This window comes from Peromyscus eremicus, chromosome 8a (genome assembly GCF_949786415.1).
Source record: "Peromyscus eremicus chromosome 8a, PerEre_H2_v1, whole genome shotgun sequence".
Lineage (NCBI taxonomy): Eukaryota > Metazoa > Chordata > Mammalia > Rodentia > Cricetidae > Peromyscus > Peromyscus eremicus.
Window position 1 is genome coordinate 57,340,310 of NC_081423.1, and position 72,089 is coordinate 57,412,398.

At 42.2% G+C, this 72,089-nt stretch overlaps 4 protein-coding genes across 4 annotated transcripts in view; 1 reads left to right on the plus strand and 3 right to left on the minus strand.

Moving 5' to 3' along the window:
• Nucleotides 1–6,653: 6,653 nt before the first annotated feature.
• Nucleotides 6,654–7,607, plus strand: LOC131916213 (olfactory receptor 1P1-like). Its single transcript, XM_059269522.1, has one exon. The coding sequence runs from the start codon at nt 6,654–6,656 to the stop codon at nt 7,605–7,607; it is 954 nt and encodes a 317-aa protein (XP_059125505.1).
• An 18,461-nt stretch (nt 7,608–26,068) lies between these two features.
• LOC131916214 (olfactory receptor 3A1) lies at nt 26,069–27,016 on the minus strand. The gene has a single exon (XM_059269523.1). It carries the CDS (start codon nt 27,014–27,016, stop codon nt 26,069–26,071), a length of 948 nt encoding a protein of 315 aa, XP_059125506.1.
• An 11,758-nt stretch (nt 27,017–38,774) lies between these two features.
• On the minus strand, nt 38,775–39,794 carry LOC131916215 (olfactory receptor 3A1-like). Its single transcript, XM_059269524.1, has one exon. It carries the CDS (start codon nt 39,792–39,794, stop codon nt 38,847–38,849), a length of 948 nt encoding a protein of 315 aa, XP_059125507.1. The 3' UTR covers nt 38,775–38,846.
• Nucleotides 39,795–71,305: 31,511 nt separating this feature from the next.
• Nucleotides 71,306–72,089, minus strand: part of Rap1gap2 (RAP1 GTPase activating protein 2) — a 138,988-nt gene continuing 138,204 nt past the window's right edge. The window contains exon 23 of the mRNA XM_059270669.1: nt 71,306–72,089. This exon is cut by the window's right edge and continues 3,384 nt beyond it. The gene's annotated coding sequence lies outside the window, so the exon portion shown is untranslated.

A 72,089-nucleotide genomic window follows, 5' to 3' on the forward strand; every position in this document is an offset into this window, starting at 1 on the left:
CCCTAAGGCTGGTGTGGCCAGTGAAGACTATGAGAACAAGGAGTGTGGAGTGAAGCAGAGCCATCCCTGAGGGCAAGAGGGCAGGCAGGGGAAAGAAGCCTTTCCCTTCACAAAGAGGAAATCCTGGTGCATCTTTAGGGTGGCTGTGAGTGTCGTGCTCTCATCCTAGAGCACACATTCAGAAAGGAGAGTATTCTAGGGAAGAAAGGGGCACATGCTTTGCCTGAGAAGTTTCTTCCTCTGGGGAGGATCCTATAGATCAGGATCTGTATCAAGCCAAGCCTGTACTTGGCCCATTTAATACAAATGCAGACAGAAGAGAGGGTGACATTTCTTGGACTCTCTAGCCAGTGGAGAGTCCCTCCTGGAACTCTCTCTCATGAAGTCAGGGTGACTGGCTTTTTGTTTCTGTTACTGTCATGTGCCACTGTTTCTGAAGGCAGAATGGAAGAGCAGAGCTGTGTATGCCCAATGCTCATGTCTTCCTAGCTCATATGCATACTGAATATCTCTTTGCTCCTGACATAATTGGCTAAGGCACTGCAGAATCACAGTGGTAGAGAAAGGGACATGGGCTGGCCTGTCATGTGGTGGTGATGCTGGAGTTAGCAATTACAGTGACAAATTCTTGTGTTAAAATAGAGGCAGTGAAATTTAATTTCTGACTAGCCAATTAGTTCCAGAAAGGCTAATCTTTCTGGCTAAGAAATTGAAAACTACTTTATTTGACTAACAGAACAGACACACCAAGGGTTGGACTGTCTATGGAAAAGATAAGGGACAGGTCCCTAGGACACCACCTAGATTGAGCTAGCCCTGAAAGACAACTGAGGAGCCATAGGGTAGGGTCTGTTAGACCACCATGGAGAGAAAGACCCTGTCACTGAACAATAGCTACCATCAGGAAGCAATTTTGATTCAACATGGGCTCTGAAAAGCTATTGTTGTTCTGTCTAAAGCAAGCCACACCACAGCACACCATTTGGTATCAAAAACAGTAGAGATCACACACGGGTTCTGCTGTTCCCTCATGTGTGAACTTGAGACCACTCACAGACCTTACCTTCCTGGATCAGCACAAGATTACAGCAAGGTCTCTCTGAAAGGATTTAAGATTTAGGAGTTTGGGCATCAGGGTCCATAAATAACCCGCTGGATTCAGGTCTGTTGTTCCCTTTTTCCTGCACTACTCAAGCCTCAACTGGAGGCACTGGCAGGAACACACTGCTCGGTTTTCCTGGAAGTGCCCCCTTCCTCAGGGTGGGATGGTCTCTCTTCGGTCCTGAAGTCTCAAGTCTGGCAGAGCCAGGCTTTCGGTCCTAGTCCAGGGGAGGAGCTGTCCTCTCAGACCCCAGACACCCTGGAGTCTCTCCTTAGCTGCTCGGATCCTCACTTGTCCTTTACCTGCTCTGCTCTTGTCTGTTCCTGATGGCACCAAGTGCACATTCCCTTGTACACAGATGAGTCTCCATGTTCTGGCTGTGTTAGAATTCTGTGTTCCAGGGGCATGCTGTATGTTCTCAACCACAGCATGTTATAAGTGCATATTGTGTTTTCAGTCTGGATGAATACACAGTTGTGAGCAAGAAACAGGACGTTTATCAAGAAAATAGAAGGCAATATGATTGTCAAAACAAGGACAACAATAGACACGTTTGTGTGTGTGTGTGTGTGTGTGTGTGTGTGTCTGTGTGTGTGTGTGTGTGTAAACCTAGGAGGCTTCAAGCCTAAACAAAGGATTATAAGAGGCAGCTAAGGAATGCTGAGAGCAGGAGAAATCGTCTTTTCCAGGGAAGAGCACACCAATTGGTTGTCCAATACCAAATGGTCAGTCCTGACAACGTGGTTACAAAGAACACTATACAGACTGAGCAGGTAGCATTTATGTGTTTAAGAACATATATATTATACATATATACATGTATATATGTGTATGTATAGTTATCCATGTATGAATATATCTGTATGTATGCGTATATGTGTAAATAGGTGTATACATATGTAGTCATGTAACAATTAATGAAAAAAAGAGGCCATGAATTTGAAAAAGTGCAAAGAGGGGTGTACAGCAGGCTTTGAAGAGAAGGGCAAAATGATTCAATTATATTATAATCTCAAAATATAAAAGAAATAATTAATTTTTAGAAAGGCATCTAAAAGAAGAAAGAAAACAAAACAACCTTAGTATATAGAGAGTGTCATGAATTCTCAAATGAATAGTACAATGGAGAGTAACTGAGGTACAGTTGGCTCATTATTATTTGAAATTAGACTTAAAAATTAAGACTAGTGATTTAATTCCAATTGTATTATAATCATATTTTGATTTGAGAGAGATTATAGCTTTGATGGTAATAACTTTTCTTAACCTAGAATATGGAGTATTTCCCTTTATCTTTTAAAATAAGGAGGATTTCTTTTTAATATAAAGTTTTATGGTTTTTATTATTTAGGTCTTAGGCTTTACTTGTATTTATTCTTAGATATTTTATAGATTTTATTCTTGACATTTTACTGCCTTAATTTTTATAAAATTTCTATTTCTAGTTTTGGTAATCAAAATTGGGGAAATTGTTTGTATGTGTATATCTATCCCTCATCTGGTGAATAATCTCCTTTCATAGATCCTTATATAGCTCATAATACATATTGTCCTGAGTGGGTGTGACATTGTTAGTCATCTGCTCCTACCTCACTGAGGAAGTCCTTATGATAGGGAAGACTCAGCTTTGAGTTCACTTAAAAATGAGAGGGAAGAGTCAACTTGATATGGTCCAAGCAAAGATCCAAATTTTGGAGTTTGGGGAAAGTTTTACTGTGTGCATTAGGCGAGATCTCTGAGCAGCAGGTTCCTCACAAGCAAATTGAGATAAATGGCCAACAAGGCAAACCTGGTGAAGAAATCCTTACAGTATCTCAGAATGTTCTCGAGAGATGCTTGCTAGTATTAATAGAGTTTGATGAATGAATATCTTTGACACTAAAAAATTCAAGGATGTATAACTATATGTCTTCTTAATCTTTAAAACAATGCATAGAATCTAAAAAAAATGTTTATAAATGAATGATCATTCTATCTTAGTAGAAATGGCTTCAAGTTCCAGCAAGTTACTTAGTTTCATCCCTCGGGATTTCTCAGATGCTTGAATTCGATGTTGGGATTTTGTTTTTTATAACTGCAGCTGCTTTTCTCATTATTTTATTTTCTTTGACTTTGGCATCTGAATTTGTGGAGCATAGCTTAAGTTTTCATTTCACAAAATAGGTTTTTATTTCTTGAACACCCATTTAATGTTGCCTGTATCTTATATAGGTTGCAATAACTTATACTTTTATGTTGAAATATGTTAAAATAAGCTATAGTTGCTGTGGTATTACTCCCCTAAAAATTCAGTCCGTATCTTAAGAAGCCTCTTACATATCTCCTCAATTTAATTAATAATAATTTTTATTCTGGTCTATGTCTGGTCCCTATTCAAATTTCTCTAGATATCCTCCAAACTTTCCCTTTCAAGCCATCTGCTCAAATGGAGCCCAGTCCAGGACCTTGCATTGCACATAGTTGCTAGGATTCCCATTGCAGACTTTAGTCTTTAGCAGCTCAATTTGAACAGCAAGGACTGGCTGAGGAGGGTACCACACCCTCCCTGCCCAGCATCAGCATCACCTTGGGCTTGTTGGAAGTGTGAGTCCTTAGGAAGCAGCCTGAGCTCTTATGCAGAACAGCACCAACTTCCATGCACTTGTGACATCTGCACTCTGGAGTCAGGGGCACTGCTGTCTCACTGTGGATTCCTGCACCAAGGGTAGGCATTTCTGTTGTTTTCAGCTTTTGTCTATAATGAGTAATGCTAAGAAATTTATGTCCAAGTTTTTCATTTTCTTTGGTGTAACTAGGCTAGATAGCCCTATGATTAGCCTTTCAAGAAATGTCAAATTGTTTTCCATATTGGTCACACTGTTTCACATTTCACCACCAGGGTCCTAGGACCTCAGCATTTTCTCATCCTTGATACAGTTGATGTTACCTGGTTTATTGACCTGATGACGTAGGGGATGGGAAGTGGCATCTCACTGTTTGTTTCTCTCACTCTCCTTTTCGTTTGTCTTTGAAACAGTTTTGTTTAGTAGTTGTCTACAGAAAATACTTTGTTTATGAAAACATTAACACAGACAACTATGCCTTCTAGGAAACACTTAGACTCAAAGAAAAATATATCTTATCACATGGTTTCAGTAAAGTTGCTTGGGAAAGTATATGCTGGAAAATACTTAAAATATATCACTGTTAGCTATTTTCTTCTTATCAAGTTATAAATGTTGCTTGTATATTATAGATACAGTTTTAATCATTACTCCCCAAATGGAGCACATTGGCACATGCCTGTAGTCTCAGGACTCAGGAGGTGGAGGCAGAAGCGTCAATAGTTCTAGGTCATCCTTAGCTATGTGGAGAACTTGAAGACAGAACTCCTTCCCATCCCCCCCCCAAAAAACCCTCCCACACTCTAAATTCTTAGGATTATCCTTCAAAGCACAAATACTTTAATTTTTTAATTAAGTTTTTATTTAATTAAAATTAAATGTAATTTGATGGTGTTTTCTTTACTGACATGTTATTGTGTGACATGTATTTGGTGTCATATCTATGAAACCATTGATTTACTTGACAATTTAGACCTGTATTTTCTTTCAAGACTTTCACAGTTTTAGCCCTTATATTTTAGGTTTTTGTCTATTCTGAATCAATGTTGTGTATGATCTGAGGTAGGGGTTCCAATTTATTCTTTGCACGTAGACAGACTATTTGTTGGACATAACTAAGATTTGTGTTGGTTAGTTTTTACATATTGAACTCCATTACGACTTTAAATGAATTTTCTTCTTCCTTCTTTCCTTCACGTGGCTCTTGTCCTTGTGTAGTGGATGGTTTATTGTATTTTTTGTTTTGGTTTTTTGGAGACAGAATTTCCCTGTGTAGCTTAGGAGCCTGTCTTGGAACTCACTCAGTAGACCAGGCTGGCATTGAACACACAGAGATCTGCCTGCCTCTGCCTCCCAAGTGCTGGGATTAAAGGCATGTGTCACTACCATCTGTCTGATTTACTGCATCTTGTGGAGGTGTTTGAGTCAGTGTATTCTCCTTTGCTGTGCTAATAATATTCCATAGACTCTGGTGTGTGACATTATTATGATTATTTCCTAAGCATTCATCAATTTGGATAATTAAAATTATTTAATTTTGTATTGTAACATAATTGTACATATTTATGGGTACCCTACAATAATCCAACACATATAAAATAGTGATCTTTAGAGGGGAGGAAGAGTCCTGGGAGACATCTTGGGGAGGTAGTAACCATAACCAATGCATAGTTATTAAGGAGAAAGTGACAGTGTTATACAATACATTCAGTGATCCTGCTTGCAAAAACCTATCCCATATTTTATGAAATGTAAATTTTTAAAATAGATTTTTTGTTACCAAAATTGTCTAGTAAAGATATTTAACAATTTTTCCAGGTTGGTGGGGCATTTTTATTTTCTAATTTTGTCACTGTCTTCTTTAAGTCTTGTAATTAATTTTTACTGAATTTTTGAGAGGTCATAAATTGAGTCATTATTAGTTTTTTGAGATTGGGTTTAGTCTTATGCAGAATATCTTTGGTAAGTTACAAAGGAAATTGGAAGAGAAGTGTGTTCATTGGTAGAACTGAAATAGAGTGAACATGTACATATTCACATATATGTTTTATTAACTTGTTTAGCATTTTATATCTTTCCATTTCTTTAAATGAGCTCTCATGCAGCCCAAGCTGGACTCAAACTCACTATGTAGCAGAGGTTAGCCATTAACTGCTGATCTTTCTACCTCCATCTCCCATGAGCTAAAATCACAAGAGCTAAAACCACAAATGCCTCCGCCAGTTTTGCAATTCTAGACAGCAGAGGTCTAGATCTTTTTGATCTTCCTTTGTCCATTTCGCAGAATCTCTGAAGAATAGTCTGGATATCATAGGCCTTTACTAAGTAGTTTTATTATTGATGAAACAAGATTTCTAGAAGAATGGAAAAAATGAACTGCTGTCTTCAAAATATTAAGTTTGAGACACTGATGGATCAGAACATTTCAGATGAAAACAGCCACCCACAGATCCAAGAGTGGTTGGATTGGGCATGGCAGGCTCAATCCAAATGGTCTAAGATTTCAAAGTAGGTACTTTTGTCCATATCTTGAGACTGAAAACTGACTGGAGCTAAGGATTATTACTGTGTTGATTATCTGGCACTGAACAAGGTGCAGGGTTGGCATTCAGTGACTATAGAACACATGAAAGTGGGTGAAGAAATCTTTGTGGATCCTTAGAGCATAGCTAAGTAGAAATACAGTATAAGCAAAGAGACCTTGGCCAGGTGAAATGTAGAAAAGCATCTAAGAAGACTATTTTAATGCTCATCATTGAATCTTGCACAAATTTCTGGAAGAGCATCTTGGGCAGGCTGCATTAAGTGTCCTATGCATGGACCAGATGGTTACTATGCAAACACTGTCATTCTTCTCTAGAGCTCAGAGAAGGATATGCTCAGCATTCATCTAGAGCGAAAAATCTCAGAAAGCAAGCTCAAGATTTGCCTCATTGACTTCTGTGCTCATGGCAAGAGAGAACCAGACCAGTACCTTTGAGTTCCTCCTCTGGGGTCTCTCAGAACAGCCACAGCAGCAGCGATTCCTCTTCCTGATCTTCCTGTGGATGTACCTGGTCACCGTGGCTGGGAATCTGCTCATTGTCCTGGCCATTGTTACTGACACTCGACTCCACACTCCAATGTACTTCTTCCTTGCCAGCCTGTCCTGTGATGACGTCCTTTTCACCTCCACCACAGTACCCAAGGCCCTGGTGAACATCCACTCCCAGAGCAGGACCATCTCCTATGCAGGATGCCTGGCCCAGCTCTACTTCTTCTTGACTTTTGGAGACATGGACATCTTCCTCCTGGCCACAATGGCCTATGACCGATTTGTGGCCATTTGTCACCCTCTCCACTACACAATGATCATGAGCTTCAGGCGCTGCTCACTCTTGGTGGCAGCCTGCTGGACCCTTACAAATGTTGTTGCCATGACACACACCTTCCTCATATTCCGGCTCTCCTTCTGCTCCAAGAAGGTCATTCCAGACTTCTTCTGTGACCTGGGACCCCTGATGAAGATCGCTTGTTCTGAAACCCGTATCAATGAGCTTGTGCTTCTCTACCTGGGGGGTGCAGTCATCTTAATCCCCTTCTTGCTCATCCTTGTGTCTTACATCCGCATTGTGTCAGCGATCCTCAGGGTCCCTTCTGCCCAAGGGAGGCGCAAGGCCTTTTCTACCTGTGGGTCCCACCTTGCTGTGGTGGCCCTGTTCTTTGGGACAGTGATAAGGGCTTATCTGTGCCCCTCATCATCTTCCTCCCACTCAGTGGTAGAGGACACAGCAGCTGCTGTCATGTACACAGTGGTGACCCCCCTACTGAATCCCTTCATTTACAGCCTGCGGAACAAAGACATGAAGGGAGCACTGGTCAGAATTCTCAGGGGCAAAATCTCCTTCTCCTGGGGCCAGTGACTCCTGCAGAGAAACAGAAGGTGTCCTCATTCACTCTGCTGAGGATCTTCCAGAAATTTCTACCTCAAGTGTCCCCTTCTGAATCCTACATATGCTTTATCACAGCCCTGCTCATTGACTTCTCACCTCGAGTTTCTTAGATTTGAGGAAAGTAAAAATCTTTCCTTCATCTTTGAATTTGTTATAAATTGCATCTTTGTTCATTTATTTATAATCTCATTCACCAGAATGATGATTTAGTCAGTGTCAGACAGCAAGACAATTCTTTCTATGGGGACAATATTCTGGAGGTGAAAATTTTTATTTTTTGCCCCAAAGAAAATGTACTGTTTGGACAATATCATCCATGAGTACAATGCACTTTGATCATATCCACTCTCCCTTCCCCATCTAACTTCTCCCATGAACCCCCACTTTCCATTATCAAACTCATGTCCCCTTCATCTACTGTATGCTCCTCACACATGTGCTCACATGAATCTATCTCCTATTGAATCAAACTTGTGTTCTCCACATACACATGGGTGTAGCTTGAATTCTGGGAAATGGGCAACCTGCCACAGAGCTTGTCATAAGAAAGCTGCTCTCCCTGTTCAGCAGCAGTTGGCTGCCTGTAGCTCCTAAACTGTGGGTGGGACCTGGTATGGTCTTGTGCAGGCAACTAGAGCTGCTGAACGTTAATGAATGTAACACCCCTGTCAAGTCCAGACAATATTATTTTGCAGCAATCCTCCAGGTCCTCTGGCCTTACACTCTTTCCCTCCTCTCTTCCACTATGATTCTTACCCTCTTGTGACCTTGTGTTTCATCGTCATTACAGACACATTACTCCCATTTGTGGTGACACTGGTGTAAACAAATTCATTGCAAAACCTGAGTGTGAAAGTATAGCACCGATGGTAGTAATAAAAGACTGGGTGGTAACTGTGTATGTATTCACTATACCGATCATCGTCATTTCAGAATAAACTCCTTCCACATGCAGAAGGTATATGTCAAACAATGTTCTTTGTTCTGCTACCAGCAGATTCATATTTTGTGTTTACAAAGTCTCTGGCCTAATAAAGAGAATATTGAATGATTGACCTACACCATTTATGTTTATGTCAGGACACTCTATGAAGTTCATGCAATGATGACACTGTCTGATGATCATTTTCAGAATCTGTCTTCAGTTTTGAGATATGTGTGACTGTCCTTTTCTGTAACTTTTCTCAATAAGACCTGTCATTTGCAGCGTTCATAATTCTAAAAGTCTGTGTAGCCCTTTAAGACAGAGGGAAAGTGATATATTTAATTAAATTCATATAACTATATAAATTATGTAATAATATAAATTCATTAAAGCAAATAAATTAATTTAAAATCTATAAAAAATTTTTATTGAAGAATTTCTTTATTCATTTTACATACCAATCACAGATCCCCTCTCTTCCCCCCTCCTGCCCCTCTTGCCTTTCCCCACAACCCAGCCCCCATTCCCTCCTCCAACAAGGCCTCCAATAGTGAATCGGAAGAGCCTGGTACATTCAGTAGAGCCAAGCCCCTCCCCCTGTATCAAGACTGTGCAAGGCATCACACCATAGGTAATGGGCTCCAAAAAGCCCTCTCATGCACCAGGGATGGATCCTGATCCTACTGCCAGGGGTCCCCTTAAACATATCAAGCTACACAACTGTCTTGCTTATGTAGAGGGCCTAGTCCAGTCCCATGGAGGCTCCACAGCTGTTGATTTAACGTTCATGGGTTCCCACTAGTTTGGTTTGGTTGTCTCTATAGGTTTCCCTATGATGATCTTGATGCCTCTTGCTCATAGAATCCCTCTTCTCTCTCTTTGAATGGACTCCTGGAGCTCAGCCAGGTGCTTGGCTGTGGATCTCTACATCTGCTTCCATCAGTTACTAGATGAAGGCTCTATGATGGCAGTTAAGATACTCACTGATCTGATTACTGGGGTAAGCCAGTTTAGGCACACTCTCCACTATTGCTGGGAACCTCCCCAGGACCCGGCCTCTCCCTATCCCCATGACATCTCCCTCTGTCATGGTATCTCCCTCACAGCTCCCCCACTCTGTCTCTGCTCCAGCTCATCCATCCTGTTCTCTCATGTTCCCATCCTCCATTCCCCCTCTTCATACCCCACCTCACCCCAGTTTACTCAAGGAGCTCTCCTCTATTTTCCCTTACCAGGGCAATCCATATGTCCCTCTTATGTTCCTCCTTGTTAGCTAGCTTCTCAGGAGCTGTGGATTGTAGTCTGGTTATCCTTTGATTTATATCTAGTATCCACTTATGAGTGAGTGCTTACCATGTATGTCCTTCTGGGTTACCTCATTCAGGATGGTATTTTCTAGTTCCATCCATTTGCCTGAAAATTATATGATGCCATTGTTTTTTACTCTGAGTAGTACTCTAATGTGTATTTGTACCACATTTTCTTTATCTATTCTTCAGTTGAGGGGCATCTAGGTTGTTTCTAGGTTCTGGCTATTATGAATAATGCTGCTATGGACATTGTTGAGCATATGCCCTTGTGGTATGATTGAGCATTCCTTGGGTATATGCCCAAGAGTGGTATAGATGGATCTTGAGGAAGATTGAGTCCCAATTTTCTGAGCAACTGCCATACTGATTTCCAAAGTGGCTGTACAAGTTTACACTCCCACCAACAGTGGAGGAGTGTTCCCCTTGCTCCACATCCTCTCCAACATAAGCTGTTATCAATGTTGTTGATCTTAGCCATTCTGACAAGTGTAAGATGGTATCTCAGAGTCATTTTGATGTGCATTTCCTTGATGACTAAGGATGTTGAGAAATTCCTAAATGTCTTTTGGCCATCTGAGAGTCTTCTGTTGAGAATTCTCTGTTTAGCTCTGTAGCCCATTTTTTAATTGAGTTGTTCAGTATTTTGATGTCTAGTTTCTTGAATTCTTTAGGTTTAATTTTTATTTAAAATAAAAATAAAGGTTTAAAATTAGAAACAAAACTTGATAGATGAGGTTGTGGAGAATGGGTTAATGATGAAAATATTGGCAAAGAAAGGCCAATCTCAGATGGCAAAGACTTTTCAACTTGAATGGAGCAAGTATATTTTCCCTCTGAAAACAGAAAATTATAAAATAATTACTGCATTAAAGTTATGAACTATAAATATTTGTAGCTAATAAAGTAAAGCTTTCAACAGTACAAAAATCATCAATACCCTTGAAAGTAAAAATATTCATGAATACTTTCAATGAGAAGATAAATAATATAAAATAATAAATAACAATAATTTAATTTTAGTTAAATATCATGGGACATGTACTATATTTTAACTTTATTCCAGATTTTCTATGTTATATTATAAATGTCTTTTTTATTTACTGTTGAGGAGCTGTTGGCTGTTGATAAATACTGGAGGAAGGAGCGTGAGTGTTCTCAAACAATGTGGCCCCTGATAAGTTGTACATGAGTCAGCTGATAGTCCTCTGTCTACTGACATACTGGTACCACTCATGGACTTAACTGGGTCTTCATTTGGATTCTCATTTTGTGAAGCCTTGGCTGGCTGTACACGTCATGGTGTATATTTGGTTTTGTCACATACAGCCCTTGGGACTCCAGTCACTGCCCTGGAAGGTTGGTACAAATGTTGATGGATCACACAGCAGTTTTGCTTCCTTGAGCTGAGCAGCACTCAGGACCTCAGATGGGGTGAGGTGGTCAGTGGGATGCCATGATCCAGGTGGTGACTCCAGAAAGGCACAGTCAAGAGAACCTAAGGAGGTGTACCATCTGCTGTTTTGAGCGATGCTTGTAGCATGAATTCTAATTGGTCTTAATAATAAAAACCCTGAGCCAGATATCAGGGTAAATGCTGAAATATCAGAGAGATAAAAGAGCAAGCTACGGCCACTGCTTACCTCTAGGAATCCTCAGACTGAAAGGGGGTGAGCTCCTGTTTATTCCTGCCTTATATTCCTCTCTCTGCCCAGCCATATCACTTCCTGTTTCCACCTCCCTAGTGCTGGGATTAAAGGCATATACCTCCCAAGTGCTGGGATCAAAGGTGTGTGCCTCCACCACTTGGCTATGTTTCTCTTTTAAACTGGATCAATCTTCTGTAGCCCAGGGTGGCCTGAACTCCTGATCTTCCTGCTTCCTCCTCCCAAGTGCTGGGATTAAAGGTGTGTGCCACCACTGCCTGGCCTCTATGTCTAACTAGTGGCTAGCTCTGATCTCCAGGCAAGCCTTATTAGTTAGAATACAAACAAAATATCACCACAATCTTGTCTCTGTCACTCAGATCTAATTGTAGTTGCTGTTTCCGCCAACTTCTACCCTATAACATGGGGCCTGCATCTGTTGCTGGTGTTAAAATGTATTCAGTCTTTCTCCTTCACAAATAGAGATAAAATACATACCATAATTCAGGGTTCCCTTGAAGACTGTGGCAAGTTATGAACTGTAGATTAAAGGGCAACCAAATAGGATAATAGCCCCAGTACTGTAGAATGTTCCAAGGCTGTAACCAAGGCTCATCACCCCCCAACCCCTACTATTCTTTCTAGATTCCCTCACTTAGGTTCACACTTCAGCATGTCAACTAGAATGAGTACCTTCAGCTGTTCAGGGCCTGTGTACTTGGTGATTTGCATTTTTTGTCTTAGAATGACTGAAATAATTAACATTTATTTTTGTTCATGGAAATACTAATAGGTATTCAAGTAAATGTCCATGGATTTAGATCACTGTATAGTATGTAGCAAGCATAAGTCTTCATAGGAATCAGTATCAATCAAGTGCCCTTTCTCATTGTCTACTGAAAAAGGAGCAAAGAATGCCTAAAAATAAATCATATTTCTATTTTAATAGGCTTGCAAAAGGAGTTTTTATACCTCATCTGAAGCATTATGATGATGGAAACAGTATAGTGTGATAAAAGTTTTAATGTAGAATATAAAGAATTTTAATGGATAAAATGTAATACCTCATGTAACCATTTAAAGTTATTCAAAGCAATATACTTGAAAACACTGTACATAAACCAACTATTCAAGTAACTCACAGCAGAAAGGGAAAACAAACCAAGGAATCAGACAAAACAAATACGAACAAATATTGAAATAGCAGGTTTACCTCTGAACATTTTTATAATCACATTAAACATGTCTGGTTTAAGTACACCACCTAAAAGTTATTGGTAGAGCAGATTAAAAATAAATATACCTGAGAGACCCAGGCTTCAGCAGAATTGCAGCCATGGCAAAAAGACCTGAGACTGAGCAGGATGCCCACCCAACTGCCCCTGACCTTTGCCCTATTTACAGAGAGAACCATGAACACCCCCCACAGAGAAAGGCCAATCAGAAACAGACAAGCAACTCCAGATGTCCTTTGCTGAAACTAATTGTTCCAACTCCCTAGACCCAAAATAGCCAATCAGCTCAGTCCAGATAGCCCTAACCAGGACTTGAGCAGTCCCAAGTCTGTAACTAGGCGGTTTTGGAATCCCCTAAGACCCCATTGTCTAAACACTATAAAAAGCCCTCACTCTGCTGCTCCAGGTCTCTCCTGCTCTGCTGCTGCATCAGATGAACAGAGAGGCCCGAGTTACCTCGTACTGAAGACTCTTTGTTTTTGCATTGGATTTGGTCTCCTGGTAGTCTTTTGGGGGTCTGGACTTGGGGCACAACATTCCCAATAGCAGGCTCCCTAAAAGAAGCACTCTTCAAATATTTAAATGAAACACCTTGGTGAGGTTGAAAGTAAAATGATGGAGAAAGACACACAAACATTAGTGAAAAGAAGGAAAAATATGTGCCTCTTTATTGTGGCACTATTTATAGCAGTCAAGCTGTGGAATCTCCCTAGCCTCCAAAAGATGAATGTGTAAAGGAAATGTGGCCCTGATGCCATGCCTCTGTTTTCTCTGTATTCTCAGGCAGCTCCATGATTCCAGAAACCAATTCTGGCTTAGCAAGAGATCAGAAAATGATATTTCATATTTCTTTGTGCGAGTCTGTGTCCTGGTTCTACGAGCCTTGTGACGTGAGTCCCCACTGACTGGTGGGGCTCTGTGTTCCATTGCCATGGGCAAGGACAGGCTTCTCTCAGATGTCAACACAAGTAAAAATCCTAAGTCTATGAGTTACATTTATCTACTCCCAGTCATTTCTCTTCAGTGTCTGAGAGGATACAATGACTAGAACAGAGAATTCCCTGCATCTTAGCAGCTCTAATAGTTCAGACTGAAAGCTTCATCATCCCCATGGTCTATCTCTTTGACAGGACTCATCTGATTGGCCCTCTCCTGTATATTTAACAGTGTTGATGTTTATTGTTGAACAGTTTCCTCCAAGATTGAAACATCCCATCCCTTTCCTCAAGAAGGAAAGCAAACAACTCAAAATAGCTTCAGGAAATCCCTGAAACTGACCAGAATCACTAGGCCCTTCCATGCCAGAGTAAGCAATAAAAGCTCAAACAAAGGAAGCCAAGCTGCAAAGAAGACTCTCTGGCCAGACCAGCTTCCTAGAAGAAGTAGAAACCAGTCCAGCTGCCTGTAAGAGCTTTAGACCAACTGAGACACCTGGAAAGAATACTATCCAACCTGTTGATCTGCCTGCAGGTTGTGCGGTGTGCTCTAGGTTCCCAGATTTTGTGAGCTGTCACCCAGGCTAGGGTGGGCTTTGGTGATGCAGCTGTCTGTGAGCATTTCTGCTCCCATAGGTAACCCCTCAACCACATTACTATAAGGAACCCTAGTAACTCATTGGCTCACCAAGTTGGACTTTAGTGTGTGGTGATATTGTGTTCCCCAAAATATTGTGCACCTTAATAAACTTATCTGGGGTCAGAGAACAGAACAGCCATAAGATATAGAGGCCAGATAATGATAGCACACACACCTTTAATCCTAACCTTCCAGAGGCAGAGATCCATCTAGATCTCTGTGAGTTCAAGGCCACACTGGAAACAGCCAGGCGTAGTAACAAGAGCCTTTAATACCAGGAAGTGATGGCAGAAAGCAGAAAGGTATTTAAGGCGTGAGGACAAGGAACTAGAGCTGGTTAACCTTTCAGACTGTTCAGCTGAGATTCATTCTGGATGAGGACTGAGAAGCTTCCAGTCTGAGGAAACAGGATCAGCTGAGGAATTGGCAAGGTGAGGAAGCTGTGGCTTGTTCTGCTTCTCTGATCTTCCAGCGTTGACCCCAATACCTGGCTTCAGGTTTGTTTTTATTAATAAGAACTTTTAAAATTCATGTTATGTTAGTGGTACCTGTACCTCAGTCTGTCCTTGGCTCCTTATCTGGAGTGACTAGACATGGGGTGAGGAGATGTATGTGTTACATCTCCCAGGAAAAGTCTTGTCACACAGTGCTGGTTCCCTGGATTTATTCATTCATTTTGGCCTGGTATGCTAATTCCACCATTTAATTTCCATTTATTGAAGGAAAAACAATAAAAGTAGAATTGATACTAAGTTGCATTTGAAATAATGAAAGGTTGAAAAGGGGACCAGAAAATACAGAGGCTAGCTGAAGAACACACCCTGGTAAAACTTTGATAAAGGCCACTGTCTTTCTTGGGAAGCTTTCCTAATATTTTTGGGGAGTCCTGATTTTGCTTTTGCTCCTGAAACACACTCCACTGTAGCACGAATCTTAAAAGGCTTTTTTAATAAAAACAAACCCAAAGCCAGGTATTGGGGTGAATGCTGAAAGATCAGAGAAACAGAACATGCCACATCCAACCTCACCTTGCCAACTTCTCAGCCAATCCTGTTTCCTCAGACTGAAAGCCTCTGAGTCCTCATCCAGAATGAATCTCAGCTGAACTGCTGCTAAAAGCTTAAAAAGGCTCTAGTTCCTGGTCCTCATGCCTTAAATACCTTTCTGCTTCCTGCCGTCATTTTCTGGTGAAAGGGAAAAATCAGTAGCCACCTTGAGAGACGCTTCCCCCTCCCCTCCTCCAAAGGTAAATGCTGACTAGCAGTTTTAGAAGTGACCAGAAGTTGAACTTACAAGGCTGGGACAATAAATCTATGTATCCTACACTTGGCAAAACAAGATATGGGGAGTAATGGTCTCAACTGACCAGAAGTTGAACCCAGAGGAGAGTAGGACTGAAACAATAAATCTGAATGTATATATCCTGGGTTCAAAAAAATCAGGACATAGGGAGTAAAAATTTATGTCTCTGTAGATACCCTGAATCCTGTTAGCGATCAGTAACCTCATACTTATAGTTCAGCCAGTAACTTCAAAGAACTATCTCACCCCTAACCCCCTCGTCCAATCCCAAGCTGCATGTAATCCTTTCCTATATAAACCCCTTAAAGTGAGTGCTCGGGGCCGTTCTCCTCCACCCACTGTGACGGATGTTGGACAAGCTTGCTTGTTTTGTTAATAAAAACCTCTGTGTGCTTGCATCGGATATTGGCTCTGTGGTTATCTTGCTTGGGGGTCTTGCGACCTGGGCACAACACTGGGATTAACGACCTGTGTCACCATGCCTGGCTGTTTCCAGTGTAGCTTTGAACTCACAGAGATCTGAATGGATATCTGCCTCTGGAATGCTAGGATTAAAAGAGTGCTACCACTGCATAACCTCTATGTTTAATATAGTGGCTGTTCTTTTCTCTGACCCCCAGGTAAGTTTATTAGGATGCACAATATATCAACCACACTCCACCCTCAGCTTTAAATACTCCACTGATTTTTTGTAGTTTGAACAAAAACCAGATTCCAAATCCTTGTTTACCAAAATGGTAAATGAGCTCAAAGGTTGGTACATGGACTTCCTATACTTCCTGCCTGGCTACTGGCCAATCAGCATTTTATTTATACAGAGGGATATCCACAGCACCCGAGGGCAGGTAGAAGACACCCATTAGCATGGACCGTAGACCAGGCAAAAAGCACTTAGTAACAGACAGGAATTGCAATGCAGGGAGTCTCTAGCTTGGTTTCACATTAAAATTATGTAGGAGCTGCAGTAGAGACCTGATGTGTAAACTTTCCCAGGTGCCACAGAAGGTAAGACCAGGCTATAGTGTTTTTCAGAAGTCCCCATCTCTGTTGTTTCAGGATTCCCCTGAATGGTTCTTCCAGCCACCCATTCTTTCTTGCCATCTCCTCAACTTTAAGGTATGTGTCTGCCTCATATTTCTTTGACTGATAGTCCTGAACAGAGAAGAGAAGATAATTTAAAAGAGGATGAGATGAAAACGTAAGTGTCTTACAAATTGTAGTGGTCTGTACTTGCAGCTTCAACTCCTGATGCTCTGTTGGGCTAGAGTCCCGTTCCCCATGGGAAGCTTTAAGAAGAAAACACAAATGCTCAGGGCTTTCACCAAGAAGTCTGAGTGAATTGATGGTGCCAGGGAAGGGAGCTTGTGAGATGGTTCATATGTCCAGGTAGGATGGAGGATCTCTGGTATATTTGTAACCTGGGGGCTGATATTATGACCTTGTGTTGTGCCCAGAGTCTGGACCACCAAAGACCACCAAGAGACCAAATCCAATGCAAAAACAGAGAGTCTTTATTGCAAGTTAACTGGGGCCTCTCCATTCACCTGATGCAGCAGCAGAGCAGGAGAGTCCCTGAGTAGCAATGGGGCAGGGGAGTAAAGCAAGGAGAGTCTGGGGGTCTATGGACAGCATAGGAACAGATTCAGAATTGGTGGACCTCTCCACCAGAGCTGCTGTCCTTAGCTTAATTGGTCAGTTGCAGCTACAGGAAAGTTATTATCTCTTGCAGTGGTTGCTATGGTTACTACATTTTTACCTTTATCAGGAGCCTGCTAGTTGTAACTTTTAATTGGCTTCTTTTACCACATGGGGACATCTGGTGGTTTATTTTTGTTTGTTTGTTTTTTAGTAACTAAAACTAGGCCCAGAGTCGGAGTCTCAAGGGCACATCTTGCTGAGCCAGGGGCCTACAACCTGTTGAGTCTTTTCCACAGCCTGTCATGGCTGTGGAATGGCCAAGGCAGGGGTTGGGCAAGAGCCTGGGTCTCTCATCTTGGTCTTCTCCTCTTTTCTTCTTTACTGAATATGAAGGCCACCATCCCTTCCAGGCTATCCAGAGCTTCCCTAGAGGTCTCTCCCTTTGTTCACAGTGAATGTAATAACTCAAGGGACCTGGGTCAGTTGTTTTTTCCAAGGTCCAGTTTACTAAGATCTCTGCCCCTTATTACCTATGTTGTCTGATATCTGGCTCCAACCAGACCCTTGGGAAGTATGTCCAGTCTGATAGTGAATCAGGGTCCTACTCGGCCAAAAGCTGAAACTGTTCTTGCTATTTTCAGTCAGACAGACCCCTGACACAGAAGACAGACCCCTGACACCACAACTACAGTTGTTGACCAGATTCATGAGCCAATCATAAAATGATTCCTGTTCAGTAAGGGTCTGTAGCCAATGTCTTCAAAATACACTTAAACACACCTGGAATTCCCCTAAGCAGGCTTAAAAGGGGCTGCCTTACCCTCCACAGGGTCAAAGCCAGCATGCCCCTTTGGCAGGCCCCCAGCATGCTGCTTTCTCTCAAGGATAAAGCTACTTTCTACAATTGCGTATCAGACATCTTCTGTTCACTTGGAGCTATTTAAGGACCCTACAGTGACTACATGTCCAGAAGTTTCAAATAGGTCGTGTGCATCTCATTGGAACCCTTCTGTAAGAGGCAATGTCCAAGAAGAAGTTATCATAGCAACCAGTGCCCCATGGCCAGTGAAAGACTACCTTAGCAACCAGCCCTCTGATGAAGGCTAGAAGTGTAGACAGCACATAGGAAAGGACTTGGATGCAGTCATCTCCAAGATGTTCTCAAAACTCCAGTGACACATGATTTAAGAGGAGGTAGAAATATCCTCGGGTGTTAACAAAACAAAGTGGCTACTTGAATAATTTTCAAACTGACAACTGATAACCAACAACAGCTCCTTACAGACGGTGGAGAACAGTTAACTCCTTCTGTTTCCATTGGGTTCCCTTTTGTTTTCTTTCTTGTTTCCTTTTCTTTTGTCCTCTCAGATTCATTTCGGCATTAAGTCATGACCTCAGGTTTCCTACCTTCTTTATACTGTTTCGGTGGTCCCAATGGCTTCTCCCAACTCTGCATATCCACACAATCTTAACACTTGACACAAGAAGGAATCCCTCCTTGAAACCTTCCCATCTGAACAGCTTACCTCTGCTGCCAACCTCTCCTAAATACCCATTACACAGAACTGCTTGGAGCTTGTTCCTTCTAGCTGAGTTGAGGACAGAACACGCTTGATTGATCCTTCAACAAGCAAAATTGTGGTTAAAACGTGCATAGGGTTCTTAAGAAAGGGAAAGCATCAGTGTGAGCTAGGCAGGCCCTGGAAGACTTTCTGAGCACACTGAAACTTGGACTAGACTCCTGTGAATTCCATGACTTAAGGGAGATGGAGGATGAGTTCCAGGGACAGGGTGGTTGCAGGGGCTCCTTTGTGTTCATGAGACCATTTGGTCTGTAGCAATCTACATGCCAACAAACTCCACAGACTGCCTCCAGACAAAGTTTATATTAGGAAAGACTCTCCTTACAGGTAATATAGAAAAGTAACAAGATGGCTCCTGCCACACTGCAAACATGCAGCTTACAGAATGCCACTGGGATTCTGAAATGACTTTTGATTCCCCTGAGCTGCCTTCAGAGTATCGCAAACTCACCTGAGCCCCACTAGGAGCCCTCCTGTGATGCTCCTCTGAGCAGTGACAGTTCCCCCTTGGAACTCCCAGTGATGAAAGTCCTTTCTTACTCTCATGGTGAAAAGTTCAACAAGGGAAACTTTCAGGATGTCTGATGCACAGGAAGTAGGACTGGGCAGTAGACTAGCCTCAGCAAATCCCCCCATGCTCTTCAATATCACAGAGAATAGGTTTCATAAGAAAGAAGAGTCAGGAGAAAGGAGACCAGGAAAGGAACCAGGGTCTCTGAGCCACTGTCCTGCCTCTTCCCTTAAGTGGATTTTCCCTTTCAGGGGCATTGCTACACCATGTATGATGCCAAATTTGAGGTGATGTGGACAGAAGTCCCTTCTCTGTTTTATAAGAGCTGAGGAAGGACCTGTAAGCATATCCATCTAGACTGTGCATTGAACCAGTTGCTATGAAATGGCACACAAGAGGCCTTGGAGAGTTTGAGACAAGGAGACATGCCATGCGGGCAGCGGCCAAGGGGGAATGGCAGAAAGTTACTCACACCATGCAGGCACAGCATCCACGTGGAAAGTTTTATTATTAAAGGGGAAGGGGAGAGGGGAGAGAAAGAAAGAGGGAGGAAAAGAGGGATAGAGAGAAGGAGAGAAAGGAAAGCAGAGATGTATGCAGCCTCTTGAAGAGAGAGAAGAAGAAGGGGGAGGGGTTTTTTCCTCCTAAAAGGAGGCTTTACATAAGATGACATCAGGACACCGTATGGGTCCTAACATCAGTGAGGCTTCACCAAAGAGATTGAGGAGCTGCACACACTCTGCTATTCATCTGGAGAGTAGGGGCTTGGGCTGCATGACTGGGGTATAAGTGAAGAAGAAGCAAGCTGATACCTCCTTTGTCAAGGCAATGTCATGCTCTGGGGACTCAGAAGTTGGCCCTCCAATAAAAAGTAGAAGGATTAGGGGAGAGATGTAAAAGGAAATATCTCAGCCCTTAACACAGCCACGATGTCTCATACTCTCTGCCATTTACGTTTTCTCATGCAGATTGAGTTAGGGCAGATGATTCCAGTCCAACTGAACAGTGGGGCCACTGAGGCCCAGATGACGTGACTGTGTCTTTTTTTTTTTTTTTTTTTTGGTTTTTCAAGACAGGATTTCTCTGTGTAGCTTTGTGCCTTTCCTGGATCTTGCTCTGTAGACCAGGCTGGCCTCAAGATGACTCACAAAGATCCATCTGCCTCTGCCTCCCGAGTGCTGGAATTAAAGGCGTGCGCCACCACTGCCTGGCATGACTGTGTCCTTATTGGTTACCCTGGAAGCAAGAGGTAGAGTTGGGGACTAGAAGGAGCCTTCCCAAGGAGATATCCTCTTTCCCAGATGTCAGCCCAGGGCCTTTGAGCATGGAGGTGCCCACATTCAGACTTAACTTGAACCAGAGAGCAAGAAGAGGTCCTGGGTGTGAGGCAGGAGTAGAGGGAAGGCTTCTTAAGGCTCAGCTCCCTAATGAGTCCACAAGAATGTAGTGCTTTCCCCAGGGAACTCATTAGAGCAGACCACTGGGAGGGTGGCCTGGGATCTGAACATGATTCTGGAAGTGGTGGGTTGTCCTGGAAGAGGTAGCAGGGATCAACAGGAAGGCAATGTGTTGATGACTCAGGGAGGGATAACATTCATACATCAGAGATAGAAGATTTGGGTTTCCCATTCTGTGTGGTCCAGCAATAACCTGTCTAACAGCTCTGAAGTCATTAGTGTAGAAGAAAGGCAAGATGCTGATGGAAGTTATTGGCAATGAGGGTTGGGGGATGTGGCAGCAAGTCAAGGAATGTCAGGAGCCAATAGAACAGGAGACATGGAATAGTTTCTCCCCTCGAGCCTCCAGGAAGAACCATCCTACTCTTGCCTTTACACTAGTTTTATTGGACTTATCCCAGACATTTGCCTCCAGAAAGATGACATTATAGACTTCTGGGGTTTTAAGGCATTCAGTTTATAGAAACGTGTTTCAGCAGCAGTAAGGAATTGACTCAGTATCTAAGTATCTTGTCCAGACTTGAGAATTCCTCCATTTCCTGGAGAAAATGTGAGCACAAGTTCTGACCAAGGAGTGGGGCTAGATGTCATGACACAGAGAGATTTATGGAATGATATGGAAGAACTTTCACCACTGCAGAACTGGATCTCCTTGTGAAGATGCTTGGAGTTGGGCCTAATGAGTCACTGAGATGTGTGTAGAAGCTCAGGCAGAATGATGGTAGACACAGTAGAGGAGCACCCAGGAAGGGACCAGAAGGATCATTGCTTAAGTTTCCTGGGAAGCTCCAGAGGACATTCCTGTAGTGAAGAAACAGGCTGAAGGCTGATGGAAACAGACTCTTCAAGAAGCTCAAAGTTGTGGCCTTGTAGCTTTAATTTGCTTTCCTCTGAAGGCTGATGGTGTTGCATATCTATCCTGTATTTTTTTTATCTTCCTTTGTAAAGTATTGGCCTCTTTTGTCTACCTGAACCCCATCTTTTGGCTTTTGTTAGAATTTAAGAGGTACAAAGTTTCCCTCTGGCATCTCTGAGTTGTGGAATTCCTACAGGGTTTGTTTGTTTTCCTAGTACTTGTTGGTTGTCAGGAAAATGTACCTGGCAAAAGTCTCTCTTCAATGACAGCTCCGATCTTATACAGTATTTTGCCTTTTGTTGTTTATCACACACATTTTAGGGGTGACAAAATATACATTTTATTGCGATGTGACACTTGTAATCAGTTGAGATAAAAGTTAGACTACACACAAAAATAAGCGCTAAATACATCAAATTCTTGGCTTGAGGGGAAACCAGGAAGTCATAAGAGATACTAGAGACAGATACAACATTGATACAATGTTTAAATGGAAAATTCCTTTTATTATGAGATTGACACACAACAAAGATGATAAATTTGATGAAAATGTGAAACTCAATCTGGGCAGTGGAGGCTCTAAAAGATAAAGACAGATGGGACTGGGGAATCGTGTGTGGAGTACATGGCAAATGTGCCGTCTTGGAACATTAACAGTGTCTTCCAATCACGGCAAATGTTATACAGTGTATGTGGGTATTAAAGCATACTAGCCCATGTATATGTACAATTTTCACTTACCAGATAAGTTTCATTTAATTAGTAATGAAGGAAGTACATTTTAAAAGGTAATCAAACTAACCAAAAGGGCAACCACCCACTCCCCCAAAAACCTGATGTCTAGTCCAAGGGAACCCCAACTCCCCAAAAGGCAATAGATAGCCCCAAAATAACATTCTTGATTCAGCTCAAGTTAGACTATACAAGGAGCAGCATTCCTCAAGAGCCTGTGAAATGGGTTTCTGCTTGCCAGACAGAACCTTTGCCCTTACACGTCAAAGTCCATGCTAGTTCCAGACACCTTTGGTCCCTATTCACATATAACTGTTATGCATTCAAAGTCCACACTGTCATCCTGGCCCTTCTCACCTCCTCCTCTACCATAAACTCTCAGGCTGCTCCAGTTCACAGGCTTCCCTACCCTCAGCTACTTGTCCTCCTTATAACCCACATGGTTTTTCCATGCCCGACTTCTCTAGACATGTCCATGTTCATGCTGCTTTTTGTTTGTTTGTTTGTTTTTGTTTTTGTTTTTCAATACAGGGTTTCTCTGTGTAGTTTTGGTACCTGTATTGGATCTCACTCTGTTGACCAGGCTGGCCTCGAACTCACAGAGATCTGCCTGGCTCTGCCTCCCAAGTGCTGGGATTAAAGGCGTACACCACCACCGCTAAGCTTCATGCTGTTTATTTTTCTCTCTGCTTTGGACTCTTCCAGATGCCTCTGGCTGTTCACTCTCTAACCTACAATAAAACCCTCCCCCTAACCATAGAGTGGTCAATTTGATTGTTTCTTTACTGTGCCTCACTTACACCAGAACAGACAGTTTACTGAAAGGAAATGAAAATAACAAATATATCAATATCTATCCCCCCATCTATTATAGATAACTAATCACATTAATAAAGGAATTCAACTGAAAGAACACCACAATGCTGTATTTAATTGTTACAGACAAAAGATACAGTTATAATACCCAGATATCAAAGATGTGCAGTAACGAGCATTCTCACACACTGCCAATCATGATGTAAAATGCTGAACATTTTTTGGCAAAAAGAAAGACAGAATACTTACCAAAGTTTAAATTTGTCTTTGTATTTCCTTTAGCACACATGCACATGCACCCACACTTATACATTACTTGTAGGAATGTAACCAGTGGGGGTAATTGCATATGCATGGAAACACAGATAAATATTAATCTCTGAATTATTAACACTTACAAAAGAAAATAATATAAATGAGTTGATGAAGTAGACCACTGTTAATACATAAAGTGGAATATTTTATAGCTATCAAAGTGGATATGATATGCTTGTAGATTAATTTATATAGTTATATAATATAAAAGATGAAAGTTAGTTGCAAAGCAATGTGGTGTTTTGAATGTGAGTGTGAGTGTGTGTGTGGGCCACTGTAGTGCCCCTGGTGTTAAAAGGCAATGGTGACATTCTGCACCATTTGAGCATTTACAACAGGATGTATTTCAGAGCTAATGATAACTTTAAATTGTGTAGAGATTTCTAGTTTGGAATAAAAATAAACAGGACATTGATTTCAAAAGAAAAGGAAGCTTCCAAATTGTTCAAGAGACCCTGTGATCTTTCTAGGTAAACAGAAAAGTGGGGTCACTGCCCGAAGTGCTTCTTTGTGATACTAATGTCCATTGCTCTGTTTCACCTAGCGAGGGTTCCAAGGCAAGTCACTGGGCTAGTCACCCCTTAAAGCAAGGTGTGGATGGCCAGGTGATGGGAAAGCCTGAGGCTCTGAGGTTTTGGGGTCAAACAAGCTGTGTTTTGCTGCAGTTTTAGATGCTGGTGGTGAGAAGTGAAGGTGAAGAAGGGGCCGTTCCCTGCACTAATAGAATGAGAATCTTTCTAGATACGTAGACTAAGAGAACCAGACAACATCAGTGGTGAGAGAGCCTTGATGACTGCTTTGTCCCTCCTGCCAAATACAAGTCAAGAAGGGGTCAAGAATTTGTTTGAGGTCAAGAACATCATGGACAGCAGAGGATATGAGGTGAGAATGCTTGATGCTTCCCAGACCCTTGCAGGAAGCTCATTGTTTGTATCCTGAAGTTTGTCTGATGAGTCAGAAAAGATCATGAAAGACCCACCTTTCCACCTGTCTTTTGACATTAGTAGGCATGAATCAAAAGGCAGGAATGTGGACCAGGAGTTAATCACGATCTTTGTTGGATTCATACCCAACATCCCCTCATCCCTGCTGTCTTTGCTCATCTGGGAGACATTCTTCCTGACTTTATTGGTGCCTCTCTGGCTAGAGAAATGGCAGAGGAGCCCCCCAGGCACTCTACCACACTCAGCAAAACTTGAGATGTTGTTTTCTTAGGACAGAGAATGGACTACAATAACAGCTTCAGGGCTGTCAAGAACTGGTTATTGCTGGGCCACACAGAATGGGAAGCACAAATCATCCACCTATGACATATAAATTTTATCCCTCTCAGGTCTTTTAACAGCCTCTTGCTATTTATCATTTTTTTGCATTCTTTCCCATCTGCTGTTCTATCCCTGTAGCCCATGTCACCTTCACTAATGCGTCTATTATTTCTTCTCAACCTCTGTACTTGATCTTCTATTCTGACTTCTCTATCATTTAGTCATTTTTTCTCACAAATGTTCTACCTCCAATCTTGCTTTTATCCCTCTTCCATACCCTTTCTTTCCATCTCTATCTTAGCCCATCCCTTCACTCTGTCTACCCACATGAAATACCATGCAGAAGTTACACCACAAATTCAGGTCAAAAGAGAGTGTTAGAGAAATGGTCTGTAGAAATATCAACTAGACAGCAACACTGTCAAGAACAAGTTATTAGTCTAAAAAACATGTGAAGAGGAAGATGCACCTAAACAATGACTGGATTGATGACTGGTGAACAGAAAATGGGATGTACGAACACTCTAGGTTAGAGCCAGTCTCTTTCACTGACAGGGTGGGGAATCACAGTGCGGTCTGCATTCACACATGGGTTTACATCTTGGAGGTTTATGGAGAAGAATAAGAATTTAGAAAGGAATTTAATGTTGAATAATGGGGGGTTAAAATTCTTAAATGTTTAGATTATAAATTCTTATCTTTCAAAAGTTTAGAATCATGCAAGAATGGTATTTGAGGGAAACTCAGTTTGCATTGTAACTTTTCTTACATGTGAGTGGAGTTTTAATATTTACAATCAGGTCTGTGAACTACATCCAGATACCAAGATCTCTAGAATTACTAGGGAATATGAAACCACAGAGCAAGCTTCCTCCCCATTTCCTCTGAATATTATAAGAATTTTGTAGGAGAAATGAGCTTTTCCCTTCTAGGCTTAGGTTGCATGGACAGACCAACTATTCCAGAAATTGAAGAATAAATATGACTCCCGAGGAGGATGCTTTCTGAGACACTCTGGGAACTCCAGCTCAAGGGAAGATACGGTGACTAAAGGTGGAACTCATCAAAGGGCAGACCTGGGAGAACCTATGTACATACGATCTATACCTGGGTACGACCTCTTTCAGGGACAATAAATATTCTCCATTATTTTAATCTTTGAGATGGAAAGAGTTCTGAACATTTGTTGTAGAGTTTGATGCTATAAGACACTCACATCCCTGGGTTTAGTTTTGAAAGAAATAGATGGAAGGAGCCATAACACACGCTTAAACTGCTCGCCGCCTCCCTGTGAATACCCTCCAAAGAGCAGCCTGTACATCAGGGTTCCTGAGGCTGTAGATGAGTGGGTTCAGCATGGGATTGATGACAGTATTGAAAATCCCAATAGCTTTATCCTTATCTGACAGTTTGGTGGAACCAAGTCTCATATAGTTAAAGATGCCTGCACCATAGAATATGGCAACCACAGTCAGGTGGGAGCTGCACGTGGAGAAGGCTTTCTTCCTGCCTTCAGCAGAGCGGATTCGCAGAACTGCAGCTGCCACATGGATGTAGGAGGTAAAAATGAGTGTCATGGGGGTTCCTGCCATTATGAAACCCACTGCAAAGAGCAGCAGCTCATTGAGCTGGGTGCTGGAGCAGGACAGCTGAAAGAGCTGGGGCAGGTCACAGTAGAAGTGATTGATCACATTGGGGCCACAGAAGTTGAGTGTGGATATGGCCACAGTGTGGGTCAGTGCATTGCTGAAGGCACAAGCCCAGGACGTGGCCACCAAGATCCTCTGGACTGTGTGGTTCATGCGGGTGCTATAGGTCAGTGGCCGGCAGATGGCCAGGAACCGGTCATAAGCCATGGCTGTCAACAGGAAGCAGTCAACCCCAACCAGCAGATGGAAGAAGAAGAGCTGCGTGAGGCAGTCTCCATATGGAATTGTACGCTTGTGGAACAAGATCCGAACCAACATGCAGGGAATAGTGACACTGATGCACCCCACGTCCATCACTGACAGGTTCCCCAGGAAGAAGTACATGGGAGTGTGGAGTTTGGGTTCCACCAAGACAGCTGCCAGGATGCTAAGGTTGCCCACAACTGTGGTCATGTAAGCCAAGAGGAAGAGTATGAAGACAACTGGCCACAGCTCTGGTGTCTCCACCAAACCCAGCAGGATGAATTCAGTAACAGTTGTTCCATTGGCTCTAGGCTTTGGCTGCATGAGTTCCTCTAAAGAAACAACCAGGCAGGAAAACAATCAGCTCTCTCAATGAATTGAGGAAATTTAAATCATAGCTGCTGGAAAACTTACCAATTAGAAACTTAAAGGGGGAACTTACATCACTCCTTCCCTTCCCTTTCCTCCCTCCAAATGATGTCATTTTATAATAATCTCAAAATAGACAAGAAATAATTTAAGAAGTGTAACCTATTGTTGTTGAGGAACTGGGGTTGACTGAGCGTCAGTGTGTTTGTAACATGTATCAAAGTTGGTATGTTGGAAAAAAATTGTTTATCTGCAAAAATAAAAGGACTATCAAGACAATAGGAGTTAAAAATTTAAGAAGTCCCTATTTACTTAAAATACATTCACTATTGTGTTTTCCCTAAGAAGCAAAATTCTTATGGTATAAAGTTATAAGATTGAAGCAGGTTGTGTGTGTGTGTGTGTGTGTGTGTGTGTGTGTGTGTGTGTGTGTGTGTGTGTAAGAGAGAGAAAGAGTGTGTGTGAGCAAGAGAGAGAGTATGTGTGTGTGAGAGAGAGGGAGAGTGTATGAGAGAGAGTTGTGTTTGTGTGTAAGAGAGAGAGAAAGAGATAATGACAGAGAGAGATAGAGAGAGATAGAGGGATAGAGATAGAGATAGAGATAGAGATAGAGAGATAGAGAGAGAGAGAGAGAGAGAGAGAGAGAGAGAGAGAGAGAGAGAGAGAGAGGAATCTCAACCTCACCACTGGCTTTAACTAAGATGGCATTTACTTCCTTGCATGTTCCAGCTTTCCAAATTGTCTACAGTTGACACAGAGTTTTAAATGCTAGTGTGCCACACCTGGAGCTTGTCATGTAAACCTACTAAATACATCACAGTGAACTAATGGAGCAAAGAGAAACAGCTCTCTTTCTCTGCAGCAACCAATGCCTGCAATGTGGACAGTTTTCTTGGGACATTCTCTGGTAACACTTCCAGATGAGCTGCTGGTAAGCTTGCTCTAGGCTAGGCACTATTCTAAGGACTTTACATGTAGTAGTTAATTAACTCCTTCAGCATCACTGTAGAATGAGTACTATTTTATTCCTTGTTCACACCAAGAAAAACATGAGCATGCATAATGCAAGAGACATGGGCAGGGCAGGTTTAACCCTCCAGAGCCCCTGCTCTTAACTACTAACACTTCAGTTAATCCCAGGATCTCAAGGGCTCAAGGTCTTGCCTTTCTAAATTCTTCCTGAAGCTCTCTGTGAACCACTCCTATGACTCAGAGTTCCACTCATAATCCCTGTGGCTGGGCTTTTGTGGACTCCAGGTCTTGCCTTAGAGGCAAGTAGTTGAAGTTCAAGTGAGTGCCTTAGTGGGTCCTAGCCACAGCAGCTTTTCATCTTGACTTCCTGCATCCTCATCATTGCTTCTGGCAGTTTCTCTGCATAGAATGCTCTTTCAATGTCCTATGGCCACATCTCCATGATTGGTGCAAATGATGCTCTTTCCTGACTGGTTCCTGCCCATTCCAGAGTGACACTTGTGTCTTCACAATCCTAATGCACTTTGATTATATTCTACATGTTGCTAACCTATAAAAATCACTTAGCTATTTACCCAATAACTCTACTTTAATTCAAGGGAAGAATCCATATCTTGTTTCTCTTTGGGACCTATATGAATAGATCCACTGTATCTGTGCACCACTTCACAAATAAATACATGGCTGCACCAGTTGATAAAAAAAAGGATCATCTGTGACTAGCAAGAATTACCAAAATATTTTAAGGGATAAATATGAATTTGGAAAAGCTAGACTTTGAAAGGAGAGTTGATAGAGTTGAGTGAGAAGCACAGATTTTCCTGCAGGTGAAATGATGATCAGAAATACCTTTTAATATAAACTTTACAAATCATTTTTACAGTCAGAACAATTATTCCTTAAAAAATAAAACCCATACATGCCATGGCACAGAACACTAGCTGTTGCCTTGATCTCTACTAAGAAGAGAATAAGCATGTATGAAGTCACCTAAGACCACCATCCAGAAGTCTGTGGTTGATGGGATTTTGGAAGAACCATCGCTGGTAAGGATCATCGCTGGTGAGGACCACCACTGGTGAGGACCATTGCTGACACTGAACCAGCTCTTTCACTCACTTGCAGAAGACTTGTCATCTGGAGCAAGTATCTGTTTTTTATTTTGAGACTCTAATCAACATATCTGTTAAGCCAGGAAGGTCAACTAGCTAAGAAACAGCTGATGTCCCTTTTTGGTGACTTAAGGGCAGAAGAAGGGCCATGAAAACTCACCAGTGACGGCTCAGGACCGATGTGGTTTTGTGGAAAATGATGTGAAACACACAAACTCCTTCTGCTTCAGTGAAAACAATAAGGAGCTATATATACAGAGAGCAAGTGAGAAAGAGAGAGAGAAGCAAGACAAAGAGAGACTGAGGCATCTCTGTCCTGGGATTTTCCATCATAGTGTCAGCCTCTTGGGACTTCCCAATTAGTGCCTAGAAATGGGAGGAGGGTGTGCATACAGGCAAGGTCAGGTCAAAGATACAAGCCCTAATAAACACCACCATGGTGCGGCAATGGAGCGTCACATCACAGGGGGACCCAGAGTTTTCCTGTGCCTTTGTTCTCACCCTCATATTGTCTACTGGCATGCAGAGGAGATGGACACAAGCTCAGTTTAGCAGACAGTTTAGGTATGCAGGGCTGCCTGCTGCCCCAGAGCCACTCAGGGAATTAGAGGTGGCACTGGGTCTCTAGGCTAAGAAAACAGCTCCTTTTCGTGCCTGCTACAAACAGGGACCGAGTTGACAGGACCGAGCAAGGCTGACTTCTAAGCTTGTGGATGAGGAGAGAATCGTCTTTGGGTCTGAGGATGAAAGGGAAACTGAAGAAAGGAGGTGAATCAGAAGAGGCCCATGGCAACCAAACCAAATCCTCAAGGATAAAATGTGTTCCCACCAAGAACCTTGTTAGTGAGGGCCACGGGGACTACGTCTTGGGATTCCTGTAATGATCCTGGGAAAGGCCTTGGAAGCACTGTGCTGGGAAAAACAGGAAGTGGGGGTGTTTGTGCAAAGTTGTTTCCTCTTGTGGGTTTCAGGCCCTTCGATGCTGAGAGCCTCAGTGGTACAGATGATGGAAGAGGGAATTAGAGCAGCTGTGCAATGCAATCTACAAACTCTTCAGCCCTCTCAACAGCTGATTAGCTGCCCGAACCCCTGGTGCAGTGCACACTCTGAGGGATGGACAGACTTGTCCTCCATTTCTTAGTAAACGTTTATCCCTCTTGGGCTTCAACTTTCTTATCTGTGAAACGCCCCTGATTTTCTTTCTTAGGTTTTCTGTGAGAATTAAACTCTATAATATACACAGAGTTCCTTTTAGTGGATGATCAATATTTTTATTAACTTAAGATCAATGGATAATGTTTACTATATGCTTGCTATACTCATATATGAAGTACTTTACATGGTGTTGATTGAGTTCCAATCAGTCCTTCCAATGATTCTGTCATGTACCTATATCCCTCACATTTTATGGATTAATAAATTGAATTTAAAAATGATTCAGTCATTTTCTTATAGCCACACAGAAATTTGAGGATGAGAAGTTTAAATGTGCATTTGTACCATTCTTAGGAACATAGTCTCAACACCTATGCTATAGGGCACCCTCTCTATCTCCTTCTAAAAGACCCATTGACCACACAGTGTACTTTTAGATCTATTTTTGTGTGTAGCATTAGCTTTTCTGTTTATCTCATTTAACATTTATTTTTTATTTCATACACAATACTATAATTACATCATTCTCACTGCAACTTCCCCTCCTTAAACTCTCCCGTGCCTTTCTATTCCTTCTCAAGTTCATGACCCCTTTTAAAATTATTATTATTATATGTATATATAAATACAACCTACTGGTCCCATTTAGTGTTGCTTGTATATATGTATGTTTAGGGCTGACCACTTAGGATTGGATCATTTAGGGGCTCATCCCTGTGGAAGACTGATTTTCTTTCTCTCTTAGAAGCCATTAATTGCCTGTAGCTCTTTGTCTAGGTTTAGGGCCTTGTGAGATTTCCCTCAGCCATGTTGGGATGTCAACGGTATTGTCACTGTGTGGGTCTTGTTTGTTTAGACAAACATACTGTAAATATTTCATTGGTGTAACTCCCTGTCATCTGTAGAAGACACTACCTCACAGCAGACAGCCTGGTCCTGTAGCTCTTACAGTTTTTCTGATCTTCTTCCTCGATATTCCCTGAGCCTAGATGTAGGAGTTGCATTGTAGATGTATCAGTTGGAGATTGGTACTCTACAGTTAGTTGTTCTCTGCATTTGACCATTTGTAGATTTCTATAACGGTCTCTGTCTGCTGCCAAAGAAGATTCTTTGATTGGGGATGAAAACTAAAGGTATTTATGGCTCTGAATAAATACAGAATGCAGTTGGTAATTCTACTGGTTTAGGAATCAGGCAGTAGTAGTCTGTCCTCTAGAGTCTATGACTTCACCAGCCATGAGTAGTTGGCTAGGTTCATAGTACTAGACATGAATTCCCTCCTACTAAGTGGATCTTAAATACAATTACACAGTTATTGGTTCCCTCTAAGACATAGGTGCCACTATTGTACTCTTAGGTATATCATGCCATTCTGTTCATTGTTAGGGTTCATAAGCTTTACAGCTGCATAGGACTATTGATTACTTCCTCCCTTGGCAGCTTGCATAGCACCTTTGGATACTATTGGTAGTTCTGATATTTGTGATGACTATTGATGTCTATGTAGGATAAACAGGAGATGAGCCCAAGACATCTTAATCCCAATAATAGCAACCTGTGATCCATGCTTATTAGCCTGGTTCATAATGCTAAATCATAATTTTAGCTTCTACTTTCACACAATTCTATTAAACCTGCCACCTACTCTCTTCATGAAAAAGTACAAACCTGTTATGTAGAAAGCTGATGTCTCAATAGTGATATTAGATTCTTGGCCCCTGTCTTCATTATTTTTCTGTCACTGTGACAAACACCATGACCAAGGTAACATATTTTACAAAAGCATCTGATTGAGCCTTACTGTTACAGAAGATTAGAGTCCATGATCATCATGGCATGAAGCATGGCAGCAGGCAGGCAGACATGGTGCTGGAGCCTTAGCTGAGAGCTTGCATCTGATGAACAAGCAAGAGTTAGGGAAAGAGACAGCTAACTGGAAATGATGTGTGTTTTTCAAACCTCCAAGTCTGCTTCTAGTGACGTACCTCTTCCAACAAGGTCACACCTCCTCATCCTTCTCAAGCAATTCCACCAACTAGGGACCAAGCATTCAAGCATATGAGCCTATGGGGACCATTCTCATTCAAACCACCACAGTCCCCAAAGCCTACTTAAGGATGTAGTGTATGACTGTAGAGGCTTTTCATTGTTCAGCAATGTGTTTTTTTCTAAATATAAAACTAAAAACACTATAGTGAAAATTTTCAATGACAGCAGAAGCTAAAACATCAGTAAAATTCATGAGAAAGCTAGTTATGCTTTCCTAAATAATTCTTGAATAAAAGGGAAAGAACTACTGCTACATTATTATATGAGTGACCTAATACAATGACAAGCCAGTGCTGAGCTGAATTTTCAACTTAGGTTAGTCTTGTACTGGTCACTGTGTCTTTTTATGCTTTGAATGTGAAATACACCCTTCAGACTTACATGCTTGAGCACATGGTCCCTAGTTGATGTAGCTGTTTTGGAATCTGTGGAATCTTTGGAGTGGACTGTCTTAAGGTTTTATTGCTGTGAAGAGACACCATGATCACGGCAACTCTTACAAAGAAAAAACATTTAATTGGGGCTTCCTTACAATTTCAGAGGTTTAGGACATTATCATTATGGTAGGACATGGCAGCATGCAGGCAGGCATGGTGCTGGAGAAGGAACTGAGAGTCCTACATTCCCCCAGGCAGCAGAGGGAAAAACTGTGTCACACTGGGCATAGTTTGATCATCCAAGGCCACACCTCCTAATAGTGCCATTCCCTATGGGCCAAGAATTCAAACACATGAGTCTATGGAGGCCATTCCTATTCAAACCACCACATTTTCAACCTGATCCTACTTCTGGCCTAAGATTTCTGCTTCCTTAACTGTCAAGAAACATGTCACAACCATGCATCAAGTTCCCTCAGCCTTGAATGGAGTTACACGGGCTCTATGCCCTTCCTGCCATACTGGAACTCTGAACAAAAGTAAACCTCTCCCAACTTAAATTGCTTCTAGTCAGTATTTTGTCAGGAGATGAGAAAAGATGATACAGATATTTAACCTTTGGCTTCAGTTTAAAGTTACATTGGACAAGCAGCCCCAGCAGAGGCCTGACAGAAATAAAGAATCTTTGGTTTTGAAGAGGCCAGGGTGTAAAGTGAGGGAGGATAGCAACAATTTTGGGCTCCAGGCCAAGTTATTCTTGCCCTTGGACCTAGAGCCGAGCAGCTCTAGCCATAATGGAAGCATTGGTGGCAGTAAGAAGCTCTAAGGGGCCTCTTCTAATCACCAATAGAAGGGTCAAATGTGAACATTAGTGTTTCAGAGCAAATCTATGCATTCTGGAGGCAGGTGTTCTCCTTTTGAGACAGTTCCTATTTTGTCACTGGGCACTGGGACACAAATACATAACCACAGGCTATCAAGTACCTGTGCAACTCCAACTACTCATAATGAGACGAGTGTTCTCTTTCTCCTTGCATTGTGCCATGGAGAAGGCAGAGTTCTTTGTGATCACAGACAAGCACAAGGGAACCAGAGATATTAAACACACAGTGTTACTCTTTCAAAGGAAGTGATGTCCAACCTGTTATCTGTCCAGAAGGCTGGAAGTAGATGTGGTAAATATCCTGGTGACCTTTAAGCTATCTCTGTGAGTGAGACCACACCAGATCCTGCCCCAGACCCTTAAAATAAGCTTGTTTTTCCAGTTGATCTATAGAACATATCTTTCCATCTTTATGGTGTCACAGATAGTCTATAGAACCCATCTTTATGGAAGGTGTTACATGTACTTTACAAAGAGTTTTGATGTAGTCACATCTGATCTTTACTTACTTTGTTCCTCAAGGAGATTTGTGTGTGCTTTATTGAGCACACAAGACTGAGTTAATTACCACCAGGAAAGCTTTCACCAAATTGTGCTGTGCTTTAATATGCCTAAAATTAACTACTTGGGGTCAGATTCCCAAAGTTTGAATCAACACTGGCTACTTAGTTGTGTTTAACTGAACTGCCTTCTTGCATCCTATGGATTGTTAATGGCCATGGTGGTCACAGAGACAATCCCACCCCACCCCCACAACAACAGATAGTTTTGCTGGGTATAATAGTCTGATCTGGCAGTCTTCCTCTTACAGAACTAAAAATACAACCTTCTGCCCCTTCTGGGTTCTAGAGTCTCCACTGAAAATTGGTTGGTTATTCTAAAAGGCTGACTTTTGTATATGACTTAGCCCATCTGTTTGTCACTCCCACATTTTCCTCTCTCTAAATACTTAGTGTTTTGACTGTAATATGATGCGGGGGAGTTTCTTCTCTGGTCCTGTTTGGCATTCTTTGTGTCTCTTGTATCTGGATGGGCATCTCCTGCCCTAGATTTGAAATTTTTTTCTTCAGTAATTTTGTTGGAAATATTTTCTATGTCTTTGGCACCACATTCTCCTTCTTCATGCACATACTTTATAAATTGAGTCTTTACTGTGCCTTACAGATCTCATATGCTCCTTCCAGTCAAACTTTTTTTTGTCACTGACTTTAACCAGAAGGTCTAATTCTACTTTATCCTCAAACCCTAGTATTTCATCCTCCATGTGATCCATTCTATTGGTGACACTTTCCGCTGAGATTTTTTTTATCATTTGGCTTATTGAATTTTTCTTTTGAAGGATCATTACAGTTTGCTTTTTCATCAGCATTTCTATCTCTGTTGAATTCTATTTTTTTATCTTGAATTTACTTTATTTTATCCAACTGTTAGTATTTTCATGAAATTCATTCAGGATTTGTGTGTGTGTGTGTGGTGTTGTTGTTGTTGTTGTGGGTACTGTTAAAATTCATTGACATGTTTTTGTCCTCTTTGAGATCTTTGGATATAATTATATCATTGTTTTCAGTTATCTGTTTGGAATCTTCTAAGTCACTGTCTTGGCAGCCATTGCCATGGAACTGGTAGTTTTTAGAGGAGACATTTTGTCTTGAGTATTCCTGACACTAGTGTTTCTATATTGGATCTACTCATCTAGAGTGTTTGCTTGTTATGACTTTCTGTAAAACCTGTGTGAGTTTTCTTCCCCTATTACTTGATACTGTCCTTGCTTTGTGGACTTTTGCTCAGCTCATTATTTTTAAAAGTTCAGACATGGAAAAACTTGCTATTGATTCATCTATGGGATAGATGAAGGTGATGTCATCTGGATTTCAGGGACCCATGGCTTCTGACCTCATAAACCAGACTCCATGCTGTTTGGTGAGAGGTTGTTCCAGGGACAAGGACTTTATGCATCCTCCAGGCTCAAGAGCTGGAGTTTGTAAATGCTTAGGAATTTATATAATTGTTAATTTCATGAACTGGAGTGGGTGGGTGTGTGTAGCATTGTAGATGTGTGTGACTCATGGAATCTCCTGCTTTCCCACTTGGTGAGTGTGCATTGGGATGTCTACTGGGAACAAGGTATCACAAGTTGTCATGCTTTCCCGACTTCACAATCTAGGATGTGCACGAGGCAGAAATTGTGTGGATATAGGTCCCAAAACATCTAGCATGCTTGGCCAGGGTGAGTACACTGAGCATCAGAATTGTGTGTACGGAGCAGGAGGTCTGGGGACCTCTTGATAATGGGTACAAGTCAATTCAACAAGGGGATGTCATGCCTGGTACTGGAAACCTACTCAACTACCTGGTGCTAGTGACTCCGTGGATCTTAGAGGAGAACCTATCACTGCTACTATACTAAGCAAGCATAATTTCCAACTGCATTTCAAATACATATCCTTATACCAGTGAGTGTAGTCCCCACCCCTCATTATAGAAGCTTCTCTTTACAGCAGGCTGAGACCATTACAGAAAACCATAACTAGTCAAGATTCAGAAACAACTGATCTTGGGGTGCCCAGGCCTGATGGGTACATCTACAACACAACTCCTGCACCTCAGGGGCAATCACAGAAGAGGGACTGGAAAGATTGTAGGAAGCAGAGGACCAGGAAATCTACCATGAGACTGTGTCTCCTAGAAATGGCAGGGAAGCGACATCCACGGTACCTCAACAATAGGGCTGTCTAAGCAAGACCTGAACAATAATAATACCAATAGACATGCTATCATAGAAGGGAGAAATCTCATGGAATCCCACACCCTAGACAAAGAACTTCAGAAAATAAGGGATGCTGACAGAGAAAGAATAAGTTTTTCCCAAGAATGAGTTCCCTAATGGGTTATCCAGTACTAAGTGGTCAGTCTTGAAATCATATATTTACAAACAACACTTAATGAACACAGCAGGTTGTAGTCATATACTTATGCATTTATGTATATGTAACAATAACAATGATAAACCATGAAACTGAGAGAGAGGAAGCTTGGAGGGCGTTGGACGGAGGAAAGGGAAGAGTTGCAATGATGTAATTATATTTTAATTGAATTTAAAAAAAAATCACTAGGATGCACAAGAGCTTTTGACAGCCAGAGCCCCCAGCAGGCCCAGGCTGTACCAGACCTGCAATGGCAGCCACAGCAACAGGAATTGTTCATAACTTTTTGATAGCTCTTCCCTGATTGGCTGGATGTGGTTAAAGATTTAGTTGATTATGGCCCATCTAGTCCTGCACAAAGATTGTTAATCCCTTATTAACAGTAAAATGTGTCTCGTTTGTTCTCTGTCTTTGTCCTCCATTCTTGGAGGGGGGTGGGACAAGAATCAGAGTGGAGGAGATGAGAGATGATCTTTATCCATCAACTGTTTCATTATCTGTTTGGGGTCTGATGTTTACAGGACTGTGGAAGTCTGTGAAGGAGGAGACAGGTCCAGGGACTTTGACTCTGTCTCCTCCAGGAAAGGGAGGGAGGGATGGAATTATGTGTAGGAGGAATGGAGACCTCTAACCTGGCCAGAATGGGCTTTGAGCATCAGAAACATTCATGGGAAGTGGGATGGCTGGGGACCTTTAACCTGACTTGTGGGGTACTTTTGGAAAGTGTGCATATGAGGTGCAAAGTCAAGGGACCCCTTACTTGTCCAGGCCAGGTGGCCATGGGGTGCTGGAAGTGTGTGTGGGAGCAGAGGGTCTGGGGACCTCAAACCTGTCTGTGTAGGGTGGTCAGGGAACTTTTGGTGTAGGGGAGTGTGGATAAGACGTGGGTGGTCTGGGATGTCTTGCCTATCTGAAATAGGTGTTTGTAGATCCAGGAAAATGTTGAAAGCTAATTTTCTTATAGTTATGACACAATGTCCATGAGCTTATAAAAAGATATATTTGAATACATAAAATATAAAACTTGCAGTTAGTGGGAGACGAAAAAAAGGAGTGAAAGAAAAACAACAAATTGGGAGACTGGAATTATTTGCAAAATAGACAGCAGAGTTTCTGCAAATCAATGTGAAAATTGTTAACAGTCCATATAAATTCTAGACAGAGGACGAAAAAAGACAATTCCAACAAAGTAGCACCAATGGGTTTTATCACTCAGCACAGATGGTCATGACAAAGGGTGGCCCTGGGTGCCTTAAGCAACAGAAATACATTTTGCTACAGTTCTACAGACACAAAGTCCAAGATCCAGTTGCAGCCTTGGCCAGGTACTGATGAAGTTTCTTCTCTTGGCTGTGAGAAAGTCACCTTCCTACTGCATCTTCACATGTCAGGGAATGAGAGTGACTGAGGGTCCTGAGTCTCACTGAATTAAGATCCCACCCCAACCTCACTTCACTGTGATCACTGACGATTTTTTTTCTTGAAAAAAAAAAATTCTGAATGTTTGAGAATTTCATATGTATATACAGTTATTTTAATCATGTCTACCTCCATGACCCCTGTGGGATTCCCCCTGGACTCCTGCCCCAACACATCTGCCTCCCAGTTTCATTTAATGTTTTACTTTTTAAAGAAATATCCCACTGTGTCTAATTAGTGTTACCTGTAAGTGCATGGGTGTGGGGTCATCCACACCCATGGGAGCATGTTTACTAAGTAACATACCTACAAATATGTCACATTAAAGGGTCAGAGATTACATAGATGAATTGAAAAGGAATCACAGTTTGAGTCATATCATGGAAAACAAATATTTGAAAATATAACCAAACTGGGGTGAACCTCCAAAACTACATCTCAAAATAGCAATTTTTAATATTATAATAATTTTTAATTATTTACAATTAAACATTAAAGGAGTTTATTTATAACAGTCACTGTTACCAAATAGTTGGGAAGAACAGTTTCATTTACCACCAGAATAATAAAACAGTGTAAAATTTGTGTAGGGTAAGAGAAAAATATACATATAAATAGCAATTTTTATTTCATTCAGCTCAAGATTTGTGTTTATCACAATGTACAGAATACTTGCAGAATAATAAAACAAATCTCTAAGGAAAAATCTTAATATTGATGCATTGTTTGTTTGTCTTCTTGAGACAGGACCTCATGCAGCATAGGTTGGCCTCGAAGTTGCTGTCAAAGATGAAATTGAATTTCTTATCCTCCTGCCTCCACTCTCAAGTGCTGGGACTATAAGTGTGCACAACCATGCCCAGTTTGCACTGTGTTCTGACTTCCTGAGCACCCTCATGCCATGTCTCGCTTCCCTGTCAGCACCCTCCTCAGGGCACCCTGTACATCAGGGTTCCGAAGGCTGTAGATGAGCGGGTTCAGCATGGGACTGATGACAGTGTTAAGGATACCAATGCCCTTGTCCTTGTCAGAAGCCTCCACTGAACCCAACCTCATGTAGCTGAAGACACCTGTCCCATAGAAGATGCCCACCACAGTGAGATGGGAGCCACATGTGGAGAAGGCTTTCTTCCTGCCCTCAGAAGATCGGATTCTCAAAACTGCAGCTGCCACATGGATGTAAGAGGTGACAATGAGAATCACAGGTGCACCAGCCATGAGGACACCCAGACCAAAGAGCAGCAGCTCATTGAGCTGGGTGCTGGAGCAGGACAGCTGGAAGAGCTGGGGCAGGTCACAGTAGAAGTGATTGATCACATTGGGGCCACAGAAGTTGAGTGTGGATATGGCCACAGTGTGGGTCAGTGCATTGCTGAAGGCACAAGCCCAGGACGTGGCCACCAAGATCCTCTGGACTGTGTGGTTCATGCGGGTGCTGTAGGTGAGGGGCCGACAGATGGCCAGGAACCGGTCATAAGCCATGGCTGTCAACAGGAAGCAGTCAACCCCAGCCAGCTGATGGAAGAAGAAGAGCTGTGTGAGGCAGGCTCCATATGGAATTGTACGCTTGTGGGACAAGAGACGACCCAACATTGATGGGACAGTGACGCTGATGCACCCCACATCCAGCATGGACAGATTCCCCAGGAAGAAGTACATGGGAGTGTGGAGTTTGGGTTCCACCAAGACAGCTGCCAGGATGCTTAGGTTGCCCCCAACTGTGAGCAGGTAGGCAAAGAAGAAGATCACAAAGATGACTGGCTGCAGTCCTGCTGTCTCTACCAAGCCCAGAAGAATGAACTCAGTAACTGCCGTCCCATTGATCTTAAATTTGGACTCCATGAATTCCTGTTACAAGACATTTCAGAGTAGAAACAATCCATCTTTACTGCAATTAGTCAATAAAAATACACTATTTCATATGCTAAGCCTGAGGATAAACTTCTGTGTATCCCAGGGGCTTTGTGGTAGTTTAAATGTAATTGGCCCCTATGAACTCATAGGGAGCGACACTATTGGGAGGTGTGGCCTTGTTGAAGGAAGTGTGTCACTGTGGGGGAAGGCTTTGAGGTCTCTTTTGCTTAAGCTTTGCTTAGTGTTATAGTCCACTTCCTGTTGCCTTCTGATCAAGATGTAGCCAGCACCATGTCTGCCTGCACAATGCCATGCTCCCTGTCATGATGATAATGGACTAAACCTCTGAAACTGTAAGTTGACACCTCAATTAAATGTTTTACTTTACAAGAGTTGTCATGGTCATGGTGTCTCTTCACAACAATGAAAGTCCTAAGACTCTGGCCAAACCTCCAGTTCTCTGCTTTCACCTCAAAACCTTGCCTGTAAGTTGCCTGATGGTACCATTACTTTAGACAGTTCTCCCCACACCATGAGAGGTAGTCAATGGATAGAGAAGATGTGGTATATACATGCAAATAAAACAAAGCAGAAATCACCAACAGTAAAACTCAAGAGAAAGACAAATCATGGGAAACTCAGAATTAGGAGAAAATTAGCAAAGTAGGAAAAAGTGATTAAAGTCAATCATGATGACACATAAAGGAGGTTGATTCAAGTTGAAGGCCGGCCCGGGCAACAAAGTGAGAGGAGAGACAAAAGGGAGAGCGGTATATGCAAATGAAGAATTTTTATAAAGCAACAATAATCAACTATGAAATCTAAAAGTCTCACTTTGTAACAGATGCCACAATTTGATGTGAATTAAGAAAGAATATGCAGCAGATAAATTTTTGACTGAAGCACATATGCAGACACCTAGAAAAATTACTAGTACATATCTCTCAGGTCCATCAATACATAGGAACACACAAGCTTTCAGATGTATTTCCCCATAGTTTTCTTTTAATCCCAAGTGAGCTCTAATGAGTCATATTAGTGTTATGACCACAATGTATCATACATTAATATGTCATATATTTGCATACACACACACACACACACACACACACACACACACACACACACATGTTCCTCAGGCTCAAAGAGGTCCCCTCATGGCAGAGTGACTGCCCTTCCTCTCTGCTGGGTCACAGGGTTAAGATATTATTCCTCAGCAGATTCAACACAGTTCAGAATCCTACAAAAATTTTTCTCAATGTTCTATGAAATAATAAAATGGCATTTCTTACATGATTTCATGATTTTGTAAAATCCACTAATAACAAAACAACCTGCTGGCTTATCAGTTCCACCAGAGTGAATCTGTGTGGGGTTCACCAGTGTGAGGCTATGGCCTGCGATGCATAGTGCGCACATTGAGTGAATGAGTATTTTCAGGATGTTTATCTTCTATTTATCAAGCAAACTCCTTTCTTTGACTTTACTTTTTGTGATTTTTTTTTGTTTTCACAACTGCAAATTTATTTGTTTTTCTCATTTTATTATTTCTTTGAGAATTTCATATGATGCGTTTTTATTATCTTCATCCCTGCTCCCACTCCTCCCAGATCTGTCACCCTTCCCTACCGGCTCTTGTGTCCTCCGCTTGTTTTTTTTTTTTTTTTAAAGCTATCTAGTATAGTTTACACTACCCATATACTCTTGGATGTGTGGCCCTCACTGAGGGGTGGTCTGCCTGCCAGGAGCTATAGCCATGCAAATTTAATTTAAAATCATCTATGTCTTTATTAAAATTAGCATTGACACACTCACTTCAAATTTCTGTCTTGTTGTTGTTGTTGTTGTTGTTGTTAAAGTTTGTTCTTTGACAAGTTCTTGGCACCATGCCTGAGGGTTTTTACGTGTGCTGGGAATCAAACTCAGGTCCCCATAGGTGTGTAGCAAGCACTATACTGACTGAGCCACCTGCCAAGCCCCATATTTATAAAATGCCTGGTTTTCTATCTTAAAAAGTTATTCTTTCTAGTTGTGCTTTTATATGGTTGCTAACCTCCAAATTGCTGTGAGGCCATCAGAGGAAAGATTTGTAAAAGGAACACAGCAATGTATCTGCTCATCTGGCCACTAAAGGTAAGTTCTTCTAGCCCAGTGTCAAGAGGAACGTCTTAAGTCTAGGCATTACACACATGCATAATAATGAAACTAGATCCCTATTCATCATCATATATGAAATGAGCTAAAAAATGTACCAAAGACCCAAAGAAAAGATGGGAAACTGCTAGAAGACACTTCAAAACAGCAATATTGGCAAGGCAGTTTTGGATAAGGCCCCCTAAAACACAAGCAACAAAAGGAAAAATAGACAAGTGGGATTAGGTTAAAATCAGAAGCTTCAACACAGCGAAAGAAACAGAATACACAGGGAAGTCAGACAACTCAACAGCAAACACCCAAGTTACCTAGTTTTCTGCTTCGTTTCTATTAGGAGTTATGCCTTTGAGTACAGATTTTAGGTTAAGGACTATCAGCTGATTCACAAAAATTAAAAGCCAATTAAAAGTATCATTTCAGAACTGACAGTGGTGGAGCTAATTAAAAACTACACCACACAGAACCAAACCTGGACACAGTCTGAATAGGCAGTTCTCATAGGAAGACACACAGCCAACAAGGATGTGAGACAGACTCCCTCCACAGCAGCCAATGTCGGTCACATCGTGACTAAAAAGGTTTAGAAAGCATGAGATGTCCAGCTACTCATGCAACGGAAGCAGAATTACTGTTAGAAAACTAACCTGACACTTTGGGGATTTTCTTCTGGAGGGTGCTGGGGATGGAAGGCGGTGAAATGTGAGTTGCTTCGTGCGTTCAGGAGGGACACCAGCATCGGGTCAAACCCCTTGTGTTCTAGTCCATCTGCTACCACTGACAAAGCTGTTCTAACGTGAAAGTTGTTGAACCACGATGTCCTGGTGGCCGTGTCAGAGGCACGGAAGATAGGAGTTGACTTCAGGGTGTCGGCACACCGGGAAGTGAACCCCTGACGGGTAAATCTCAGATAGGCGATGCTCTGAGACCACAGACCTGAGTGCCTTTTGCTTCTGCTGTGCCTTCACATATTTGCTGCTGCCATCTTTCTCTGGTGTCTGGTGTGGAGGGAATGAGTGTGGGGAGACCCCCACTGCCTGTAATGTAGTGTGTTGTCTCATGGAAATATCTAATTCTACTGGACATTTTTACCTGTGGATTATTATGAAGAGGATTTCTTCCTAAACTATACTGTCTAACTGATAGTAGTAATGTTAGTCTAAATAGAATTTTGATGATAAAAAATAAAACAAGGGAGTGTCACACAGCTAGAGCACATATGTTTCTATTGAGGAGCTGTATAGACTGTGGCTTAGTTTAATGATTAAAAAAAAAACAATAGAGTCCCAGTGCCCAGCTAGCTTAAATTCTTTAACCTTAATGTTGGGAGATGTGTTCACAGGTTTTAGAGTACATCATAGCTCAAACAATGCTTAGAAAATAACTTAAAGTTAGACTAAGATTTTTTGTCAAATAGCTTCAAGAAGACAGTTAAAGTTTTAGAAAGGCACATAGTTGAATGAGGAACTCATTAAGGTCAGGGAACAAGAACAAAGCAGCCCAGTTACCATTAGCTGATGTGCTTTTCTTGCTAGGATTGGCTGATGACCAAAGGTGATGATTAATTCCTTGTACCCATCTCTGCCCTCAATCTACTGGTATAAAAAACTATTGACGAGTGGGTATGCACCCTAAAGATTCAGAGTAGAGCTAACTGATTCTTTTTCATATATAAACGTTTAGGTTTGTGATTCCTCTAAGATTCCTTATAAGATTACCTTTCAAGACAAGTAATAAAGTGATTGGTCCTTTCTTTGTAACTGCAAAATGCAGCCTTCCAGTAAAAGAACTGGCTAAGAAAAATACTTTGCTTGCTTACACTCTGTTAATCCATAACAAGTTGCTTGGGTATGCATTTATGTGGGGTCTTGGGATAATTTGTTTTTCACCTGTAATATGGAAAATGTTTAATTGTGTAAGCGATATGGAAAACATGCTGTTTTTTACTTGTATTCATTGCAATCATTCACTTGAAAAATAGAATATAACCACATTGTAATTTTTATATTGCCCAAAAGATTTTGCTGGGGTATATAAGCTGTAAGGGAAACAATAGGATTAAAATGAGTTAGAAGAAAAAAATCAAGAATGAGTTAGAAGGAAAACATCAAGAATAAAGATAAAGTTGGAAGGAAAACATCAAGAAGTGGAGAAGGAAATCAGGAAAATAAAGAATAGAGACTGCAAAAGGAGAGTAAAGAAAAAGTCTGAAGGAAACTATCAAGAGAGTATATGAGTGTCTTTTCCCTTAACCCCCTCAGATAAAAAAGTCATAGTACATACCAATTCTGTGAATTCCTTTTGAGCCCTGCACTTCTGGAGGCTGTCCCGCCCCAGGCAGTGATAATGATGCATGGTGGCCATGGAATTAAATCAACCATGAAGCTTTCCTGATGCATAATTGCATGTTCATCACATTACAAATGACAGAGGGCAATGTTTTTAAAAAGCTAGCCACTTAAATAAAAATATATTTATTTATTTGTAGTGGCGTGCATTCACATGATGATTTGAGGGAGTCAGTTCTCCTAATCTACTATGTTAATCCTGGGGACTGAACTCCCAGGTCGTTGAGCATGGCAGCAATTGCCTTTGCCTGCTGAGCCATCGTGCTGGCCCACAGAGAGCAATCTTAACAGCATACAACTACAAATGTCCCATTTCCTTTGTGAAGATAAATGTTGGCTATTAGTATGATGTCTGCTTATACATTAGAGCTTTTCCCTACAGACATCCCATTTCCTTTTACAGTTATCTCTGGAGCAGGTCTGATTCTACCCCACTGATCCAGCAGACCCTCTGACCACCTACCTCTCCTCTCCCAGCCAGCAGTTGACCCTCTAAACATCCCCTATCTACACAATTAATTTTCTATATGCAACTTAGACAGAGCAGCAGCAAATATGGGCACACAGGATAGTTGGCAGAGTGTCGATCAAAATCCCAAATGAAGTGCCCAGTGACTATCTGCTCTGTATGTGAGTTAAGTGGGGGACATTCAATTTGTTAACCCTTACATTGTCTAAAACTTCCTTAAGTCAATGGTCACATTCATTGTGTCATCCTGTGGGTCCTAAACATAGACTTAGAACTTATTCAGTAAGCGTCATATGAATTGGCACATTAATAGGAAAAAGGCATCCCCAAAGCATATCAAATAAGCAAAGAATAAAATCCTCTAGCTTGCTCTCTTCAATACAAGTTAACTAAAGTTGTAAGGATTTTGTGCTCTTCAATTTTCTTTCTCCCAGATTTCTCAGATTGTTTTGCCTAGAATGAATTCTTTATTTCTTATCTCTTAACTTCTTTGCCTGGATGAAAATACACCTCCACAATGGGGGTCATCCTGGTTTCTCCTAGCTCAAACTGCTTTCCACTAATGTCCTGTAGCACTCCGACTGTGCCCTCCCCTAGTCTCTGCTACCCTCCTGTCTGACCACTTCTCTGCAGGGCACAGCTGCGCTCCACTGTGGCTTGTGGAAAGAGTTTCATCTGGTTTATCTTCCATATTCTCAGTGCCTGTCATCACAGTTTATACGCTGTGGGTTTTCAGTATTTCCAAAACAAATGCAGAATGAACTTCGGAACTAAAGCCCACGAGACCAGCATGATTTCAGTGCGGGGTCATTGGACCGGACTGCAGGGGCTGGGAGGGTCTCTTGGATGACCCGGAAGCTGTGTAATATGAGAAACTGATGTGAAGTACAAAGTTGAGGGAAAGGCACAGGTGCACTGCTGTAGTTTTAATTCCTTTGTTCGTACGGGATGTTTCTAAGGACTCAGGGAAGAACTAGACATCTGACTTATCCGGCATGATTTTTTTCCCCAAACAGCCCCAAGTTATTTGTCAATTAGGAGGGCAAGACCCTGTGAATAAACAAGGCCAGACAAGAAGAGTTGGCCTCACAGAGAAGCCCAGCAACCTGGAACCTACTTGTCATTTTCAAGAGTCTAGGATGAGCTAGGTCTGTACATCCAAGAAGTCTGTCTCACACAAGGTTACCATGGTGACCTTAGCAGAAAAGGCCCCCTGCTATTCTCATGCATCCAGTCTGAGATGCAGGCTTTCTTAATTGTACCTCAATGACTCTCTGATGATTCAGGCAAACTCTCTGGGTCTGATGATAAAGTCTCAGTTGGGCCCTCTGATGAAGTCAAGATGGCTCTTTGAGGGACAGGTTCAGGCAGAAAGGCTGGATTCTCTGAATGTGCTTATCTCCCATTAGAAACAATAAGCAGGTTTCACCCAGGGAATTTGCCCAGACAGCAGAAGGGCCCTGGCCTAGGTGACCCCAGCTCTTTCTTTCGTATGATGTATTATCTGAATGAGACTTTCCCTGATGAATTCTCTGAAATACAAAGTCTTCCTCATTTGGTAGCAGCCCAAGTGACTTCTCAAGGAGCAGAAGGGAGCTCCTAGGAATACTTACTCACCTGTTGCACGTACTGTTGGTGAACAAGGCTTCTCTGGAAGAGAAAGGAGAGAGGGAGGCACCATGCAGGCCCTAGTCCCAAAGAGCAAGGCGGGGTCATATAAGAAAAGGAGTGACAGAGAGATGAGATCATCCTGCCATGGGGCTCCATCCACTGAGGAGTCACTCTCCAGGGACCTCAGAAATTAGCCCTCCCAGGAAGGAGGAGTTTGGGGAACTACAATCCAAAAAGTATCCCTGGTCTTTAATGAACCCAATAATGATGCTTTGTGGCTTTTAACTCTTTTAAAAAGGTCTCACACTCAATTCTGTACTCTACCCCTCATATTAGTTCCATGAGCATAACAAGGGAGTTACCAATCCCCAATTTCACATGAGGACGGTTAAATCTAGCTTATTCCTTTTTTCCATTCACTGTGGAGCTAATGGTGGTGCCAAAGTGCTTTGTCCTATGCTGTCTCTGACCCTAGTGTGAACTCTGAGCAGAAAGAAACCAAGTCCCAAGTCCCAGTTTTTTATTTAACCTGGAGATGAGAAAGGGGCACAAGAAAAAGGGTCTTTCTTGAAACTTACATGCCCAGTCAAAGAGTCCTCATGAATGCAATGCCTTTCCCCTCAGGGCCGGGTTAGCAGAGGACCCTGGGCTATGTGGAGGTATCTCATAATGGAATGGCAGTAGAAGACCTGAGCTGAGTTAGGAAGGCCCCATCGAGAGATGCTGCCAAGCACTATGATTTCCAGGACCTTAGAAGCTGAGGATCCTAATAATGAGATTAATAGCAGATGGCATGGGCCTTAGTAAGCCATCTTTCAGTGCCCCAATCTCAGTTAACAGGAATTTCCCATCATGATGAAGAATGTGCCTTTCCCTAGTTACAGGACCCTTCTTCCCTTTTTATGATTTTCTGGGGCAGCCTGTTGTGAGATGAAAAGCATTCATGTAGCAAACAGACCTGCTGATTTTCTTAATGAAAATAAATATTTTCATCCACCCAGGATTGGTCTGAAAATTAAATTAGCCATACATAAAGTGCTTATTAAGAAATCAGCAAATACTATGACTGATAAAATAACAAAAACTGATAAGTTTTTTTGCTGATGTATCTTACTTAATCTTCCTGAAAGCTATTTAATGTAGCTTCAATATTTTCCCAACTACAGGGAAGGAAACAGGCTCAGAGGTGTTTTACTAGTTTTCCCAATGTTAATGTGGCAGAGCTGGGACTCAAATTTCCAGAGTTTTGACAGCTTTCCTTCTCCCACTTGCTTGGAAAAATTATTTTGGCCATATCTCCTAACCTCAGTGGTTCTGTTTCTGCCTTCAAGACTGAGATTGGTGCCACCACTCTTTAGCTGTTTCATGATGCAGACCTGAATATCTCCATCTACATGATGTTAGCCAGTGGGAAGGGATGAGAGGCCACATACCCACATTCAGGTGTTCATCATTCTTCTTGTCTAAGTGTCCAATGTCTGTTTCACAGTGAGGAGCCTGAGACCCACAAGCAAGGCACGCTAACTCTGGTGTCAGCACTGTACTGGAATTCTATCTAAAAGCTGCCTTTACCCATGTTGTAACATTCCATGTACTTGGCTGCTTCTGCCCATTATAACATATCTTAAAAGAAAGTGTGTTGTGTTTTATCAAAACTAGAGAAATTAACCCAAACAACAAATCAGAAGGCCTGGAAATTGTAGCAGTACTTTCTCGTCAGGACTACCAGCCTGCAAATAATGGCACAGAGACTTATTATTAATTAGGAAAGCTTGGCCTTTAGCTTAAGCTCTTATAACTCAAATTAACCTGCTTTTATTAATCTACATTTTGCTACATGGCTTTTGCCTTTCCTCAATATGGCACATTTGACTTGCTCTGAGTCTGCTGGCAAAAATCAAGTGCCTAGATTCCTCCTCCTCTTCCTTTCTCTCCCCAGAAATTCTACCTATCCTCTCCTGCCTAGCTATTGGCTGTTCAGTTCTTTATTACACCAATCACAGCAATACATCTTCACATAGTATACAGATATCCCACATTTCCCCCTTTTTGTCTAAATAAAAAGGAAAGGTTTTGAGCCGGGCGGTGGTGGCGCACGCCTTTAATCCCAGCACTCGGGAGGCAGAGCCAGGCGGATCTCTGTGAGTTCGAGGCCAGCCTGAGCTACCAAGTGAGTTCCAGGAGAGGCGCAAAGCTACACAGAGAAACCCTGTCTCGAAAAACCAAAAAAATAAAAATAAAAAATAAAAAAATAAAAAAAATAAAAAAAAAGGAAAGGTTTTAACGGTACACAGTAAAAACTATATCAAATAAGAACAATTATCAGGTAAGAATTACATTCGCAAAGTCCAGCCCATACGTATTTGGCAAATTCAGAGAAAGTAATGTATTTTCTATCCTATCTTAGTAAGTCTAAAGTTTTATACTAAACACTAAAACACCTTCTATCATAACTTGTATTACCATCCTAAAAATATTTTTTTAGATCTTAAAACTTCTTTTTACATAAACAACTTAAGCTTTTATGTCTTTCAATCTTATGGAGTTTACTCCTCTTTTGTGAGTTGTTATTTTTTAATTTGGTAACAAGGAAAACTGTAACTATAACTATCTAGTCTTCAACCCCATCAAAGACCTGAGAAGGATATAATATTACCTGAGTAAACAGGAAGTACAGAGCAAGCAACTTCCAAAACTATAGAAATGATGGAAACAGATGTCTACCTGGACGGTCACCCCAGGTTCCTCTGTAATGCTGGGGCATCCATCTTCAACCTACAGGCCTAGAATATCTGACAGACTTTTCTGTGAAGCAGGAATTTTGAAGGATTGTCTTACCTTGTCTTGGCAAAGTTCATCAGTTGCCTTCCTTTGTATCCTGCTTGTCCAATTAGGACAGCATACTGTCGAACAGTTGAGGCAAAGGAAGTTTCTTTGCCCAGTGGCTAATTTCGCCACAATGAAAGGAAGCTTCATATGGAGGTTCTTCAATGCCCATTGTAGCTAGAAGTTTTCTTGCATCCCACCTGGTCCTGCAGCCACTTGGTCCCAAGTAAACACACAGAGGCTTATATTAATTATAAACTGTATGGCCTATGGCTCAGGCTTATTATTAACTAGCTCCTATAACTTTATTCAACCCATTTCTATTAATCTTTTTTTTTTTTGGTTTTTTGAGACAGGGTTTCTCTGTGTAGCTTTGTTCCTTTCCTGGATCTCACTCTGTAGACCAGGCTGGCCTCGAACTCACAAAGATCTGCCTGCCTCTGCCTCCCAAGTGCTGGGATTAAAGGTGTGTGCCACCACCGCCCGGCCTCTAATCTATGTTTTGCCACGTGGCTTCATGGCATTACCTGTTCTCTCACATGTAGCTTCTCTTTGCAGTGGCTCACAGCTTCTGCCTGACTCCACCCTTCTTCATCTCCGTCTTCAGTTTGAACGTACTGCCTAACCTTATTCTGCCTCACCATTGGCCAAACAGCTTTAATTATCAACCAATGAAGACAACATATATTCACAGCATACAGAAAGATATCCCACGGCAGCCCATCATCCTTTTTTGAAGTAAATTGGTGCTGCCAGGATCAGACATGCCTCAGTGTAATGAAAAGCCTTATGCTATTTAAACATCTTAAATTCCATCTTCCATAGGTCCCTAAAGTGTTTGAAGACCATCTATCTAAAATATATCTGTTTAACCTTGAAAACATACTAACATGACTGTAAGTTTGATTGTTATAGATGACTAACTACTAACCTGTATTTCTTAATTATCCTAAACAGTTTGTAATAGTAACCTTTAAGGTTAGAACTTTACATTTTAAAATGAGCTGGAAAGGTACAATACCTTAAACAAGAGTAGAAACTTATATACAATATGACAAAAATAACCTTAAATTTGTATCAATATACAAAAAATCATACCAATATAAAATATTTGAGACTAGTAGTTGCTTTTTAGTTTAAAAGTAGATTCAATAATCTATCCTTTTATCCTATTATTGCTATATTCCCTCTTTTTTCTTTCATCCTTTATCCTACCACCTTTTATTCAACACTAGATAGGAAAGAAAGAAGGATAGGAGAAAGAAAAAAGGAAGGAAAGAAGGAAGGAAGAAAGAAGAAATCACTTAATCTAAACTTCTTTGCTTAGTTTCCTCCCTGACCATGACCAATAACAACTTGTAACTAACCTCCCTAAATGACAACAAATATCCATAACCCACGGAATGACCAAAAATGGCCCACTCCTCTTCTCGGGAATGTGGATATCATGTTCTTAAAATTTCTTCCTTTCGATCCTGCTCCGGACTTCCCTTCTGGACAGAGGTGAGTGTCCTGGCTCAGCCCGGACCCCATCCCTGGGCACCAGCCACTCCAGGGAAGACCTGCCCAACTTGGCCCCAGGTTCTGGCCACTGGGCAGGTTCCCTTCTAGCCCCATCGGGAAGGATCCCCTTCTCCAAGACCCCCTACAGACCCTGCAATCTCCACGCCCTGCCCCCACGCCCATCTGCCCGAGACCCCAACCACTTCCTGAGACTTAGAGACTGGCCCCCAGCTCCCATCTTGCCCCAGACTTCCCTTCTGGACCAGAGAGACCAGAGAGAGAGAGAGAGACAGAGAGAGAGAGAGAGAGAAGAGCGCCCATCCTGCCCCGGACTTCCCTTCTGGACAAGAGCGCCCATCCTGCCCCGGACTTCCCTTCTAGACAAGAGCGCCCATCCTGCCCCGGACTTCCCTTCTGGACAAGAGCGCCCATCCTGCCCCGGACTTCCCGTCTGGACAAGAACTCCCATCCTGCCCTGGACTTCCCATTTGGACAAGAGAGCTCCCATCTGGACAAGAGAGAGAGACTTCCTGAATCTGTCAGCTCTGTCTGAACCAAGTGTGCTGATAAGACCAAGAACGAACCACAAGGAGATGGGCAGACGTCAAAGCAGAAATACATACAACAAAATAAAGAGCAATACAGCATCACCAGAACCTAGCCCTCCTCCAACATCTAGACCTGAACATCAAAAATTGGAAGAAGCAGAAGAAAACAGCCTTATGAATGACATCATGAAGAAGGTAGAGGCTTGTGTAGAGGAAAAGACAAAAAAATGGGAAGAACGCTGTAAACAACTAGAGGAAAGGGCAAACAAATTAGAAGAAAACAATAAAGTCCTGGAAGAAAACAATAAGGTACTGAAAGAAAATCAAGAAAAAGCAATGAAACAAATGAAGGAAACAGTCCAAGACCTGAAAAGGGAAATAGAAAAAATGAAGAAGACACAAACAGAAGGAATGCTGGAAATAGAAAATCTGAGTAAACGATCGGGAACTTCAGATGCAAATATAACCAACAGAATGCAAGAGATGGAAGAGAGGATCTCTGACGTTGAAGATACAGTAGAAGAAATAGATTCATCAGTCAAAGAAAACGCTAAAGCCAACAAAGTCATGAACCAAAATGTCCAAGAAATTTGGGACACCATGAAAAGACCAAACCTATGAATAATAGGGGTAGAAGAAGGAGAAGAATACCAACTCAAGGGCACAGAAAATATATTCAACAAGATCATAGAAGAAAACTTTCCCAACTTAAAGAAGGAAATGCCTATGAAGATACAAGAAGCCTATAGAACACCAAACAGACTAGATCCCCAAAAAAAGTCCCCTCGCCACATAATAATTAAACAACTAAATGTACAGAATAAAGAAAGAATATTAAGAGCAGCAAAGGAAAAAGGCCAAGTGACCTATAAAGGCAAACCCATCAGAATAACACCCAATTTCTCAATGGAGACTTTGAAAGCCAGAAGGACCTGGACAGATGTAATGCAGACACTAAGAGACCATGGATGCCAGCCTAGACTAATATACCCAGCAAAACTTTCAATCATCATAGATGGAGTGAACAAGACATTCCAAGACAAAGCCAGATTTAAACAATACTTATCCACAAATCCAGCCCTACAGAAAGCACTAGAAGGAAAATTCCAACCTAAGGAAGTCAGATACACCCTCGAAAACACAGGCAATAGATAAAGCCACAGCAGTAAACCCCAACGAAGAGAAGTACACACACATTACCACCAAAAAATAACAGGAATGAACAATCACTGGTCATTAATATCCCTCAATATCAATGGACTTAATTCACCTATAAAAAGACATAGGCTTACAGAATGGATACGAAAGCAGCACCCATCTTTCTTCTGCATACAAGAAACACATCTCAAATTCAAAGATAGACACTACCTAAGAATAAAAGGCTGGGAAAAGACTTTCCAATCAAACTGTCTTAAGAAACAAGCGGGTGTAGCCATCCTGATATCCAGCAAAATAGACTTCAAACTAAAATCAATCAAAAGAGATCAAGAAGGGCATTACATATTCATCACAGGAAAGATTCACCAAGATGAAGTTTCAATTCTGAATATTTATGCCCCAAATACAAGGGCGCCCACATATGTAAAAGAAACATTACTAAAGCTTAAACCACATATAAAACCCCACACATTAATAGTGGGAGACCTCAACACCCCACTTTCACCACTGGACAGATCTCCCAAATCGAAACTTAACAGAGAAATAAAGGACTTAACTGATGTCATGACTCAAATGGACTTAATCGATAGCTACAGAACATTCCATCCTAACAAAAAAAGAATATACCTTCTTCTCAGCACCCCATGGAACCTTCTCTAAAATTGACCACATATTTGGCCACAAAACAAATCTCAACAGATACAAAACAATTGGAATAACCTCCTGTGTTCTATCAGACCACCATGGTCTAAAGTTAGACTCCAATAACAACAAAAACTACAGAAAACCTACAATCTCATGGAAACTGAATAACACTCAACTCAACCAATGGGTTAAGGAAGAAAAAAAGAAAAAAAGAAAGAAAGAAAGAAAGAAAGAAAGAAAGAAAGAAAGAAAGAAAGAAAGAAAGAAAGAAAGAAATTAAAGACTTCCTAGAGATCAACGAAAATGAAGACACCACATACCCAAACCTATGGGACACTATGAAAGCAGTGCTAAGAGGGAAATTCATAGCACTAAATGCCCACATAAAGAAGTTGGAGAAATCTCACCCTAGTGACTTAACAGCACACCTGAAAGCTCTAGAGCAAGAAGAAGCAAAGTCTCCCAGGAAAAATAAACGCCAGGAAATTATCAAAGTGAGAGTCGAAATCAATAAAATAGAAACAAAGAGAACAATACAAAAAATTAATGAAACAAAGAGTTGGTTCTTTGAGAAAATTAACAAGATAGACAAGCCCTTATCCAAACTAACCAAAAGACAGAGAGCATCCAAATCAACAAAATCAGAAATGAAAAGGGGGACATAACAACAGACATTGAGGAAATCCAGAGAATCATCAGGTCATACTTCAAAAACCTCTACTCTACAAAACTGGAAAACGTAAAAGAAATGGATAGCTTTCTGGATAGGTACCACATACCTAAGTTAAATCAAGACCAGATAAACTATTTAAATAGTCCAATAACCCCTAAGGAAATAGAATCAGTCATTAAAAGTCTCCCAAGCAAAAAAAGCCCAGGACCAGATGGTTTCAGCGCAGAATTCTACCAGATCTTTAAAGAAGAGTTAATACCAATACTCTCTAAATTGTTCCACACAATAGAAACAGAAGGAACATTACCAAACTCCTTCTATGAGGCTACAATTACCCTGATTCCTAAACCAAACAAGGATACAACAAAGAAAGAGAACTACAGACCGATCTCCCTCATGAACATTCATGCAAAAATATTCAATAAAATACTGGCAAACAGACTCCAAGAACACATCAAAACAATTATCCACCATGATCAAGTAGGCTTCATTCCAGGGATGCAAGGGTGGTTCAACATATGAAAGTCCGTCAATGTAATACACCATATAAACAAACTCAAAGAAAAAACCACATGATCATCTCACTAGATGCAGAAAAGGCATTTGACAAAATCCAACACCCCTACATGATAAAGGTCCTGGAGCGATCAGGAATACAGGGAACATACCTAAACATAATAAAGGCAATTTACAGCAAGCCAAAAGCCAACATCAAATTAAATGGAGAGAAACTCAAAGCAATCCCACTAAAATCAGGAACGAGGCAAGGCTGTCCGCTCTCCCCATACTTATTCAATATAGTATTTGAAGTTCTAGCCAGAGCAATAAGACAACATAAGGAGATTAAGGGTTGGGAAGTGAGCAGAATCAGGGTGCAAAATGTGAAATTCCCAAAGAGTCAGTGAAGAACGTATGTTAAATTTTAAAAATGTGAAAAAAAAATATACACCTTAGACCAAATGGACCTAGCTCTATACAGACATTCTATTAACTGCTACCAGAGTATACATCCCCAAGCACGGTCTTGTGTGAAATCACCCTGGCTAACTTCCTTAGTCCATTATGTGCTCCTGTAAGCAAACACATGAGATTAAATATTGTATTTGAAAAAGAAAGAGAGAAAAGTTTCAGGGCTGGAGAGGTGTGGCTCAGTGGTTTGGTTCCACTGAGTTTGGTTCCCAGCACTCACATTGAGCTGCCCATAAGCACCCATAAATCCAGCTCCAGGGGATCCTATGCCCTCTTCTGGCTTCCACGGGCACCTGTACCCACGTGGCATGCACAGTCACAGAGACACACACATACACATAAGTAAAAATGAAAATAAATCTTTTAAAAAACAGAATTCATTTCTCCCAATTCTGGAAGCTGGAAAATCAAAGACAGTGGTGTCAGTTACTAAAGACTGGATCTCCTTGCTTCCAAGAGGCTGTCTTCTGCATCCTCTAAAGGGAAGAAATGCTACAACCACACATTGCAAAAGGCGTGTGAGCAAGAGAGCTTGACTGCTACATGAAGACTCTGTTACGTGGGTCTGGCGCTCATTCGCGGGACCCTTGTAACTTCGTCACCTCTCAGGGACCCGTCTCTTCCACTGTCACTTTGTAGTTTCAGGACACGAATGTAAAAGGGAAACATTCAGACCTTAGCATCAAGGCATCAGGGGGATTTGGGATGTTCCAATCAGGTGACTTACACAATCGTTTAGTCAGCAAGTGTGGGCTATCCTGGGAAAGGCATGGTCTGGGGAAAGGAGGGCTCTGAGACCAAGGCAAACCCTTCAGGAGTAGACCGCTGGAGAGTATCTGCTGACCACTCTCCCCAGGGCTGCACAGGTTCCAGTGTGCTTGCTGGGTTGTGTTGTACTATTGTTACCGTGGTTCTGTTTGGGTGGGAGTTTGCCTTTTCTCACAGTTACTGTGAACTGGGGTTTGAGATAGGATCTCACTATGTATCCCAGGCTGATTTCAAAGTCACGATCCTCCTGTTTCAGCCTCCTGAGTGCTGAGAGCCAGGGTGTGTACCACCCACCACACGTAGTTAGAAAGTTTGTTCTTGACGTGAGAACTGTCTTTAAAGTTCATCTCCATTTTCCCATAGATAGGCATGGGTAATGTTGTTAAGAACTCCAGGTATACAAAAAATTAACATGTCAGCTTGTCAACGGCAACCCAGTCTTTAGGAGGATAACCCATAAATTATATATATTATGGTTAGGTGTTTTAATGTGCTTGAGTTTGTTCGTTTTTTCCTTTCTTTCTATGTGTATGGGTATTTTGACTGCACATATGTGCACCACCCAAGCGGAGGCCAAAAGAAGGTGTGAGACTGAGAGCGTGGTGGTTGGAATCAAACCTCTGTCCTCTGGAAAAGCAACCAATACTATTGACCATTAAGAGATTGAGACACCGTCTCTCCATCCCGCAACGTGCTTGATTTTATTGGACCTTAGCCTCGGCTACTGGGAGCCTAAGAGGACTTGGAAGGTCTGGGTCTCAGGCTGGGAGATCTGGATGGAATTCACTCACCAACCCACCCGAGGAGTCCGTCTCAATGGACTAGATCACGACCTCCCTAGGGTCATTTTCCACAGGATTCGATCCACTGAATCCCTCAAACCCGCTTCAAGATAAGTTGTGTCCTTGTAACCCTCTGGCCCTCACCCAAGCCCTGTGTGCCCTAAGTCTGAAAAAAACAGCCTTGGCAAGCCGCCTTGGCCTCCTCAGTGCCCGCTGCGGAAGTCAGTTTCAGAGCGCAGAGGACCTCTAGACTAGCTCCCTAGAGGAACTGTCCAAAAAGCATATCCACCCTGACCCGCAGCCTAGCGCAGAAGCAGCCAATGAAAAGATGAAAAGCCGGGAGCCCGCTGATCAAGACACACACACACACACACACACACACACACACACACACACACACACACACACACACACACACCCTGCTCGCTCTCATCCCCTGGTTCTACAGTCTGCGCGTACCATCTAGTGGATGCATCCGGAATCGCGTGCATCTTAGACAAAATTCCGCGGCTGTAACTTTTGCCGTTTTCCTAAATTCCAGATCCTCTCTGCTCACAGAAAAGAGAAACAACCCAGGTCTCCGACCTTCAATAAAATTAAATCATTCTTTCCCACAAATGACAAGCTGGTGCCGGCTCCCAGCTCCCTGCATTCTCATTTACAAAAGCATTTGATGCAAGGATGTAAAATGAAATCCTAGAAGATTAATTCTAGGATTACGTTTGAAGAATAATATACAACCACGATGGCCTATTAGTCCTTAGACGACCAAAGTCATTTGATGAAACATCACTGATTACTGATTAGAGGAAAAAAAAACTCTGTAAATGAGGAATTAAAACAATAAAAACAAAAAAGAAACCGCAGATCACACACTGTGTGACACAGTGTGTTCCTATTCAAATTCTCCAACTCTAAATAGTTTTATTTATTGCAGAGTCTGAGCAAGCTGTAAGAGCTTAAAGGGGTGGATCGTTTAATTTGGGGGACGGGGTGGGGGAAACAAAACAGCATTGTCTCAGTTGCTTGAAAATGAAGACACATCAAAAACTAGAGAATTGAGTACATTATTCAGAAGGAAGATAAATTTGTATGTGGGATGTATTGAATGAAAAAAAATGAGGTAAAAAGAGGGATTATCTGTATGCATTAGAGACAAATGGGAGTAAATAAAAGAGTCATTACTAATAAGGCCAACGAGTGCAAAAATTTCTGGTCAATGAAGAAACATTAGGGCAGTCAATAGTGTTTGGAAAACTGGCTGGACATCTAAAAACAAACGAATCTCTATTTCACTTGTCCTATATTACTAACTTCCATATAAAACAAGGATTTCTTTTTTTTTTTTTTTTAATGAAACGAGGAGCCACCGGCTGAGCATGGTAGCCCATGCCTGCGATCCCAGCACTCTGGAGACAGAGTCAGAAGTAGGTCAGGATTTGCAGTCAGCCTCGGCTACACAGAATTCTAGACCATCGTAAGCAACACATGACTCTGTCTAAACTAATAAATGACTAAACAAACCACAAAAGCCAATCTTAGATCAAGGATAAATTAGACTCTAAATTACAGAGACTAATTTGGCAGACACTGTTGCCTACCTAGTATGTTTTTTCTTCTCCCTCACCGTTAAGCCTTCTCTTGGAGTCGTTTTACAATTCGGCAAGTTTCAGATAAATAATAGCCGATAATTGTAGTCCGCAGACATTCAAATGAGTTATGACCATGAAGGGACACCTTTCTCTCATTGTCACCATCTCCCAAAGAAAGACAGTTTACACGTTCATTTCAATGTTTCTCATAGTAAATGTGGCTATTCTTTGGATTACATCTTGGTGAATTCATTAAATAAAATCCTTCATACATGTCTTAGTTAGGGTTACTATTGCTATTACAAAACACCATGACCAAAAGCAAGTTGGGAAGGAAATGGTTTATTTGGCTTACACTTCCACATCATAGTCCATCTCTGAAGGAAATCAGGACAGGAACAGGAGGGAACTGGTGGGGGTGTGGGGGACAGAGTACCAGAAGAGACAACTGGAACTGGGGCCATTTCCAGGGTGAGGTAGAAACCTAGTGCAATGGAAACTCCCAGGAATCCGTGAGGGTAACCCTAGTGAAAACTCCTAGTAATGGGGGATACGGAGCCTGAACAGGTCATCTTCTGTAACCAGGCAAGGCTTCCAGTGGAGGGACTGGGACACCAACCCAGCCACAAATCCTTCCATCTACAATGTGCCCCGCCTGCGGCATGTGCTAGGGTAAAGGTGGCATGGAACTTCTGAGAGTGGCCAACCAATAACTCGTCCAACTTGAGACCTATGCCACTAGAGGGAGCCCACAGACGACACTGTCTGGGGGGCCAGGAACCAGGGGCTGGATAGTCCGGAGACCTAGGATAGAACCAAACACATCCAGAAACAAACAAAAAAGTCAATGAAATTATTCCTAAGGATATTGTGCTATACTCATAGACCAGAACCTGGCATAATTGTCATCAGAGAGGTGTAGAGAGAAGTTTCTCTCCCGCCTGCCTTGTTCCCAAATAATTGATGTGGAGGCTTAATATTAATTACAAATTGTTTGGTCTATGGCTCAAGCTTCTTGTTAGCTAGCTCTTACAACTTAACTCAACCCATTCCTATTAATCTATGTTTTGCCACGTGACTTTGTGGCATTACCTGTTCTCCCACATCTTGCTTCTCGCGGTGCCAACTCAGAGCATCTCACCCTGACTCTGCTTTTCTTCTCTCTATATCTCTCTTGGATTTCCCACCTGGCTCCATCCTGCCCTGCCATAGACCAATGCAGCTATATTTATTAACCAATAGGAGCAATACATATTCACAGCATACAGAAAAACACCCCACAGCACTTCCCCTTTTGTGTCTAATCAAAAAGGAAAGTTTTAGCATAGTAAAATTATATATAACAAAACAGTTATCAAGCAAGAATCACAGTAATACTATCTAAACCATTTGCATTTGACAAAATTAGAGAAAATACTTAATTATCTATCTTATTTGGGTGAGTCTAAAGTTTTGTATCTAATTTACTTTCTATTATAACTAAGGAAAACTTAATTATAACTATATTGTCTTCAACTCCATCAAAGACCCTGGAAGGGTGAAATGTTAGCTAATGACAGGGACCTCAAGCTGCCTGGACAGTCACCCAAAGTTCCTCTGCAATATTGAGGCATCCATCTTTGGTCTATAAGCCTAGAATATCTAACAGACTCATCTATGAAGCAAGATTTTTGAAGGGCTGTCCCACCTTGTCTTGGCAAAGTTCTGCAGTCACTTTCTTTGGTGTCCTGCTTGTCCAGTTTGGACAGCATACTGTCAGCAATCAAGGCAAGGGCACTTTCTTCACCTATGTGGCTAGCTTTTGCCATAAAGAAAACAAATGCCATATGAAGTTTCTTCAGTGCCCATCATTCTCTGAAGTAGATTGAAGTAGATTGGTGCTGCCAGGAGCAGATATGTCTCATTGTCATGAAAAAGCCTTAGGTTATTAAACATATTAAATACCATATTCTATAGATCTTTGAAGTGTTTGAAGATTGCCTGTCTATCTGAAATATAACTCTGTATGGTCTTGAAAACATACCTAATATAAGTTTGCTATTATAGATGACAATTAATCTGTATTTCTTAATTATATATTACATTATTAAATGAGCTGCATAAATACAATACCCTAAAGAAGTGTAGAAATATACATACAGTTAATAAAGTTGACCTTAAATTTGTATAAATAAACCAAAATCCATACCAATGTTAAATATGTAAGATTAATAGTTGTTTTTTGGATTAATGTAGAGTCAATAATCTACCCTTTTATCCTATCATTTATATATCCTATCCCCATTTTTTCTTAAGAAAGAGATTATATATAACCAATAACAATTTATAACCAACCCTCTAAACAAAGACAAATATACACAATCTATTTTTTGGGAATGTGGACATAGGTCTCTAGACTACTTCCTGCTGATTGGGGGTGTTGTATATCAATGATCAGCTTTGGACTGCAAACTCTTCAGGATAGATCCAAGATGAGATGGTCCATCATATTACACTTGTAGCCAGAACTTCAGACAAATCTTACCCATTGCTCTGAAACTGGCTACAAACGTTACAACTAGTCCTCATGAGACTTAACCATTGTTTTAGTTTTCTTACAGGATCCCACAGAGATGCCGTTGTCCCCTAGACAGCAGGAAGAAATTTTAAGAAAACAATGCCCCCTCTCCCAAAAGGTTTTATTTTCTCAGGGTTATGGATAATTGTCATCTGTTAGGGGTTAGTTATAATTGTAATAGGGTTAGGGTTAAAACAATAAAGTTTAGACTCAGGATTCTCTTTTGGAAAAGAAAAGGGATAGATAGGCTAGGATATTAAGGTAGATTATTGTATCTACTTGTAAACTAAATTAGCAAACTATCAACCTTAGATAATTTACACTGGTATGGATTCTTATATATTTGACACAAATGTAAACTATTTTTTATTCCTATTTAAGATAATTTGTATATTGATACAAATTCAAAACTATAATTGTCATATTGTACATATGTTCCTACTCCTGTTTGAAGTAATTTGTATATTGATATAAATATATAATTATACTTACCATACTGTATATATGTTCTACCTCTATTTAGGATATTTTGTATACTGATACATATTAAGGATATTGTTGTCATATTGCACTATACATTTCTACCTCTGATAAAGATATTTTATATATTGTCACAATTTTGAAGTCATTGTCCTCATAAGGTACATCTGTTTACAGATTGTTTACCTTTACACTGTGAAGCCTTAGTCCTTAAGAACTGCAGGTGACTATAGTCACTCATGCTTGTAATAATCATAGTCATATAGTCAGGTTTTCCAGATATACAGAAATGTATGTCAGATAGATAGGTAATCTTCAAATGCTTCATAGACCTAGAGAATATGGCATTTAAATGTTTTAATAACTTAGAATTCTGTTGACTTGAGACATGATTGCTTCTGGCAGCACCGATCTAGTCCTGAGAGAATGTTGGGCTACAAAGACATTCTGTAAGGAAGTTTGTCTTCTTCTTGGCAAAAACTGGCCTGCTGGGCAAAGAACTGTCCTTGCCTCAACTGCTGACAGAATGCACACTGTCCTTTCCAGATGATCAGGACACAAGAAAAAGTGACTGCTGAACCTTGCCAAGATAGGATAAGATGATATTTCAAAATTCCTGCTTCTGAAAATGGTCTGTCAGATATTCTAGGCCTGTAGTCAAAAATGGATGCCCCAACGGTGCTGAGAAATATTAGGTGACTGTCCAAGCTGCCAGCTGTCTCTGTCAATTTTTACAATTTTCAGAAGTTGCTTGCTTGCACTTCCTGTTTACTCAGGTAATATTAATTTCCTTCTCAGGTCTTTGATGGAGTTGAAGACTAGATAGTTATAGTCACAATCCTCTCATATCTTAGCTAAGAGCATATTAGGTAATAGATTCAAATTCTTCTGGAAAGGACAGCATTTGGAGTAATCTCTGCAATTTGCCATTTACCTATGATCTGGACACTTAGTATGTTTCTTACTTGACATTGTTCTTGTTGGTTGTAGTTCCATTTTTGTTTATGTTATTAACCTTTGTTTCTCCTGGACAATACTTAATAATCATTCTTATTGTATATAGCTTGCATTAGGTTGAGAACCTTCTTATTTAGACAAAAAGGGGAAATGTAGTGGTATTTGCTCTGCCCATGACCTTGAGCTATGAGGTTGGAAGGAGATGGTGCTTCTTGTCTTCGTACATAACCTCTTTAAAGGAAAGGGAAAGGGATCATGTACGAAGGCAAGAAGCACCGCCTCCTTCTGGCCTATAGCCCAAGGTCATAAGCAGAGCAAATACCACTACAGAGAGGCTTCATCCAGCAATTGATGGGCACAGAAGCAGAGACCCACAACCAAACATTACATAGAGGTTGGGGAATCCTGCAGAAGACAAGAGGAAGACTTGTAGGAGCCAGAGGGGTCAAGAACACCACAAGAAATGGCCCACCGAATCAACTAACCAGGGATCATAGGGGATCACAGAGACTGAACCACAATCAAGGAGCCTGCATGGATCTGACCTAGGTCCTCTGCATATATGTTATGGTTGTGTGGCTTGGTCTTCTTGTGGAACTCCTAACAGTGAGAGTGGAGGTATCTCTGACTCTATCACCTGCACTTAGGACCCTTTTTCTCCTATGAGGTTGCATTGTCCAGCCTTAATATGAGAGGAAATGCCTAGCCTTATTGCAATATAATATGCCATATTTGGTTGATATCCTTGGGAGGCCTGCTCTTTTATGAAAGGAAATGGAGGAGGAGTGGATCTGGGGGAGACAGGAGGTGGGGAGGGCTAGGAAGAGAGGAGGGAGGGGAAACTGGTTAAGATATAATATATGAGAGAAGATTAAATTTTAAAAAATAAAGCAGACTGAGCAAGCATGAGGAGCAAGCCAGTAAGCAGCACCCCTCTATGTCCTCTGCATCAGCTCCTGCCTCCAGGTTCCTGCCCTGTTTGAGTTCCTGTCCTGACTTCTTTTGATAATGAACAGTGATATGGAAGTGTAAGTCAAATAAACCCTTTCCTCCCCAAGTTGCTTTGATCATGGTATTTTATCACAACAATAGAAATCCTAACTGTAGCTAGAGTTTTCCTGCCTGGCCCACGGTCAGGGCAAATCTCTCTCACCCGCCAGTCCCACAGCCACTCAGACCCGATCAAGTAAACACAGAGACTTATATTAGTTACAAACTGTATGGCCGTGGCAGGCTTCTTGCTAACTGTTCTTATATCTTAAATTAATCCATTTCCATTAATCTATACCTTGCCACATGGCTCGTGGCTTACCGGGATCTTCCCATGCGGCTTGTCATGGTGGCGGCTGGCAGTGTCTCTCTGACTCAGCCTTCCACTTCCCAGAATTCTCTTCTCTGCTTGTCCCGCCTATCCTTCCTGCCTGGCTACTGGCCAATCAGTGTTTTATTTACTGACCAATCAGAGCAACACATTTGACATACAGACCATCCCACAGCACCTAACTAAGACACTTGTCTAGCATGTATAAGCACATATATGTTTGGTCCCAGTGGGGGTGTGTGTCGTGTGTGTGTATACATATATATGACAAAAATAATTAGACTTTACAATTTCCATACTATTTCAACAACTTTATTGATGTTTCTATCCACTAAACAGCCAGATATTTTTGTTATCAACATAACTCAGCTTCTTACTAACCCTTTATATTTAATAAGCAAAAATCTACAGACAACAACTAGAAATCAGTTCACAGTGGCTCTTTAACTTCCCTCTACCATTCATTGGGTTAATTATGGCAACCGTGTATTCCAGCCACCAGCTGGGAACAATTGATTGGAGTTAGAAGCAATCAGTTGGCATTCTTGGGGCAGCCAAATTCTGCTCCATGTAACTACAGCATAGAACCAGATATTGCCTGGGCTGTTCTCTTAAATGTGGGAACTGTGGACTGTGCATTAAAAAAAACTCTGTGGGGGGGGGCGGTGTGTGTGTGTGTGTGTGTGTGTGTGTGTGTGTGTGTGTGTGCCTATATGAAGGCCAGAAGTCAACACTGGCCATCTTTCTCTATTGGTCTTCCCCTTTTTTGAGACAGGGTCTCGCACTAACCCTGGATATGGCACTTTAGCTAAGCTGGCTCCAGCCCTCAGCCCTCCCGCTCCCCCAGTGCTACTGTTACAGACTTACAGGGTCACCTATTGGTGGACGTATTTAAGCAACTCCACATAGTTAAAAGGGAGGTTTATTTGGGGGTTTTACTTACAGCAAGTAAAGAATTAGGTTACAGGATCCGGGAGAGGTGAAGTGCAGTCCAGCGGTGTTCTCTGGAGAACTCTGCTAGGTCTACCATCCAACATCCAGGATTACCAGGAGCCAAGAGAGCTGGCATATCCGGATCTCTGGTCTTAAGAGCTCCCATCTCGGCCCCACCTCAGGGGCAGGCCATAGGTAGGCATGACAGTTACTGAAAGCCTCAGTGGAGGTAGTACTTCCAGGTCAAAGCTGGAACAGCTGCCCACTACAGTCACCCTTGGCTATTTATGATGGTGCTGGGGATCCAAACTCAGGTCCTCATACTTGAGCAGCAAACATTTTACCCACTGAGCCAGCTCCCCTGGCCAGAAAGGCTTCTTCAGGGAGATGCTAAGAAAACTGGTCTACCAGCCTAGGCCCTATCACAAGAGAAAACCCTCATAGTAACCTGAGGAGAAAAGTTTTAATATAAGGAATTATTAACTAAAAACTTTAAGGACTGTCAGAAATGGCAATATAGCCACTAACCCTAGAGTAAGAGTGAGAGCCCCAGGAAGAACTGTCCCACCCAAGGACTAAGGTCCAGCTCTGCCTGGCTTTGCTCCTGGATAGGTAAATCTCATTCCATACCAGTGGAATTTCCTAGAAATCTGTCCTCTATTCCCAGGGAGGTTTCTCACTGGAAGCAGTCCACTCCCAGACTGCCTAGTCACTGAGGATGTGAAGACAAGAAGGAGGTTTTAGCGGGTCAGGGGGTCAGAGAGGGCTGATGTACCATGGAACTGAGCACTGGGGAGGCTGTGTGCATGGCCAGAGCCTGGTGCTGGAGAAGGTGCCCACGTGGTGCGAGCTGCAAGAGCCTGCCACAGAAGCCTAAACTTCTCTAAGTAGCACACGAGGACCAGAAAAGACCCTCTCCCTTCTGCAGGGCCTCAGGGCCCCTGGCTTAGAACACAGAGCTAATAGGTCTGGGTCTATTTTCACCATTTAGACAGAGAAGGGGGAATTTAGCACCGAGGCTGGTATAGATGGACTCGGGACTAGAATAAAGCTAATATACAACACATTTTTGCTGTCACAGATCTGTAAAGAAAAAGTCAACAACTTAATTCAAACAAAAGAACACAGAAAACCGAAAGCAGAAATAAGAGGTGAGCTAACGAGACATTGCTTCTGTCCTTTGAAGGCAGAGAGATGCCTGTCTCTTGTTAGCAAACGCCCCTTTAAGGACTTAAACTAATCCGAGCTAGTTTTGATCCCTGTTACAAAACCACCCTACTAAATACCAGCTTTTAATAATGGTGTCCTCAAATTGAAGTCTTAAGTAACAGTATACATACATACAACACACACACACACACACACACACACACACACACACACACACACACACACATATCCTCTCCCACTTATTCCTTATTATGTTTGAAGTGTGTAGCTGAATTTCACCTGTACTCCACAGTCCACTTTTCTGTAATTTTCCTCACACTTCTTATTAGTAATAAATTCTTATAAAACCTAAAAATTGGTATTTTAATTTCTTTTACATGTTTTAATGTAGTGTGTGCCCATGCACACACACTCACACATGCATGCCTGCCTTGGCATGTATGTGGCAGTCTGAGGACAACTTGCAGGAGTCAGTTCTCCCCTTCCACCAGGTGGGGGACCCAGAGATCCAGTTTCATCAGGAGTGGAGGCCAGTCACCGCTCTAAACCGTCTCACACATGCACGCACACACCCATATGTGTGTATGCAGTGTCTTACAAGGAGATCATTAAAACCCATCTGATACCCTGCACAAACTTTCTACCACCTTCTCATGTTTTCACACGGAGCTGATTCCGGGCAGCTTGCTCTGATCGCTTCTCTTCAATGGGCTGTTTGGTGTTATTATCCACTTTATGGAGCCAGTTCACCAGCTCGGTTCTTGAGTCTGCCTCCCTCTTTTATTTATTCTGCCTCTAATAGCATTAGCATGAGGGACACTCGACCCATGGGTGTGAGCATGCGCTCTCTCGGGCAGCTGTTCAGTTCCTGGGGCCTCACATCTCGCCTTTCCTCTGATCATCTGTTTGGGTTTGGAGAAGGAAGCCCAGCTGCTTTTCATTTTAATAGAATCTCCCATTCTTTCAGCCTCTGGTTTTTTGCCTAACCAAGTTCTCAGGCATCTATTTCCTCAGGGTGCTGATCTTTCCTCCCAGCGTCCCCTCCCTATTCCAGGATGTCTTTGTCATTCCTGCAGCGATCATCCATCTCACAGCAAACTGCTCCTGTCAAGTTTCCTATTTCTTGACTTGTCCTCTGTTCTGATCTCTCTGGTCATTCCCTTTCATTTTCCTACAAAATCCTATGTTTTTTAGGATATGTATTTTTTTCCCACCTGCATGATAATTAACTGTGAAAAGAATCCCCCTAGGTGGAAGACTGGTTTCTCCCCACCCTGTAAGTTGGGGACAGACTTCTCTCTACCCTGTAGGGGGGAGACAGGCCTCTGAACCTGAGACGACTCCACAGGGAATCGATTTCAAATAGAGACTATAAGCTAAGCCCATGGTTCCCAAAGCATTGGACCACAAAAGAATTCTGCACGTGTTCATCTAAAAATGCACATCCTATGGGGCATCATGGTACACTCCTTTAATCCCAGCCCTCGGGAAGCAGAAGCAGGCAGATCTCTATACTTCAAGGCTAACTTTATCTACATAGCAAGTTCCGGGCCAACCACGCTACATAATGAGACCCTGTTCCAGGCCCCACACACACACACACACACACAAAATGCAGATCCCTGGACCTTACCCCAGAGCAACTGAAGTGTAACATCCCAAATAATACCTGAAATCAGCATTTTTTAAAGTTTTTTGTGGGGGGGGGGGGTAATTTTTATGCAGTCTAAGGCTGAACAGCTGGAGAAAGTTTCCCTGAGCAATGCTTGTGCATGGAACAGCCTCTGTTCTGAGGGTAGAAGGGGATGGCCTAAAGTTGGAAAGTCTTCTATGAGGTTTCTGCACAGCCTGATGCTTTGGGTGCCATTTGCACCTGAGGAAAGCAGACAGAAAATCCCACCTCTTAGATCACTACCCTGAGGTGACTAATGGGTCTCAGATGTCCTCTCAGGAACTTTCCTCTGGCTCCCGTAAGGAGTGACTGCACGGGAGCACACAGTGTACCATTAAATGACTAAGAGAAGATTCTGGAATGGACCCTAGCAATGACTCACCAATCCCACAGTTAAAATCCAAAGGACCACTGGAGTCACTGGAAACAACTGGAGTCACTGGAAACAAGCAGAGCCTCAACAACTGTGCAGAAATGAGCCATCAGAGCTAGCAATAAAAGCAACACACACACACACACACACACACACACACACACACACACACACACTCACACACCTCCCCTAGACAACACAAGAAGAAAGGCTTGATGAAGGCGTGGCTGCATTTGACCTGTGTGATGACTGACAGTACCAGGTCAACATGACTGGGATGAGGAACATCCGGGGAGCTTATAAAACATTCTTTTTGGATGTTATCTATGAAGGGCAGCCAGAATCAGTTGATTTGACGGTAGACTGAGGAACCATAGCTCTCACCATGGAAATGGGAATCCTACGATCCAGGGAGGGCCTGAAAGCAACAAGGGAGAGGAAGGACAATGTGCTCTGCTCAAGCTGGCCGACGTCAGTCTTGGCCTGCCCTTGAACGTCAGATCAGGACGAGGCCGATGTCATCTGCCCATCAGACCTCGAGTCTTGGGTTTGAACCACACTGAAGCCAGCCTTCCCACAGCCGCTCCCACCCAGTGTCTGTTTGCATCACGGGTGGTGATTACAGGCTCATTCTTTGGATATGTGGGGCTCCTCTAGTGGACCACTTGACCGACGACTCCCCCAGATGGCCTTGAAGAAGTCCCTGTAGAAGTGCACTGTCAAATGCCCAGCCCTCGACCCCTCCATCTCTCCTTTAGGCATCGCACTGACTGCTGTCCAACCTTCCCCAGCTCCCTCCCCACGCTGCCTCATGGGCCTTTCCCCTAATAAATGCACCATTCCCCTTTCGGTATCTACAGAAGGGCATTAGAGGGAGGGCAGACCAGCCCCTACACAAAGAAAAATTGTGCCCATCAAACAAAGGGGACGTTATTCAAAACTGTTGCAATAAGGAAATGAAGTGGAACTCAACTGTAAACAGGACAGAGATCAGTGGGAATTTGCAGCCAAGTTTTAAGGTGAGCAGTTTTCTCAGGTGGAAAATTACCAAGAGGAACTGATTGGGTGTCAAGACCAAAAGAAGTGCCCTGAATATCCACTGAGGGTGGGAATCCTTAACTGGTTTAGATTTAGTTTTAACTTGGATGAGGCCTAGTCAGGAAGTGGGATCAGAGGAGCAGGGGAGGTTTGGTGGTCAGAGATCACACAACCCAAGGCAAGACAACTGTCCCATAATGCCAGCCTACACCCAAGGGTTGGTGAGATGAACCTTGAACTGCATGTGAGATTTTAAACAAGCTTTGAACTGGGCGGTGGTGGCACACGCCTTTAATCCAAGCACTGGGGAGGCAGAGGCAGGTGGTTCTCTGTGAGTTCGAGGCCAGCCTGGTCTACAGAGCGAAATCCAGGACAGGCACCAAAACTACACAGAGAAACCCTGTCTCAAAAAAAAAAAAAAGCTTTGAATTTGAACTGAAATAGGGTTGTTTTGTTACTACAGAGTTATATAACTGGACAGTGATATTATTTTTGGACCCCACTATACAGCAGGTAGAAGAGGGCTGGTCAGAAAAACCTTCACCTGTATAGGCAGAATAATGGACCCCACAATATCCAAGAATGCCCCAAGCTATTGGACCTTGGGGGTGGGGGCAGTTTTTAAGAATCCTAAGAACTTAAGCCTCCAAGCTGTTAGGTGTGCCCGCCTGCTGGAAAAGAATGCTTGAGCAGGCATTTAGAATAACAGGTAGGATTCCTGGGTGCCAGTGGGGTCTAAAAATCTGACAGGACAGTCATTGACCCAGATGAATGACATCCATGCCTTGTACAGCACTTTCTACACAGGAGAGAATTCAGCCCCCACAAGACTCCATCCATAATTAACCCCACCCACCCCTCCCATCCTGCTTCCAGGGATAGGAGTTGGACCCAAGAAGTACCCAAAGCATGAGGTGCAGAGAGGCAGCAGACGCCGTGTGAAGATGGAGCTTCATTTGGAATCTCAGACCCTGAAGAGGAAGCCTGCAAGCACTTTTGGAGAGGATGCACTGCCTAACAGGGGCTGCAGCCCCCAGCCCAGGACACTGCAGGCATGGGGCTCCACACAGGACACGGAAGCCAAGTACACGGACACACAGATCACCAGCTGCCCCACCGTGCGCGCAGCACTCCCAGTCACCTAGAACTTACCTTCACGTTGGCGGCGGCGGCGGCGGCCTATCAGATTCCGGCCCTAAAATGAGATGTGATTCTGACCCCTGACGTGGCAAGAGACGTAACACCAGTCTTGATGAGTTATTTGGGGACTAGATGAGATTAAAATCAATTCTGCCCTAAGATGCATTTTTAAAAGGTAACCTTGGTCCCATGCAGTTGATGTGACAGGAAACAGCCTTAGTCTAGGACAGCTTGGACTTTTGCTTCTGCATTTGTGTCCCTGAGAAATATCAAATGCACACAGGCAACTGCACCCAGGTACATCAAGATGCATAGGACACACACACAAAACACACAACAGACCACAAACATCTGCCAGCTACCTCCATGTAGCCCATGTGCGCTGTGACCCATCCACTCATCTAGCTTCAGACTACGGCTCCCCTAACTCCTCACAATTCATAAGTGGCAACCCTTCCAACACTGGCCTCCACAAGCAAACTTGAGGCCTGTTTGAAGTTGATGCATGTTAGTCATGTAGTGTGCCTTTAATCAATAGTATGCGTGAATTGTTACCAGTTTTATTAAGCTTCTATGTCTTTATTTGTCACCAAGAGTGTATTGAAGTGTCATGCACCTAGCCCATCTTTCCCATATGCCCCCTGGTTGCACAGTTTCCCATGGTATATTTTTAAGGACTGGAAAGTCACTATAGCAAACTGGCTACCTATGTAAATGTTTGCTGCTACTACTGGGATTATCATTATTACCGAATCCCTGGTACTAAACAAAACTTTTTTTGTCAAAGCTTTTCCTCAATTAGGAATTTAGTTTTATCCTCATGCTTTCCACAGGAGTTATATTTCTGATAGCACATAAAAGAAAATTCAGGTCCCAGGATATTGAATAACTGCCCAAGATCACAAAGCAAGTCCGTGACAGGGGCTTAAAACCTGCCTCTTGCCTTCTAATCTACACCCAAGCTGTCAATCAAAGCACACAGGTAAGTGTAGCCATTTGCAAGTCGGGGGAAGATGCAGGGAAAGACATCTAGTCAGAGGAGAGTCCCTGAACCTAGAATCTGAGGAGGAACTCGGAGAAAGGGGAACAATTGTAGGAAGGAGACAAGTCATTGAGCAGCAGGGGTCTCATCTCGAGACTACAGAGACTGAACAAATCACCAGAATGGGTGAATGGAGGACAGGTGGACAATGAGGAGTGGTGGGGACGATGGTATGCTCAAGTCCCACTTAGAGGAGTTTCAGCCAGCTCTCATCAGCCCATGCCCGAGTAGATTCAGTCTGATATTGTTCAAATAAGTAGCAAAAACGCCGATTTTTTTAAGTCATGGTTAGTTTGACTTTGTGTGTGTGTGTGCATGTGTGTTGTACGTGTATGTAGTGCACACGTGAGTGTGCAGGTTTGCACTCCTGTGCACACGAAGTCCAGAGCAGGGCATTATTTGTCATCCCCCCCTCACTCTCGGCCTTATTGCCCTAAGACAGGGTCTCTCACTAAGCAGGAAGCTTGCCATTTTCCCTTGCCTGACAAGCAAGTTCTCAGCATCTGCCTCTCCCCCACATGGGGTCACAGGCATGTGCAGTCACGCACAGCTTTTTGTGGGTGCTGGAGATTCAAACTCAGATCCTCATGCTTACAGAACAAGCAATCTTATCCAACAAACTTATTTCCCAGCACCAGGCCTGCTTATTTGGTTACGTTAATATGGTGGCACATTTAAACCTTTTTAAGTAGGTTCAAGCCAGCTAATACCCAACCTTCAATGAAAGGCCCTGCTGAAGTCTGGTGCCCTACTCAAGGAAACATGAACTCTGATGGACACAAAATATGTTATTATTTATTGTCAATTTCTGCAAAGACACATTTAAGCAACAAAATATACATTTGTCAACCTTTTAGAATTTGTTTTATACATTAACAAATACAATGTGCTACCATAGCAATAAATTAAATGTACACTATTTACATTCCATAGGCAGTCGGGATCTACAAATCACCTCCTCACTGAGAGGAAGCAAAGAAAAGTCATCGTCACAGGGTTCACTTCCACACTACACCTCATAGACTCTACCACACAGGCATCTCTTCACATGGAGACGTCGGCACCCTGGGAACTGGACAAGGTTCAGCCAAGGCGACATCACGAGGAGGAAGAGTGAGCATACACACTAAGGAGCAAGAAGGGGAATTTCACCCTTCCGCGTGGAAATGTCACAAAACCAAAGACAAGGGCAACTGATTCCAGTCTTCCAGCGGAGCACACCCTCCCCAGGGATGGTGAGGCCCAGGCCAAAGCCACTTCCCCAGCTGCTGCCCACTAGGCAGATTGCCCTAGGCTCGGGGGTTGTCTTTCTCCCAAGGGGTGCATAACCCAGCTGAAGAGACGTGAGATTGGTGTGGGCAAAGGGCTGGTGGTGAGAGAGACGCCAGAGGACGCCGCAAAGGCCCTCTACCAAGCAGTGGGAACAGCCTTGGTTACTGTACCAACCTGCCCTTGCCTTTGATTGAGGGGTAACTAGAAGCTGGGGAAGGAGCATGGGGGTCCAGAGCACGGCTGACTGACCTGGTCCCTGCTGGCCCAGAAGCCGCAAGCTCTATC

What these genes read in the sequence shown, in the direction of transcription:
- LOC131916213 (XM_059269522.1), top strand. Translation starts at nt 6,654, where the DNA reads ATGGCAAGAGAGAACCAGACCAGTACCTTTGAGTTCCTCCTCTGGGGT.
- LOC131916214 (XM_059269523.1), bottom strand. Translation starts at nt 27,016, where the DNA reads ATGCAGCCAAAGCCTAGAGCCAATGGAACAACTGTTACTGAATTCATC.
- LOC131916215 (XM_059269524.1), bottom strand. Translation starts at nt 39,794, where the DNA reads ATGGAGTCCAAATTTAAGATCAATGGGACGGCAGTTACTGAGTTCATT.